General features: G+C 46.2%; 1 protein-coding gene across 2 annotated transcripts; it reads left to right on the top strand.

Annotated features, from left to right (window-relative positions):
• The first annotated feature begins 13,653 nt into the window (after positions 1-13,653).
• LOC144134897 (epoxide hydrolase 4-like) lies at positions 13,654-69,006 on the top strand. 2 transcript variants are annotated; one of them, XM_077667704.1, is made up of 8 exons: positions 13,654-13,934; positions 23,943-24,172; positions 26,397-26,420; positions 29,772-29,908; positions 34,505-34,617; positions 53,805-53,982; positions 63,615-63,751; positions 68,592-69,006. In XM_077667704.1, the coding sequence occupies exons 2-8, from the start codon at positions 23,984-23,986 to the stop codon at positions 68,996-68,998; spliced, it is 1,185 nt and encodes a 394-aa protein (XP_077523830.1). In that variant the 5' UTR covers positions 13,654-13,934; positions 23,943-23,983; the 3' UTR covers positions 68,999-69,006. The 2 variants fall into 2 exon arrangements, with proteins under 2 accessions (XP_077523830.1, XP_077523831.1); XM_077667705.1 differs by lacking the exon at positions 63,615-63,751 and having other exon boundaries at positions 68,592-68,765.
• Positions 69,007-72,089: the final 3,083 nt, after the last annotated feature.

Here is a 72,089-nt window from a genome sequence, read left to right as displayed (position 1 = left end):
TTTCGATTCTCTAAAACTACAGCTAGGGTGTGGTAAAGGCAGAGGTCGCAGTAGCAGATGATACTGCAAAAAGTTATACTTAAGTTAACTCGACCGATTATGCTATACTCCCAAAAAGGGACTCTAAAAGAAAAAGAGAAATGAAGTTAATGGCTATCATCAAAATCATGTGAAATTATATGAGCTATCAAAGGGGATTCAGAACTCGTAAGAAAGATCACCGACTGGAGTGTGTGGCATGAAACGGGGCACCATTAGCTTCTCCTCCTCATTCTAGGTGCTTATCCTGTTATACAACCTGGCAAAACTGTGCGCTCAAGTCAATGTTGGACGGTTGCAGTTCACACTGAGGGCGACAGAGGCCATATGCACACGCATGCCTACAGCAGCACGTCGTGCAGTGATGCCTACGTCTTAACGCTAACTGTGTCATTGCTTACTGCTTTCACACCGGTGACTCAGTGTCCGCGCTCACCTGGTGTACCAAACTGGCACGGTGGCAAATTTTCGTCGGGGAGCATGGTGCACTCGTACTGTGACGCGTTGCCTGAAAGCAAAACAACCGCCAAACAGCTGAGAAACTTGGTTCCGTTCAACCTTCCGCAGTTTTCCTTTCGAAAACCTGCTGCAGCCTGGAAGGAGTTGGGAAGAAAGTAACGATGTCTCGTAGTAAAACCGCCACCAAAACTGTTGGTCAAATGTTTAGAGGAATCCCCTGAGGTTGAGTAGATTTGTAATGGGGGAGAAAGTATCCATTGGTATCCATCCACTTACGCGCAGTCATACACTACAAAAGAAAGCTGTACAGCGTGTACAGAAACTCAGTAGTAAAAGAAAAACATATTGAAGCAGTGGTCCCAGGTTTGAACCCCCGAACAGGACAAATTTTTCTTTAACTACGACGATTCTCTGGAAGCTGTTAGCTTTTATTTGTACCCATATGGCTGAACTCGGGTGGACGCGAATGCGTAATTACTTCCTTATTACATCATACGCACGAAGTTAGGTCGATACTACAATAGCTGTACATGTGTGTAGAAAATTAAAATTTCGTTTTTCTCATTCTTGACGAAGCAAGAGTGGTCGTAGCTGCGCTCATCGTGGTAGCATGTTTAGGGGACTCTCCCAAGGTGGAGTAGGCTTCTAATAAGGGATTTATCCCCAAGGGACCTTGAGGGATTCCTCTTAACATACACTGTTCTCAATTCGAGTTATTGATCGATTCGCTCTCGCCCTACGACACGCTAGACTACCCGGTTAGCTCAGTTGGTGGAACGACTGCTCCAATGAAACGGTGGTTTTGGGTTCGAACTGCGGACAGGAGCAAATTCTTCTTCAACTACAAAATTTCTGAGAAAGCTGATAGATTTCCTCTGTAGCCCTAAGCCTGCGCTTAGGTGGATGCTAATGAGTAATTACTCCCGTCTTCGAGCTGATGATGGTGGCAATCTAAAATATTAGTCTAGACACCACTGACACACTATTTGTTCCCTTTGCGAGCGTCTACGACATGTTTGCCCGTTTGTGTGCACCTTGATCGAAGGCTGCGATAGACATAGTAAGTTGCCAGCATTTTGTTTCTCATATGACCATTTCTTTAAATGAGGCAAGACGCTGTCACTGGATGCCCATCACCTTCTAGCTACGAAAAATCTTTATAGAGACCATGTTTAATTATTCTGTGCATGCAAGCGATGCCAAGTACTTTCCTAGTTAACCCTAGCACGGCTAGAAAACCGCAAAAGAGCAAACAATAGGCGCTTTACTTACCTGAACTGGAGCGACCAACAAAGAGCTCCAAGAAAAAAATAACTCTGAATGGAGCAGAATTTCGAGATGCTGGTGCGAAGGCGCGTAATCTCCGGACTTCAAACACAGGCGGGGAACAGTATGCTCTTGGTATGGAAAGGCCTCGCTGGGCTCAAAAGGGCTGGCTATACGCAACTCTCCAAGTGGCGAGATTCTTCTTCTTCTTTTTCTTCTCCTTAGTAAGCATGGCACATACCCACGAAGAGGGATTGGCCAAGGTTCAGTATATAATACCAGTGAGGTATTTACGAGAGGAAAAAAAGCGTGAGAAGTCTAAATCAACATAAAAATTAGAACCGTCAAATGAATTAAAGAAAATGAATTACCAGAAATAGAATCGAGCATTTTTGAACATGCGACAAAATTTTGTATACAGCTAACAAGGCAATTGATCGGTTGCACTTATGTAATCATGAAGGTAGCCGCAGACACTGCTCAACGGTAATCCCTTTGCGCTCGCACCGAACGAAAGAATAACTGGAAGAGACTGTGGGAGTCCTAACCTCGAAAGAGGGACCTCCAAATACTGTTTTCTCTGAACTGCGAACCGCTGGCAAGAGAGGAGAAAATGATCTATTGTTTCAACTTGCCCACATGATACACTAAGGTTTGTCGCAGCGAACCCACATCTGCATAAGTACACAATTAAGTGAGGGATTATTCATCACAGAAGCGTAATTGACACCTCACAAAGACTTGATTTACACCACCGGATATTCCATGGGAACTTCAGGTGGCTAGAATCCACGGTATTGAGCAATGGATCATTCAGGTTGGCTTAAATATGTTGGAAGCGCTGGAAACGTGAAGTTTCTAACAGAATGAGTTGAGGGACGGGATAGATTACAGGAGCGCTGAGAGCTGACCTTGCCAATAAATCAGCCACCTCGTTAATATAGACGCCCGAATGCCCAGGTACCCAGACAAACCGGATCTCACACACTGTGCGCGGAACAAAAAAACCTAAGCGAACGATTCAATAATGATTTTCCAGAATTTTGGGAAGAGACTAGAACTGAAAGGCAGTCTGCAAGAATAAGAACCCGTGCTACATGCCTAGGAAGTTTGAGAAGAGCCAAACCAATGGCCAGAAACTCTGCGAAGAATATAGGAGTATAATCTGGGATACGAAAGGAATAGCTCCAAGCCAGTTCATGCGAATATATCCCAACCGCCGCCTTCTCACAGCTGCCGGAGGAATCAGTGGAGATAACAGTATGAAGATTAAAATTCGTTAGATGTTCAGAAAGGATACTATTTATGATATTTGCGGGCATATGTTTCGCACGGGACGGGAAAATATGGTCATAATAGAAGATGGGGTCCGCCTGCGTATCTGGAACTTGTTGCAAGGAGATCAGATTAACCTGAAGTGGGGCTAACAGATTCTGAGCAAATCTAACTTGCGGAAGCTGATAGCGTGGCCAATGATTAGTGAAAATAGGTGTGGTTGGGATAGAAAAATGGGACCACGAGCACCGGGGGCCGGGTCAAAGGACCTGAGGAAAGTACGCACAGTTAGAAGTTGGAAGCGGGAAAAGATATCGGGGATACGGGCTTCCAGATAAAGGACAGCGTTTGAAGCTGATTTTGGGGGCCCGAGGAATAGCCGTAGGGCACGCCTTTCCAGTAAAGCTAATGGCTGCAGCTTGTAGTTTGCGCTACCAGAGAACAAGACACAACCAAATTCCAGAATATGTCTCATATAAATCTTATAGAGCAACAGTAGTGTGTCACGACGCATGCCATACTTTTTATTGCCAACTCGCGTCAACCGGCCCAGAGCACGTTCCCCTTTAATAACATTATTCTTAATATGGTGTCGCCAGTCCAAGCTCTGATCATAAGTAACGCCTATGTATATAACCGACTCCACCTGCGGAATTGGAGTGGAGCAGTATACTAGCGAGATGTACAAAGAAGTGTCGGGTGGAAATTCCAGCACGCCAAATTTGCTGACATTAAGTTATGAATTAATTTGGTTCAACCTGACTTCAATAGCATTCAGGTATGTCTGCAAGCACTCGTATAGTGCATGAATATCATTTGCTGATGCCAAAAAGCTATATCAACAGCGTATACATAAACTGCAATGTTTGGATGAATTGGTATGTCCCGAACCAATATGAAAAAAAAATTGAAAAGCAGTGGAGACACAACAGATCCTTGCGCCACACCTCTTGATTGAACATAGATATTAGAAGAGAAAGATCCGTCTGTACAGAAGAAAAATCTATCTTTTAAAAATTCACAAATCCAAGCATAGATGTAGTGCGGTGGATGTAGCTGAGCAAGATTGTTAATAAGGACCGCGTGTTCAACGCTGTCACAGGCTTTAGCAACATCAAGTGTCACCAAGGCCTCTACTTCTCTCTTGCGCATTGAGAGTCGTATTCGGCTCTCGAGGTCCACATGCGCGGACCATATGGAACAACCGCGACGAAAGGCAATCTGTGCGGTGTTGAGGCCGTTAACGTGATGAACATGCTCTGTGAGGCGACTGTGTACTACTCTCTCTATTAGCTTTACTAAATTTGAGGTTAAAGCAATCGGCTGAATATTGTTTAAATGAAATCCATTCTCTGCATTTTTCAAAAGTAAAATTTTTTCGCAATTTTCTAACTGTACAGAATCCAAGAGTTTTCTAATGATGGATTTACAATACCCAGAAGGTGAGTTGGAACGTCTTGCGCTAAAATCTTTAACGTGCCCACAGTAACCCCATCAGATCCCGGGGCAGCAGACTGCATCGAGGAAACAATTGGGAGGAGTTCCGACACGTCCACCTCGAAACAGTCCGAGCTGGGGGTGAGAATGTGCAAAGGTTCCGTTTTCTGCACTTGGAAACGTAAAGCCAGTCCTTTGAGCGATACGTTCAAGGTGTTGCTTAGCTTCCTGCGGAGACAATACTATTGACTTTATGCGGTTGGAGGCTAGAGAGTTGTTATTCTGTGCCATGAATCTATATATAGTCTTCTTATTCTGAGGTTTAGAGAGATATGTGTTTAAATTTTGATTATAATCCTTCTTTGCTTTTTTAACACTTGTTTTGAAAGATGCAGAGTAGAACTTATAATTTATCCAATTAGCTGGGCTCTGATCATAGGAAAGGGTTTTCCATGCTGATTTTCTAAGGCGATAAGTTTTCTCACACTCCTCCATCCACCAAGGAGACGGCTGTCTGGCAGGAACATTAGCGCACACAGAGAACACAGAGCTCTCAGCAGCATCTTGCAGAAAGAAAATTCTTCTTCTTCTTCTTCTTCACCCCAGAAGAAGCAGCAGCGCTGCCGGCTCTGGGGAACGATCGGCTAAGTTTCGGGTGGCTGATTGTGGCATTTTCTCTCTGCGTCTTTGCGCGGAAAAGCAGTAAGCCCGGGCTATGTCCACCCAGTCTCCCGGCCAGGGGAGTTCCCTCTGGTCGGCTTCTCTGTCAACCGATCTCCTACCGTTGGAAGCTTTTTTGCGCAGTGGTGTCGGCAGTATCCCTGTCGCGCTGGTGCCTAAGGATGGTGGTGCTATCAGGATGAACAACCCTGGTGCTGTTCGGGCTGCTCTCCAGTCGGCGACTTCTCATATGAGTCAATCTCAGAGGTTCGCCTGTTTGGACGCGGTGGGATTCTGTGCAGATCGCCAGACCTCGCCTGTGTAAGAGATTTACTAAACTCCTCATCCTTTGCCTCCCTTCGGGTAAGTTCTTTCATCCCTTCTCATCTGGCGTGCACGAAAGGTATTGTACGAGGTGTAGACTCTTCCCTGTCTCCGGCAGAGACTCTTGAGCTTCTTTCGGCTGCAGGTGTTGTTGCTGTGCACCGCTGTAGCCGGGATGTAAACAACGTGCGGATGCCCACTGAATCAGTGATTGCTACCTTTGCCGGCACTTCCTGCCCCTCTGAAATCAAGGCATGGCCTTTAATTTTTCGGGTAGACCCATTATCATCTCGTCCTCTGCAGTGTAAAAACTGCTGGCGTTATGGACATAGCGCTGGCGGTTGCAAATCCAACTTGAGGTGTTGCAACTGTGGGGAGGGTCATGCAACAAGCACCTGCACTGAGAAGAATGAGAAGTGTTGCCTTTGCGGTGGTGCGCACTCTGCAAACTACTCAAATTGTCCCTCTCCAGCTCAGGAAATTCAAATTCTGGAAATAATTGACAGGAAACGCTGTTCGCGCCGTGACGCTATTTCAGAGGTCAAAGAACGTGCCCGCGGTTATGCCGGTGTGACCGCTCGGCAAGGTGTCATGCTAGACTCAACGCTGTCCCAGGTAATTGCGGCTGCTGTGGAGGCTTCGATGTCTAAAATGGTAGAAAAGATTGTCGCAAGTGTGTCGGAGTGCTTTACAAATGTTCTAGCGACTCAGATTACACATGCCGTGCAGGCTAGTTTGGCACCTCTTTCGACAGCAATTCCCTCTCCTCTTATCCGGTCTCAAATTCCAATAGCATCACAACCCCAGGAACAAACTTCTGTCACTTCCGCTGTACCTACCTCGGGTACTTCAAGGGATGTTGATATAATGTATGATTCCGAGATGGTGGAGCCTGATGCGCGGCTTCTTAAGCGCAGTTGGTCCCCCATGTCTCATTCGTTGTCTTCTCAGGGCACCCAGCCCAAATCAAAGAAGAAGCAGCTTGGCACTAAACACAAGGATACCATTTTGGAGCAGGCAGTTGCTGCTGCTAGACTTTCGCAACCATAGCGTCGTTGCGAGTTCTGCAGTGGAACTGTCGCTCTATTCTTTCCGCTTCCACAGATTTACACTGCCTTTCTACTCAGCTTAATCCGGATGTCATAATTCGGCAAGAAACGTGGCTTTCAACCGACAAACATTTTCATATAAAAAATTACCGGTCATTTCGCCTAGACCGCCAGTCAAGAGGCGGGGGTTTACTAACTTGAGTCTCTTCAAAATTTTGCCACAGGGCTGTGGTATCTTTTCAACAAATGTCTCCTGACTGTGAGATTTTGACAATAGGCTTTGTACTTCCTGGGTGCTCTCCATTTTCAATACCAAATTGTTATTTCCCCAATGGAGTCCAGGATGTTAGACCTCTGGATTTTTTACTCGTAAACTGTAAAACCCCAGTTCTCGTGACTGGGGACTTCAATTCTCACCATGTGTCTTGGGGTTTTAGGACTAATTCATGTGGCAAGCTCCTTTGGAACTGGGTTTCTGATCACAACCTGATGGGCTTAAATTCCGGATCGGCCGCTTATCTTCGCGCACACACTCAATCTGTTTTAGATCTCACGTTCATTAGTCCTGGAATTGGCATAACGAATTGGTCGACAGTTGATAGCGGCACTTCAAGTGATCATATACCTATTCATTTTGATATCATATGTCGTGTTACTCCGGCGTCTTCTCAGTTGCGGTCACATGTAAATTATGACAGATTTCAGACGGCATTGCGCTCTGCCCTTGCTCCAGTGTCTAACATCGCCGAGGTCCACCAGTCAGCAAGCATATGTCTGGCTATTGAGGAAAGCCGTAAAAAGTCGGAGTTCCTGGTGAGGCCAACAAAAGGGAATTCTTCTAACTGGTGGAATGCGGACTGTACAAGAGATTACAGGCGGAGGAAGGCAGCATGGAAAAAACTTCTTCATAACCAATGTCCGAATAACTGGAGTGATTTTAAATTTATTGCAGCCACCTTTAAACGCACAGATTCTCGCGCAAAGGAAAAATATGACTCAGAACACTACGATTATCTTTCAAAGGCGGGCAACCGACGTGCACTATTCGGTTTTCTACGGTCCAGGAAACAGCTCATGTCCTCTCATAATTTTCAGTCATTAGTTATGTCACCTGTAGAAGCTATCCAGACGGTTGAATTAATAGCCACAGGCCTGCAAAAGCGGTTCTCGTCTTTACTACCTATGCGACCATTGTTGTTTGCACCAGTCGTACCAAATGATAATGCCTCACAAGTAAATCTATCAGAGCTTCCACAAGTTGTCCAGAGATTGCCAGCTGCTGCTCCTGGCCCTGATGGTGTTACCACAAAGATGCTCAAGATTCTATTTGAAGAGTCTCCCAACTCCTTATTGCACCTAATAAACTACTCTCTCAAACACGCTTGGATACTTTCTGAGTGGAAGCTGTCCAAGGTGATCCCTTTACTTAAAAATCAGGGTGGAGGCTATGATTTGGATAATATTAGGCCAATTTCTTTAACATCAAACATGGTAAAGTTGATAGAAAGGTTGTTACTAATTCGGGTGTCAGCCATTGTAGACCGCAAAAGTATACACAGCCCGTGCCAACTCGGTTTCCGGCCAAGGTGTTCGGTATGCAATATACATGCTGATCTTGAGAGCAGAATTCTCCTTGCTCGTCGTCAACGCCTGGTCGCGGCTTTGGTTACGTTAGATGTCGCCAAAGCTTACGACAGTGTAGAACACTATATCCTGATACATAGGCTACAGTCTCTTTAATTTCCAGATTATATAGTTGCATGGATATCTGCATTTCTTCATAACAGGGAATTTTTTTGCGTCCATAATGGTGTTCATTCAGAGAGGTATAGACAAACGCGAGGTGTACCGCAAGCAGCTGTTCTTTCCCCTGTGCTCTTTAATGTTCTGTTAAGCTCAATTCCTCTCCACCGCCATGTACGCACTTACGTCTATGCGGACGACATTGCGTTTTTTGCTGCTGCGCCGGATATACATTCTCTGTATGGTCTGTTGCAGTCATATTTGAATACACTTGAGCACTGGTTGAGCGCATTACACCTGAAGTTAAATGTTGGCAAGTGCGCTACTCTTGTTTTCCCTCTATTCACTCCTGTAGTGGTCTCTCTCACTTGCCAGTTAAAAATAATACCGCAGGTTCAATCCCTAAAATACCTAGGGGTAATTTATGACAACAAACTCACCTGGCGACCTCACATTGACCATGTCGCGGCGAAAGGGGCTCGTGCCGTGGGCATGTTACGGAGATTATGTAATCACCGGTACGGCATGCGCAGAGATGCGCTGTTAATGATCTACATAATGTATGTCAGGCCAATTTTAGAATTTGGATCAGTGTTGTTTTCAGGCTCGGCTACATATAAACTTCGCCCTCTCGTCCTTTTAGAGAGGGAAGCACTTCGCATGTGCCTCGGCCTTCCAAAATTTGTGGCCATCAATGTGCTGTACCTTGAAGCCCGCATTCCGTCTCTCTTATCACGACTTCAATTTTTAACTGTGCAAACTTACCTCAGGATCTATGAATCCCATTTCCACCGTTCCCAAAGCATTTTCTGTTCTCAGCCGACCTCCTTTTTTGGTGTCCCCTGGTCTCGTTTCAATTCCCCTCAGGTAGTGTTTGTGCAAAGATTGCTTCAGCCTTTAGATGTAAACATTAATGATATCCTTCCTGCGCTTCGGAATGGGCCCACTATCCGCATTGTTTTCGACGACGTATTCCCAAAAAATGCAAAATTTTTGCCACCGAGTATTCTAAATGGTCTTCTAGAAGATCATCTGAGGACCCTACCTACAGATATAGCAATAGCCACTGATGCATCGCAATGCAATGAAAAAGCAGGTGTGGGAATATTTTGCTCACATTTAGACTGGTCCTTTTCTCTGCGCCTTCCAGATTTCACTCCTATTTTTCAAGCAGATTTTCTAGCAGTTATACTTGCTCTACGCAAGCTAGACCCCTCTGTTACAGCAGTTGCAGTAATTACTGATTCTTTATCTTTGTGTTCGTCCCTCGCTGCACAGGCTGACGGTCCCATTTTATCAACTTTCTTATCCCTACTTCCTCCGCATTTGAGCCTTGTTCATTTAGTATGGGTTCCCGGCCAAAGCAGTGTGACAGTAAATGAGATTGCTGATAATCTCGCAAAGGCTTCCCTCAGCGGCCCCGTGTTGCCAATCATCCCGGCTACAGCCCACATTACAGCATCTAGATTTCTGCGACGTGCGTTTTTAAGCACGCAAGACACATCACTTTTAACATCGGCGGATTATGAGCACCTTAAATATTATTGGAACAGGAAAATTTGTTGCTCTCGGCAGCTTGAAGTATCACTGACGAGGCTGCGCTGCCGCATCCCCCCTCTAAATTTCTATTTACACAAGTCGGGTTTGGCGCTCTCTCCCCTTAGTGCATTTTGCCGTGAGCCAGAATCTATTGAACATTTTTGGCTGTATTGTCGCCGATTCAACTTACTGAGAAAACGGTTGCTGGAGGAGCCCTTGCAGCATCTTGGCCTTAGTTTGAGCAGCCCGCTCTTGCTATCATTTGGCGCCACCACATTTGGGTTCAGCCACAGATCTGTTTGCACCACTGTTCAAAATTTCCTGATAGAATCTCACCGACTGCCTTGCTAAGTGTTCCAACCTTTTCTTTTCTATCAATTATTACATTTTGACTAAATCATTAATATTTAATCCCACTCTTTATTATTATTCTTAAAATTTTAAAATCAAAACACTCAACCCTTTTCTGTTAATGACGAAAAATTCACCGGTGTTGCGCTCCCACGTGGTTTTCCTTTTTGTTAACTGTGTTCAGGTGAATAGCCACCCGATTCTTGGCCGATCCCCCAGTGTGGGTATGTGCCATCTTTTGATAGGCTAACAACAACAACTACCCACGAGGGGGGATTGGCCAAGGTGTAGTTTCTTCTTCCTCTACTTCCTCTTCTTCAATGACAGCATGCCGGCGGTTGTTCGATCGGGGCATAATGAGGAAAAATGATAGAAACTAATACGAAGCATTTAGGAGTTTTGTAATTGGGTTTGTTGATCATTACGATGTTAGTTCAAGTGCATTTGTTCTCTTGTGCGAAAAACAGTTGTCGGCGCCGCTGCCGGACATCACCGTCTTCCCCTATGTTCATGTAAACAAAAGCAATAGCATAATGAAGCCGGCTTGAATACTCATCCTTGAAGGTATTCGTATGCGCCAGCAAAATACAGAAAGGAACAAACACACAGGGAGAAGCGCTTCTAACAACTGTTGATTGTCTCGAAAAACATAAGTATAAAAACAGATGAACGTTATATCATGCGCAGAAGAAGGAAAAGCACAGCGCGCTAACAAGAGTGATGAAAAAAACAACAAAAATACTAAAACGATCAACACGTGCGCTTACGATAGCTTAAGGCTACTGTTTTTCAGGTAGTCTAGTTCCGTTCTCCGTAACATCACTCAAAGCGAGCTGATGCATTGGTTATCCGGAGCAACATGCATAGCGAGAGCATCAATAATTTTGCGTAGCGTTCTGATTCTAGCACGGCCTATTACATTTGTCTTTTTTGAGCATTTGGGTACATTTACAGTCTGCGAATGAGATGCCAGAATCCCGGATTTTGCGACTTTTTCAGATGATCTTTCATGTTCCCTGAGCCTCTTGTTGAGGCACCTGCCCCTTTGCCAAGCGCAGTTTCTTTGACAGCTAAGCGGAATGTTGTAACGGACGTTTTCGTCACACTCTACATAGGCGATTTCGTGTGATGGTGATAGGTGATGATGATGATTATGGATTTTTATGGCGCAAGGGCTTCTATAGCCAAATAGCGCCATGGCACCAGGTATTTTCGAGTTCTCAAGGTGGGGTCAAACACCCATTTCTCAAATATCAGCTTGTACCTATTGCTTCACCGGTGGGTACCCGGCGGCACTGGGCATCGAACCCCGCACCTCCCGCATGCGAGGTGGATCCTCAGCCACTTGGCCACCACTGCGGTTTTAGGTGCGAAAGGTGATTGATAAGTGATGTATTTCCAACTAGCCCACCAGTAGTTCTTTTGATGTTAATACTCAAAGTGCAATGAAACCCAATGTTACATATGAGTACACATAGACATTGCAGCTGAAGGTGGTGCAGCCCTACGCGCCTACATCAAGACATGATGACTTGATCAATGAAAGCTTCTAAGAAGATGTGGAATCGGCAATGAACAAAGTAAAATTACTGTGCATTGTACTAATGGGCGAGTTCAATGCCAAGGAAGGCAAGAAGCAGGCCGAAGACCAGGCGGTAGGCGACTATAGCATAGGCTTCAGGAATAGCGGAGGGGAGTTATTAATAGAGTTCACGGAAAGAAAAATTTACGGATCATCAATTCTTTCTTCTGGATAAGGAAGAACAGGAAGTGTACCGGGAAGAGCCAGAATGGTGAGACTAAAAATGAAATCGACATCACACAATGCACTTACGCTGGTATCGTGCAGGATGTGGAGGTCCTCGGAGAAGTTTGGTCTAGCGACCACAGTATGGCAAGGCCTCGAATTAGCGGTAAGAGGGAATGTAGAGGAATTCAAGATATCACTGCAGGACAGTTATTGTTGTTGTTAGCCTATCAAATGATGGCACATACCCACACTGGGGGATCGGCCAAGAATCGGGTGACTATTCACCTGTATTCAGGTAATTAAAATGAAAAGCACGCGGGAAAGCAACACCAGAGGATTCTTCCTCATGAACAGAAAAGGGATGAAAGTTTTGACTTCAAAATTAGTCATTATAGTATTAATAATAATAATAATAATAATAATAATAATAATAATAATAATAATAATAATAATAATAATAAAGAGAGGAACCGCATGAAACGGAATTATTAAGCCAAAATGTAATAATTTAGAGGAAAGAAAATGAAAATTTGGTAACCCTTAGCATGGCAGTCGGCGAGATTCGAGCAGGAAATTTAGAACAGCGGTACAAACAGATCTATGGCTGAACCCGAATGTGGTGGCACCAAATGATAGCAAGAGCGGGCTGCTTAAACTAAGACCAAGGGGCCGCAAGGGCTCCTCCAGCAACCTTCTTCTCAAAGAGGTGTATCGGCGACAAAAGAGCAAAAGGTGCTGAATAGATACAGGCTCACAGCAAAATGCACAAAGGGGAAAGAGCGCCAAACCCGACCTGTGTAAATAGAAATTTAGAGGAGGTATACGGCACCGCAGCCTCGTCAGAGATACTTCAAGCTGCCGAGATCGACAAACTTGCCTGTTCCAAGTATATCTGAGGTACTGATAATCCCCCGATGTTACAAGTATTGTGTCTTGCGTGCTTAAAAGCGCAAGTCATCGAAACCGATGCTATAATATAGGTGTAACCGGGATGATAGGCAACACGGGGCCACTTAAGGAAGCCTTTGCGAGCGTATCAGAACAGGTATCAGAACAAGTATTCGGCTATAAATGAGAAAGAAGATCATAATGCTCAAACAATCGACGATAATTTCACAGCTACGATGACGGAGTGCGTAGTAGAAGTAGACGGTAGGATGGTTCGGCAGGATACCTACTGGCTATCTCAGGTGACTAAAAATCTGGTTAAGAAACGCCAAAGTAAAAAAAGAGTCTAACCCTACGGACAGAATACAGCTATCAGATTTATCAGAGTTAATAAATAAGCACCAGGTAGCCAATATAAGGAAGTTCATCTTGGAGAAACTCGAGCATGCTGTAAAGAACGCGGATATGCACTAATAGACAAAGAGGGCAATGTCATTAGCATACTGACTTACTGAAAAAAAAAGTTTCCTCGGACAGATTTCAGTGGAAGTCTGCGAAATCGCAGCGGGCAAGGCACTCTTTTCAAAAGCCATTTCTGCAGTGAACGTTCAACGACTCTGTAGAGTCAGAGTATTCTTTAAAGTGAAGGTAATGCACGGACAATACTCTTACTGTGCATGGATGTGCCAAGGATTTCGAACCTTTGTGAGACGCGAAAAGACCAACAAGAAGAAAAGATGCTGATATTTCAGCTGTATGCGAATAAAGGGTTGCCTCTCATATGACAGAACAATACTGTGCTGTTTTTCTCGATGGGGAACAATAGTCTGTTCTTTCTTCTCTCTTCGGAGCGCATCTACGCCTCCCAGAAGTTCCACACATGTTCAGTACGCTCACACTTGCCTAGAAAGATTTGCACTCTTTCCGTCGCCTCAGAAGCGCAAGAGAAAAACATTACACCGTCTTTCTTCCTGTGTATTTACTTATGGTGGCACATATTCTCAGTTGCATTATTCTCTTATTTTTCCTCTCATTGCGGTGACTATCAACCTACGGCCAAAGGGCCGGAGGAAAACAGAGTGCTTCGAAGGGCAACTCAGAAAATATGCAAGTGCATCGCCGCATTGCTGTCAGAAAAGTTATCATATCATTAGGTGAGTACCCTTCCTGTATCGCTGACTGCATGTCAGAAGAGCCTTAGAACGCATAGTTTAGTAGTCATTTTTGTTAGTTTTTGGTTATCATTTTATCGTGTAACAGCTAATAAAGTTCTCAACGTCGGCTTACTTATAAATCACTGAGGAACACTTCATCCCGTTACTGTTCTCAGTAAACATGATTCTCCGACTATTTCTGCCAATGTTTACCTTAGTCCAGCACCAAAAATTGGAACTAAATTGAATTTAAAAATCTTCCCACGAGTCGTTCAAAATTATTGACGCACAAAAGAAAAAGAACGCAGTTTGCAACGTTGTGTAGTGAATGTATCCGTAGTATTGCCTCTGAGATCTGCGCCAAAAGTTGATGTTCCTTGAAAAATCGCTGCTCACGGCGACTTCTGTATTCAAGTTTTGAGTTTTTTCTTCCTTATGAAAACTGAGAGTGGCCTGTTTCTGATTGTTTTGGCTGCTGAAAGTGCCCAAGCTTCACTCCCTTCTGGTCTTTGACAAAGGCAGAGCACAGGGCCTACCTGCACAGCTTTCTTCCTTTTTACTCCCATACAGGTGCATTCCTGTTTATAGTGTGGTTGCTTTTAGGCTAGCGAAGCCACCGCCATCAGCCTTTTCTGTAATCACCTGAACAAACGGCGCGAGAAACTGCGGTGTTGGGTGGGAACTACTGCATCGAGGAACAAAGCTGCTTTGTTAGGCTTGGCGTTAGATCGAATCCTGATTGAGGCTAACACGCAGTAAAAACACATGTAGCGTGTTTTCTTCGCTCATTCCCAATTTCACGTATTCATAGAAGCTTTTGACTACATGTCAATTACGGCTGGAGGTAGGCGTGTAGGCTTGTACCGCCTTCATTTGTACCTCCTATTGAACTTAAGACACCTGCCCGCCTCTCGTTATCGTGCTATAAAATTCTTCTATATTTCCAGCTCTAACCTTATTTATCTTAAATACCATAACTAGGTCTTGTTTTACCGTAATCCACAAGAGCAAATTAACTATTTACAGCCTCCTGAAAAACGCCCACCAAATGAGAGAGGACAGCGGGATAGACCACAAACTTGCCCAACAAAAAGTTATCTTAACCTACGTTTCTTTCATTGGCCCCAAGATCCTAGAACAACACCGCTAGACTAGCCTCACTAGACAAGGTACTAACTTTAAACGCAGCCATGTTCGTTTTATAAACGCCGCCTTTCCGGAGGGAGAGATTTTTAGCACCCTCAGCTGGGTCTAAGGACTGACCACGGCCACTTTGGTCAGTAGTTCTGCAGCTGTTGGGTACTGAGGCCTGCGTCTTGATTAGAGCATTCATAAAGGAAATGGCTGTCATGTAATAGTAGTAGTCTCTATTTGAGACAAACATTCTGCAGAAAACGTTAATCGATGAGTAGGCTAAAGACATTTTGCCGGCTGACGAGGCCACCTCACGATTAACAACATTGGCAACTTAAAAATTTGAGAACACTTGTAATACAATGCATCCATACTTCATATAGAATACATTCAGGTCTTAAAAGCGTAACTGAGGATAAAATAAATATTGAATATGTATGCGAGACCACACCAGAACAATCTAAGATAAAACGAAGAAAAATCCCCGCTTATGCTCATCATAAACTAAATAAGATGAAAACAAAAGATAATATACCTGTACATACATGTTAACAATTCAAATATTATACTTCTTTTTACGAAACAAAACAGTATACATATACCATAAGAAACTTCCTTCTTTGCCTCTTAAACGCACGTAAATTTTCGGGCTTTTCTTCAATTTCTGCTGTGACTAATTGGTCGATAGTAATTAAGAAGCGGCAGGATTTTGACCCAGTAGACTTATTCTGTACACAACCTGTGATCTCCACACATCGTACGTAGCCTGCGCATTTGTTTTGCATATTGCCTAAGTTCCTGCGGGGTGGACTTGTTATAGTATTTCACCTCACATATTGAACGGTATAATGCACACTGACGCCTTATTTCGAGAAGTAATTTGTATTTCGTTAGTTTACTAATATCTAGTATATCGTAAGTCTTGAATTGTGGATAGCAATTTTCTGTTTTTGGGATGATCCTAATAGCTTGTACTACACCAAGGTGTGGTACAAGCTAGTGTACTACAACATTGTGTAGTACATCATGATAAGGGAGTGCGCCGTTGGCTTTGGTCACCGGGATCAGGCAGCATTCCAGGCCTACATATGTCAGTCCATCGACTCGCTGGTTCGTTCTGTCTAGGACACCCGCAGCAAAAAAATAAAGGTGGAACTGGAAATTTACGTCGGGCACAAAACAAAATTTTACAGCGTCATTACACCTATCATACAGTATGGAACCTAGTGAATGCTGAACCAGTCTTCTGCCGCATTTTGTGGACCCTGCAGACTTTCCACAAAGCGTAGAAGGGAGAAGACATTGTAGAAAACGAAACTTTTTGTAAGTTACAAGCCTGAAATTTTGTGCACTTTATTTTCAGAGCATTACTGCTGTAAATGCTCAAAATAATGAATCTCTGCCCCCTTAAGAGCCTTCGGTTTTATTCACTACTCAACGAAGCAATTTTAAACTGCAATTTCAATTTAACGAACTCCTCGCGTATCGTATGCACGTACCAGAAGCCCCCTTGACAACCGCCCTTTTATGCACAGGTGTTGTCGGCGTGCCTCAATCTCTACAAAAAAAAAAATTGGCAGTGCCTTAGCTCGGCTATGCCAGGATATACGTACCGAAAGCTGATGCATAGCTTGGTTAGCCTTAGTTAATCTTGATTGCAAGTCCAGGTTCGTCTGGTTGGCTGGCTAGCTCTTGTCACGTGGCTCTTCACGCGGTTGGTCACATGACGAGTCACGCGGTTGGTCACGTGGTGCGGTGCGACCACGGAATGATGACGAAATCGGCACTGGGAACATGCAGGATCTTTCAGCAGGAAATTGCCAAAGAAAATATCTATGATAACTATAGGGGAAGCTTTTTGTTGTTTGAGGCCAGGACGGGAGTTTTGCGGACGAAAACATATAGAGTCAGGTACCACGAAATAGGCACGTTGTGAGTTGCGAGCGTAGAAGAGGAGGAAATGGCTGAACACTTGATACTCTTGATACGCAGTGAGGCTGATTTATCCAAAGCATTTGTGTTTAAGGACAGTGAAGGGAAAGTAGATTTTAAGCGGGTAGAAGTAACCAAGCGAAAGTTATCTGAATGGTGGCTTAAGTCAAGACAAGAGTAAGATTTCACAAGTCGTGGCTAGGTGGCTTGAACCACCGCCCGATTTAAAGGGTTCAGCCTTATCCATCCATCCATCCATCCATCCATCCATCCATCCATCCATCCATCCATCCATCCATCCATCCATCCGTCCGTCCGTCCGTCCGTCCGTCCGTCCGTCCGTCCGTCCGTCCGTCCGTCCGTCCATCCATCCATCCATCCATCCATCCATCCATCCATCCATTCATCTGTCACAAAATTCGGCGCATTTTCGAAAAAAAATGGCCTGCGCCTAAGCAATCGCGCCCGCGCGCGGTAAAATAAAACAAAAACAGCGGAGAAGGACCCCCGGAGAGTGTGTAGCTTTGCGTACTGCCGCAACTCAGCTCGCCGGCGCGAATGTTGGAGAAGTTTTTGCTTCTTGTCAACGGAAAGGGGGTAACCTTGTCCGCGGCAAAGTGATACCCTCTCCCCTTCGCTCCTGCGCCGATGACTCAGCGTGCCGAGAAGGACCTAGGTTTTTCTGGACGGTGACTTCCGCACTCGACCAATGGGGTCGCGCGCCAGGTGCGAGGAGGAGTTTGTGCAGTTGAAGAACAAACAGACGCGGTCTGCGCCTATAAATGAGGGGCTGCAACCGCTATCTGTTAGCCCGAGCCGCCGTTTACGCTTCCGAGAAGCGCGCCCGCTCGACTCCCGGGAGAACACCACCGCCCAGCCCCGGACCAGCGAGGCAACGTGCGCAAGTCTGCGGATCGGCCCCGTTGTGCTCCTCAGGTCGTCGGACTGTCGCAGTGCCCGGTGAACAAATTGTATTTTCTTTATTTGTCTCTCCCTGTGTTAGTGCAGTTTAGGTGCAAAGCTTTTGTTGAATTGTATCTCTCTCTATTGTGACTTTGCATGAGTTGCATTGCATTTGTGAATCACTGTATGTGCTCGTACGAGTGATTGTAACTTCCTCTGTATCGTCTCTTAGCTGTATAAACTTTGTTTTGTTTTGAGAACCTTTGGCTCCGACCCATTCTCTGGCTTGCGACCGGCGAAAGCTGGGCAGCAAACGACCCACCCTCTTGTCACTTGTTAGCTGGTCTCCGGCTGAGCTTGCCACGCTAGGTCGAGGGCATCTCCTCTGTGACCGAGGCGGCTACCCCCCCACGCTCTAAGGGTGTCTGGGAGCGCACGCAAAAGTGCGCGAAGTGGAGAAATATTGTGGCGTCCACGACAGGATGCTTGGTGTTTTGTGAGCTCAGAGAACGGAGAAAGAGTCGGAAGGAGTTTACGAAGAGGTAGTAAACAAGTGTTAAGCAGCAGAGCGATATTGTGAGGTGCTGCGCTGAAGCGGTTATTGAGGTTCACCGTATAGAGGTAGTATTTGTCTTGAGGAGTTGTTTCTCCAAATATGAGCTTAAAGGAACTAGTTGAGGTTGGCACCCGGATGGGGATGTCCGGGGCTGAACTACGGAAATGGGTGACCAGGAGAGAGAGAAGGTTGAAAAGGAGAGACAGAGGGCTCGAGAAGAAGCCGAAAAGGAGAGGGTTGAAAAGGAGAGACAGAAGGCTCAAGAAGAAGCCGAAAAGGAGAGAGAGAAGGTTGAGAAAGAAAGAGAGAGAGAATTCGAATGCGAAGTGGTGACACCATCCATCCATCCATCCATCCATCCATCCATCCATCCATCCATCCATCCATCCATCCATCCATCCATCCATCCATCCATCCATCCATCCATCCATCCATCCATCCATCCATCCATCCATCCATCCATCCATCCATCCATCCATCCATCCATCCTGAAGCAGGCTGGCGTCGCGCTGTGCGCATTAAGCGCTTGCTTGCCGCGAAATTAGCCCACTCATCGGATCAGTATACTCACGATGCCCATGTTCGACGACACTGAATGCTGCCTTGCTAGGGATGTCTGCAAAAAAGTCGCTCATCAGAGGCCATGATTTGCCTCCAACAAAGCTTGGGGAGCTAAATGCGGCTACAAAGCATGAACGGCCCGTCCATCAGATTAATTCCTTCTTGTTGAAGCCATTTGGTGCTCTGGATTGGTTGCAATTACTTAGGGTCCTGTGCTATGCACCGACGCTCCTCGTTTGCTAATGAAGGCATAAGAGCATATAGAACCGCGGGCTGAATAATGGACCACGCTTCGGCGCTCAAACTGCTCTGCCGCGTCACGTAACAGAAATAGAAATGTTTGCTCCCTTTATGTGCAAAAGTAAATTTTACTGGTATATGCGTGAAATATCTATTAATAATCGCCAGGTAAGGCGTAAGAAAACTTTGACCGCCGAAGCGTGGTCCAGACTTTTGCTTGCCCGCAACATACCTAGCACGCGCAGCGGTTATTGCATTCCTCTAATTAATGCAGTCACTATGGCCAAGATAGTGGCTGGAAAAAATTATGCAGATGATGCACGAAATTTCTTCGTAAACTAGTGATTCGATCGACTAACAAAAAGATAGATTGCTCTAAACCTTGTGCCTAAATTAAACTCTCTAGAATTAACGTGAATCGCACAATATTTGCTGTGCACTGATAACTCGCACAAAAATTGGAAAGCAGACTTAAGGTCCGCCTTAAGCGTATGTCGCGACAGCGTAATGGGGTAGTTCCCATATATGCAGGTCATTCTCAACTTTACGTTCATAGATCTCTGAGATTCCTCATACCCATCCTGGCGCAGTGGTGCACCGGTTTAAGCAATGCACCATTTCCCCGTGATGGCAAGTGCTCCCAGCGCTTTATGCCCTGCAAAGCTATTACCGGGGCCAGTTGGTTGATCATAATGCGAAGGAAGACGCTAAAAGCGGCACAAGTGTCGTGTGTGTGTGTTGTCTTCTTGTGCCGCTTTTAGCGCATTCCTTCGCATAACTATATGCCTTGCGGAGCCAAGGTTGCTGTTCCCGAACGATCAGTCATTGATTTCATCGCCACCTGCCACGGTGGGAAGTTTTCTCACTATCCGATGGGCAGGTTGTGATCACGCCGCAAGGTCGAGTGACCTAGGTGGCCCACTCGCCTCCTTGGTTGTTCTCTGAGGACCACCTGCGAAAGCCATGCTCAGTATTTTTCGCTCACAACACCAACGCCGGATTTTCTGGCGAATGGGCCGGCCTTTAACGCTGAAAGTGCAGACCTTTGAGCGCATATAAGGAAGCTTGTGAGGGTCACAGGCAGCGTTATTGAAACACGGAAATAATTGCCCCGAGCCACAATATATTTATTGGATGCTGTTGGTATAGGGTTGTCATGTGCGATGAGTTCGGTGCGTAAGTTTTGGTGCTGTAGTGAAACTGTGTAATCTCTTGATGGGAGCATACGTTGACCCCATTCACACTGCTGAGCGTACTTTTAGGGACTTTATGCCATTAAACGTTCCCGTGTGGTACATGGGCTACAGTGTTTTGTCCTCAGGAAGGAGATATGCCTGCAGTATACCAACATGTATGAGAGATATGGAATTTACCTTCCAAAGCAATACGTTGGCTATGAGAGACGCCATATAGTGGATGTCTAAGCATGAATTTAGTCCACCGCAGGGGTTCTTCAACGTGCAGTAACACTGAACAGTACTTGGGTGCCTTGTTTCCACCTTCATCGCAACGCGTCCGCCGTGGCCGGCCGGGGGATTAAGTTGCAAAATACTGTCTACCACGTAGCCAGTGCAAAATCGAATAAAATCAAATCTTCTGAGCATCTCTACTAATATGCTCCTTGGCCATCACTGTGAGAATAGCTTGACGGCCGTACCAGGTCTTTTTGAGCAGACGACAGAGGATGAAAGTGCGGAGGACAACGAATTAACATGTGCGAGGGATACATATTTATTTCAATATATCGTTGCTAATTTTTATGCCATATTAAGACGACTTACTATGAGCTCATCGAAACCTCGGCTAGCCGTTTTGAAGTTTATTAACTGAGCCTGCAGATTATGCATGCAGATAAATGTATGCCACATATGTATTTTTCGAGTAGTTTTTATTGATGAAAAAGAGAGCGCCAGAAAAGTGAGTAAATATCCAAACTGGCTGAATTGTGCACATTGAAAAACAATTCGTTCAGGATGTAAATTTTTGGAAGGTTTTTACTGAGGCCAAGTTATATGCTGACACATATTTCTTCACATCCGTTTTTGCAGGAGAAGCGTTTGATACTCTGATCTTTTTTTAGTTTAAGTGAAGTGAATTTCCGCAAGCCATTAAATTACGTTCAGTGTCTCCCATCTCATAATTTTATCTCTGTATACTGCAGACAAAAAATTGGCAGTGGCTAAGTTCAGCTAAGCCAGGATATGCGTAGCGAAAGCAAAGGCATACCATGGTTAGCCTTGGTTAATCTTGATTGCAAGTCCAGGTAAGTTTGGTTATGTAGGTATGTATTGTTGATACTAGACTAAACACTGACGGCGTGACATGCCGCGTTTCAGGCTACGTCTCTGTTACGCCTATTCTGTAGGCGAACGGCACTTTGTTGTTCGGTTTCTTGAGCCCGCTGAAGTCTCTTGGTCGCATTCTATCGTTCATCACGGGCCGTCTTCAGTGAAGCAGGACTCGGGTCTCTCCTCCGGCTGCAATCGCTGCTGCTAGCGGTGGAGACACCGGACGTTATACGTGCCTGTCTCGCGGCGGCATATTCCTGCGGCGTTTAGCCGGTCGTTCGGCGCGCTGTTCGTCTGTTTCCTCGGTGATTCGGTTCCTCTTCATCTGGTTGCGCTCTCGATTCCAGGCCTCCTCCAGCTTATCAAAATTGTCGCCGTCCATACTGTCGCCTCAACTGTGGTTGCGGCGCACGCCAGCTCTCCTTTTCAATCCCGGGACATCTTATCACGCATGCGACGAAGCTGTCGAAGCGAGCAGAGGCGAGCGCAACGACGAGGAACGCGGTGTCACGTCCTACCAAACGGCGGCGGCGAGCGACGCGGTGTGACGTCATGCCAGATGGCGCAGCGAGCGCGCGAAGGACAGCAACCTTCCGCGGCGAGGCGCGCGTTTTGACGTCACGTGCCCCCATGAAGTACCGCCACGGCGAAATCGCGAGTTTGCGGACAATAAAGCTTTCGCTTTAAAAAAAATGAGAAGCCTGTACGTGAAATTGCAGGCGACCGGTAAACATGTCACTAGTCGTGGCAGGACGCTGCGCGCGGCTTTCATGTGAAAGATGCACTAGCGCCACCACGCGGCGGCACAAGATTGAGGTGGTTTTCACATCACCGAGGCCGCTGCTCTCCAGCCTCCCTCGCCCCACTACCCCTGTCTAGTTCGCTATAGTGCACCCTCCCACGGCATCGCCTAGGCCCATGGCGCCAGGTGTCTTTTTTTAGTTAGTTACCGTAACTAACAAGAGAGGGCGTCACGGACAGCGTGATTCCTATGCGCGTTCGCGGGAGAGCGCATTATCCTCAGTTGGGGAACGTCTTCGGGAGCTGACGTATCGCCAGCGGCGTTCCGCTCTCCGGCCAGCGGGGCGAGGCCTCGTAGGGAGGAATGTTCTCCCGCACCTCCTCCCATCCAGCCTCGAAGTCTGCCGTGCCCCTAGAGTGGGGAACATTCCCTCGTAACCTTGCTGGTGAGTCCGACGACCCCGATCCCGACGGGCGACCTTAACCACAGTTGAGGTAACTACGGCGTTATAGCTGGCGTTATAGTTGTTGTAGCAAGAAATGCCTGTTTGTGTCAGCCAGAGTGTCGTTCATTTCTTCCCTCTGAGGAAGGCCTACCGTCGTCAGCGTGCGCTCGGTAGCGCACGCGATCACGGGAGGGGGTCCGGGCGGTTTTGAACTGTGTCAGCTGCGGTTAAGTGAAGAGAAACTGTTTATCCCCCCTTTTAAAACCCCACAATTTTTTATGATAGTCATTTGAACTAAAGTCGCATGAATAAAAGCCGCTACAAGCAATCAATTCTGAATTAACTACAACGCAACCACAACGTCACAAGGAAAGGACAACACATGAACGCATGTGTTGTCCTTCCCTTGTGCCGTTGTCTTTGGGCCACCGGTCATTATATCGTGCACCAACTCGCCCCATAGGCTGTTATTACTACGATCGATCTATTCGAGTTCCCGTTAACAGCTGCGCCATTAACACGAGCGATTAAAGGGTAGAAAGACATTAAAGGGTAGAAAGAGATGGATAATAAATGTAACATTCGTGCAAGGTGCGTGCAGTCATGTTGGAGCGCGTTTTTTCGCGCAGCAGGTGTCGAAAAAATAGGAACCTTAGCCTTGACTGAATCATTCCAAGATCATTCGAAAGTTTCGTACAGTGAAAGGAATTGAGAGCTGAATAATTTTGGTGTCGTTACGATCTACGTCCCTTGTGAGCAATACTAAAACTGTGCACTGTTGATACATTAGACATGTTGCCACTATGTTAACTTAGCTTTCTATACTTCAAATTAAAGGGTAGACTTCAAGATTACAATGCAAAAAAACATTTCTCTCCTGCACCTGGAATTTTAAAGAAGCAGAACTGCAGGAAACTTACAACACACCTCTAAAGCACGCTAAAAGCTAAGACAAATAATCTAGAAAATAAAAGCCGCTACTAAAGCCGGTAAGGAAAAGAGTGCTAGAGCGAATGAGGATAGTATGGTTTTCAGTTATGTTTTTGCAACGTAACAAGTCCGCTGCGTAAGGCAGCGCTCTCATTACGGTGTTTTGTTTCCATCAGACGCTTCTTATGTCCCATGGACTGATACTACAGTCCTTAGTTCTCTCCAAGAAAGAGAGCTGCCATATCAGTAGTATAATCGTGGCGTCTTTTCATTTTAGATACCACTTCGACAACTTTTGGCGGATAAATTTTCACCACGATGCTGCCACCAGCACTTGGCAAGGTGATTTTTCTTGCTATCGGCACAAGTATGTGGATTTGGATGCAGGCGTACGTCAAAATACAAGTGGCGTTGCATGGAAAAGTAATACTGACACCCGAACGTCGTGGAGAACCGCCTGAGTTCAGGAACAAGACTCTTGGAACCCATCGATACGTCAATTTAACGGTAGGTGCCACATTCCTCCCGAGTGGAATGTGCTTTCAATTTTAAAGATGTTATATTTTGGGCTAGCTGGGCTACCTGGACACATAAACAAAAAAAGACAAATCTGGACGCTAACTTGCACATGATTCATTGAGGGAACAACTACGGCTTATATATATCCGCAGGCCTGCACAGGCGCAGCCTAACACTTGGAAAATAGCCAGCAGAAAGTTATCACACTAGACGTGATAGTGTGGCAACTTTCTATTGCCACCATATATATATATATATATATATATATATATATATATATATATATATATATATATATATATATATATATATATATATATATGCCGTGGTTGTCCCTCACTATATCGGTTGCAAGTTAGCGCCCGTGCGTGTTTGTGTTTCTTTCTGTGTCCTGTCGTGTTTGCGCTAAAAATATGTATACTTTGTGCTTTCTACTGTTTCGCCTTTCAGAGAAATTTTTAAGTGCCTTGGCCCACTCATTTTGTTTTCTTCGCTCCAATTTTTTAAGCTTCATTTATTCAAAAAGCAGCTTTTATCGCCTTTCATTGGTAAGAAAGACAATTGCATAGCGTTTTATAAATAGGACGAAAGTAAAATATTAAAAGGAAAACCAAACAAAATTGGAGACTACATATATCGACCCCTAAAATGGTCCTTAAAAAGCTGAGACAAGTTCACAGTTGCCTCATGTACATTTGTGTCCATTGCGGCGACAACTCTTACCTTGTGTTGCTCCTTAGCGACACACGAGTACTTTGTACAACAGGCGCAAATGTAGATAGCGTATCGCGATCAGCTATCGGCGCCCAGAAGATCACATCGAAACTCACCAAACATGGTTATATCCTTGGTGTTTCGAACCACACGCCTTCATCTATTCTGAAGGTGTGCACACACTTTACACTCTAGCGGGAACCTATTCGCTATTTCAGCATCACTCGCGAACAAAAGGGCCAATCAACGGGATAAAGTTCAAAGAAGATTCCACAGTTTAAACAAGATGATTAACACGGGCCAACGGAAAAGACAGATTGCCGAACAACAGGAGGGCACTGAAACTTAAAAGACTTAAAAATGTAGTGGAAAATGACTAAGGATTGCTTGCTGAAAACTAGGCAAATAATGGAGAAGTTGCTCGACAGGAGACACGGTTACTTCATTTTCAGGCAGGAAGCTAAGTGATATGGTGCCAAAGTTTCGAATTACCTAGGGCTTCCAAAACTCATGTGTGCGTTTTTCGTGTTACCTTCTTAAAATGTTAGACCTGCCGAAGACCGGGCAGAAATAGGAGGCATATTACTGCACCTGCCTCTCTCGGGTACTCTGTTATGTTCACGCAAGCACTAGTTCATGCATATTACCGTTTGTACGACGTAGGACGCACCACATGAGAACGAAACCCGACTGCCCACAGAAGACGGACGTGGGTTGATGATTAGTTGCTTGTATTGTGTCGTTTACGGGCTTTCTGTCGGATCACTGTTTCCAGACCTTTTTTTTCCAGATCCTTGCCATTTCGTTAGGCGCCGAAGAAGATACGCGGACTCGGAGTTTGCGGACAATCAACTTCGTTGAGTGGGTGACTTCATGAACTGGATGTACAGAACCCCTACTAGCGCAGTAGTCTGAGCGGTGTTTTTTTGGGCGATGATTTTGGAGCAGATAGCTCGGCAATTTTTCGGATATATCCGTTACGAGCAAGTGGGAAAACACATTAGGCACTCACTTCAAATACCGTGTGCCCATTTTGTTCTAACCAGCTTCCGGGCGTAGTTTTTACAGTTGACAAAGACGAGGCTTCTCGAATTGCACATTGCAGATTCAACCAAAAATTCATTACGGGACGCACCGTATCATCCCACCAAACCGAATATCATTCGACTCACCCCGGCAGCGTTTATTCTGTACACTCATGAAGTCACTCTTACAGTCAAGATTGCCGGAAAGCTCGGAGCCCGCGTACCTTCTTCGGCTCCTAACAAATTCTATTCTTGTTATGATATCAGGCTGCATTTAGTGAACGCTTCTCTATGCGTTCGCTGCCAAGTAGTAATTTAAGGAATAATGACGCTTAACACCTTGCTAGAAGGAATTTTATTTCTCTTTCGTTCTTAAACACCTTTGTACTGTAATGAATGAGCATGTGAAAGAACGAAAAAATGAAACGACCAGCTCTGCAGTCTTGCTACAATTATCATCTTTTCTCTTATAGATCACCCGGAAGTCAAAGAACATAGTAAGTGATTTAAATATATTTACAAAATTTTATTCTTCCCATATTTATCCATATTAATCCTATACTGGGACTGCCCATGGCACAGAAGATGAAAACGTAACTTTTCAGCTCTAAAAGCAAGCTGTCTACCCTTCAGCCAACAGTGCCAAGGCACTTATACGGAACTGCCTCAAATCATCGTTTAGTTACTAAAAAAAACTAAATGAAATATTTTCTGCGCTAAAAATGCAAGTCTGCTCAAAGCCGTCATTAGACCTTTCAGTAAATATGTGGGCCGCAATTGAACTGAGGTGAACGCCAGGAACCTCAGGTTTGTGAAGCCACCGCGTGCGGTCAGTTAACACTGCCTCTCTCCGTTTCCTTTATGACAAGAAAATTCAACGCCAGGACAGGCACGCTATGTATTAATTTTGTCACGAAGTTTCAGAATGCATGAGGCTAAATACCCTTTTTTATTCAGTACAAACAAAAAGTTCGGAAAATATTAAATCCAAAGAATACGCATGTCATTATTCTTACCTAGGCATTAATCGGGGTACAAATAAAAAGTTCGATTCATATTAAACCCAAAGAAGACGCATATCATAACCTTTACCTAGACATTGTGCAGGGAGGTGAGTAGCGCTGATTGTGCTGAGTATTTTAATTTATTTATTTATTTATTTATTTATTTATTTATTTATTTATTTATTTATTTATTTATTTGAAAATACTGCAGCCCCATTCCAGGGGCTATAGCAGGAGTGGTTACATATATCATGCGGTACAGTTGCGCGCATAAAGGGGTACATGGCAAAATGTGAAACAAACGCTGCATACATCATATAATGCTACGTCTCAATTTCGGACGCAAAATCAGACACAGAAAAGGCACGTATATTTCCATTTAAAGAGTTCCAACTCTCCACGGTAAGCGGAAAAAAACTGTATTTGAAAGCTTTAGTACAGGCAAAAAAGGGTTGGATATTAAGATCGTGATGGCTCCTGGTTAGAGATGGTTTTGAAAACGTGATATGCTTACTCTCTGAGAGGCAATTAGCAGAATGCACTATTGAGTGAAGATGTTTTAAGGACTCAGTTTTCCGGCGGGATGCGAGCGGACTTAAGTTTAAGGAAGATATCGCAGATGAGGGTGAAAAATGAAAGTCGTAGCGGCGAAAAATAAATCTTACAGCTTTTCGTTGTACAGATTCTATTTGATCAATTTCACATTGCTTATATGGATTCTAAACATTGGAAGCGTATTCAAGAATAGGGCGAATTAGAGTTTTATACATGACCAATTTCGTCTCTTTAGGAGCATCCCGTACTGTGCGCCTCAAGTAACCTACCTTTTTAAGAGCTTTAGCTGTGATATGATCGATGTGTTTTGACCATGACATATTGTGTGAAAAAAACAACGTCAAGATATTTATATTCATGTACCCTTTACAGGGATGAATAATCGTAATTAGAAGGGCATGAATAATTGTAATTAGAATTGTAATTGTAATTGTTGCATTTCAATCTGTTTTCACCAATGAATCTGGCGCATCGCCTCGTGCACCTCCGACCACTGTACTTCCTCTTGTACAACGTCCGTCGTTTCATTCTTATGATATTTTCACTGTAATAGAAAACATGAAGCTCTCGACATCAGCTAGCATCGACGAAACAAATTCCAAACAGAGAGCACCAAGCACATTTCTGTTGAATTCTTGTCGCTCCTTTTCACGCAAGCACTTACTAAAGGAAGCTTACCGGATGAATGGAAAGCTAGGAAGGTCGTTCCAGAGTACAAATCAGATGACAAGCAATCTCCTCTTTATTATCACCCCATTTCTCTAACCAGCGTCCTATGTAGAATATTGGAACAACTCACTTGCTTCCAAATCATGAAGTTTCTGGATGATGACAAGTTTTTTCGTCCTTGGCAATATTGATTCCGTAAGGGGTTTTCTTGCGAAACCCCGCTGCCAATTTTCACTCATGTTCTGTGTGATAATCTTGATTCTAATATCCAAACTGATGCCTTTTTCTTAGATTTGCTAGACCATTTGACCCCGTACCTCAAGTGCATTTACTACCAAAGCCAGTGCGACTAATTTTATAGCCAAATCTCTTTCCATGGACCAGTGCATCTAACATGTCAGGTTCTCGTGTCTGCGAACGATTGCGTCATCTATCACACAGTGAGCAATATATGCCCCCACACAGTTTATCAAAATGATCTTAATCAGTTTTCCGTAAATCCAGAAGTACGTTTTCATACGCACATGAAACAGAGTGGACGAGTGTGCTTGCGTGAACGTGAAGAAGTGGAAAGAGTGGAAAAGATTTCGATATTCCCCGCTCTGATTTAAATGTGAGCTGTTTATTCCCAGTTTAATTTCTTCCCGCGCTACCATGCCAGCCTTGGGCTGGTTTCTGTTCTTATATTTATGTGAATCACTGGCCTTGTGCTGACTGTAACACATCAGTTGGCATTACTTGATGCTGTTATTTTCGTGAACTGAATTCTCTTTTAGAGCTCAATATTCTTCTCAGCATGCCATTTACGCCTTTCATTGCACCTTTGATTTATGTGCTTAAAATATTTTACTGTCTGCGACCTGAAGAGGTGTGAGTGTGGAAGGAGGTTGAGATTATTTTTTTTCTAGCTTTCAGTGCAAATTGTGTTTGAATGTCATCGCTGAAGTTTCGAATCTTTCACTAATTTTATCTTATTTCAAAAGACCTGGAAATGCAGAGATTTAGTCCGCATTTGTAAAAACTTACCTTTAATATTTATATGGGCTGCCCTGCCTGCTTAAAACTACGAATAGTTCACGGTACACATAAAATGTTCCTAGCAAAGAGGAATAAATTGTTTAGAGTAAAAAGACAGTGTACTCTCATTCGCAGTTTTCCTTCCAGTCACCTCTGAAGTAATCATGAAGTAGCAACACATCAAGCGGACAAAGCAATCTGGAAACAACGTGCAGTTTTCTCCTCCTAGCTCAAGGCATTTTATTTTCCTGCTACTCTTTTCACGGAGCATACTTTGGCTTCCTTGATGTCGGTCACGCGTCTTTTAATACCGGGGACGTAACTGTATTAATCGGTTCCTAACTATCAACCCAGACGCTTCAGGAAATTAAAAGCCCCGAGCAAAGAAGCGCTGCCAAGTGTGGTGCGAAGTCTCCTTTTCCACCAAGCGTGTAGAAATAAAAAGGTTCGCACCTTTTTTCACCCCTGAAAAAAAAATTACCACAAACCTCTCACGCTCTACAAATAAGATGAAAGGGAAATCGCCGTCACTTGTTCTCTGGCAGAAACGAGTTGAGAGGCTACAAGGCGATGAAATATTGTTATTTTTTATTTTTATTCCAGACAATTCAAGTTCATTACGTGACAATAGGCTGCGATGCACATGATGAGCATGACACCATGCTTCTTTTATTGCATGGATTCTTGGATTTTTGGTACATCTGGAACAGGCAGATGCCAACCTTTGGCAAAGAATTTTGGTCAGTATGCTTTTTACACTGTCCTTTCCTGTTTCACGGTCCTCTGAGGCAAGGCTGCTAATGTGACAACTCGAAATGAACAAGGTTTAACAGGAAGAATCTTGTGGTTCTATAGATGGAAACCGTTCAACAGTATCGTGAATACTGCAGCAAACAGTTCTAGGCGCTTCAGAGCAATGAAAGCGTGGATTATTGACCCACACCACACGGTGCGCGGTGCTCTGGGGCCGCACCGTTACATTCGCTTCTGGTGTAGATGGAAAAGGAGGCCGCCAGTGAAGCATGTTCACTGAGCCGAAGAAGAGCTTGAGTCCAAGCGCTGATGTGCGGCAGCCAGCGGCAGCGCCCTGCGGAACAGAGAGCTGTTCAACGCGCTGCAATTGGAGTAATGGTGCTAGAAAGTGATCACAATGCCCATCTTCCAATGCAAAAATGAACATTTAAATGTCGGGAACGATACGCAGAGGTGATACGACGTACGCAGGATATCCTCCTTATCAACAACGAGAAGCACGGGTCATGATACACAGGCATAAAATAATAAACTCCACGAGCGGAAAGAATGCGCAGCCAAAGAAAACACGATAACAAGATACTGAAGGGTGAGCATTGGAGCGACAACGCAATCCAGCGAAAAAAGATGCAGCCGTCAAGAAGTGTGAACATGCCCAGCAATGATAATATTTCTTCTGGTAAATGCTGAATTTAACATCACTACTGAAAAGCTTGCATCGTCTGTAGTTTTGTTGATCAGGGCGGCAAAAAAAATTGCGTCAACATCTTCAGTGGCTAGTTTGCAGCTGTCAGTGAAGTCCAACTTGATGGTTTGCGGAACTCGCCGTGGCGTCGCTACCAGAGAAAAGAACGCCAAGTATTCAGCTCTCTCATAAACAGCATGCCAGAACATCTTTATACTACTGCCACCATTGAATTCCATGGCAGTTATGGCGAGGAATCCTCATGCTTCTTCACTGTTGTAAACTTTCTATCTAGAAACTCGTAGAGGGCGTGCCAAAATTAGGCAACATTTTTGTGCTGCCAACAGAGGACTGAGAAGGCACCAGAAGAAGCAGTTAAAGCCCGCAAGAATTCGGTACTCATCTTCCTGATATATAGATGAAAATAGAATGGGTTGTGGAACGACCACCACCTCAATATTTTCTTTCCCCGGGTTTGATTGCTACGTCGCTATTTAAAACACAACAAAATAAGAGAAAATGCAATTCTAGCACAAAAAGTTCTAATCAATGTTTTCCTTGAATAGCACCGTCGGCATGATTGATTAATAATGACTGTCATGATCTCAGCTTCTGTTGAAAATACGAACAAGGTGTGGGCGGCACACAAAGGCGCAAATAATGCCTGCTGGCGGGAGCAGGACATTGCATCAATTTTCTACCAGTTTCGCATATAGCGCGTTTCTTCTTGCTAATACAAACATCGGAATAATGAAACAGTTTATAATGAAATGATGGATATAACGAAGAAATTGAAATTCTTCCTTGAGCAGCCATAGAAGGCCATGGAGCTGATATATGATTTTCTACGGAGTCAGATTTTCCTAGGATGCAATATAACCAAACGCCAATGAGCTCCACTTCGCGCTGAGTATGTCAGTTTGCCAGGGTGACCTACATTTCCGTGCCTATTCAACGTGGCCAGCTGCAGTGGCCAACTCTGTGCCCTAGCTCTGGTTTCCTGGTCCCATGCACAGTTAAGAAAAAAAAATTGGTTTTGGGGGAAAATAAATGGCGCAGTATTTCTCTCAAATATCGGCGTACACCTGAACCGCGCCGTAAGGAAAGGGACAAATGCGGGACTGAGAGAAGAAAAGGAAGAAAGAGGAGCTGTAGTGGAGGCTCCGGTTTGATTTCGACCACCTGGGGATCTTTAACGTGCACTGACATCACACAGCACACGGGCGCCTTAACGTTTCGCCTCCATCGAAACGCGGCTGCCGCGGTCGGGTTCGAAACAGGGTATGCCGGCTCCGTAGAAGAGCGCCTTAACCACTGAGTCGCCACGGCCCGTCCATGTAGGACTCCATTTTCATTTTCGCAGAATGGGCGCATGATTTAAGCAGCTTAGCAGTGCGTTCGTTGTGTTCGATGGTATCGTTCAATTCGCAGGGCGAAGTGGCAGAAAACCAAGACAGAAAACATTTTTACTTTGGCCCGGCATACGCATTCTGCACTAAATATCCCTGTTACGCGAAGCAATGTTTTGGCCCACGAGCTTATGAGCTTTGCGGGAAAGCTACCAAAACATGTACTGTCACCTCTGCGTTTCATCTTTACAGCGGCCCGTACAAGCTTAAGCACACAGACACAAAAAAGATAGAATGAATACGGCGTTGAACATTTTTTATGTGTCTCTCCCTGTCCTCAACTACATTAGTCCCCTAAGACACACATGCTTATGAGCTTTGCGGAAAGGCTACCAAAACATGTAATGACGAAAAAATCGCCCTTGCGTTCCTTCTTTACAGCGGCCCGTAGAAGCTTAAGCACTAAAACAAAATGAATGAAAACAGAGTTAAAAATTTTTTGAAATGTCTCTCCCTGTCCTCAACTACATTATACCCCCAAGACTCTTTTTCTAGGCCGTGAATGCCATGCAGGCTACGGAGGACATTAGGGTTGGGGGGGGGGGGGGGGGGCTGTAGACAAGACTGACATGTTCGGGTTTTTAATTTTAGATATATCTTCGGATACATGCGGTTGTAACCACAATGACATGGACAAGTTTCTCTTTTTTGGAGGGAGGGAGGGGTGGGTGATAAAGCCAGTTTGTTGTAAAGAAGGCGAGTGAGTGGGCGTAACCAGTACGCACGTGGATCGTACACAGCGGTTACGCGACCGGTGTGCATATCTGCAAAAGGAAATGAAATAAAAAGTCTGCCTCTGATGCAGTTACTACGACCGTATTTGGCTTCAAATCAGGCGTTTTTAGCGAAGAAAGGATTCCTTATTCAAAGTCCAGCGGTGCATATTATCCAGCATTATTCACGGTAGTCTGCAGCCTATTCCCCTTTTGGACACGCGTGCCGGCCGGAGACACAGTAGGGGGAACGACGAAAGATCCCCCCAAAGAACAGAGCGTCGTTTTGGGACATGTGTGCCCAACCGCAGTGCGTCTTTAATTATTGTCGCTAATTAAATACGCAGCGTGAAAAGAACTTGACTAATGTGGTAAACGGTTGCATGGCGGCTTAACATGGCCGCCAGTTCAACTGAAGATTTGTTTTATTATTTTCCGGAAAACCTATAGCCTCAATGAATCGCACCATCTCTCAAAAAACCGTATCACATTCAGCAACCTCGTAGTATACACTGTTAGTCCATCAAACGGCTCACTTCACCCGCACGTAAAAATTCTGGGAGACACATACAAGCGTCAAGGAGACGCCACTAGTCAGGAGACCGGTCTTGTGTAAAATATGCCCCTTCCCAGCCCATCCTCCACGAATACTGTTTGAAAGCGCACCAAATTTGAACCGACAAACCTGCTAATTTCTAATGATAGCTAATTTCTTTACAAAGAACATTGTCTAATTGTTCACGGCCGTATTTGGAACCTATCTTTAATTTAAACATGGCCTACTCCTAATTTAACTTACGGCAGGCTGTCATGAATTCACGCAGTTAATTGTTAATCTCTAAGTTTCAACAAACAACCTAACCTCATCTTAGCCCTGTTATAATTTAACCTAATCTAGTCCTAGCTAAATGCATTGGCGAGTGTGGTAAGCTACAGCTCAATGAGAGCGGCCTTATGCTACGCATGACATCAACACTGCCAGAACAAAGACCTGCGCGAAGCAATTGACTAGACATATGCAAGGCAGCGAAGGGCTCTTTGGGATACACTTAACATGATTGAAGCCAGCGGTCAATCAAAACAAGGAGAGTATAGCGCGGTAGATTGTGTTCATCACAGTGCCAAATACTTTGCACAATCATTCAGGTAGATTATAACTGTACAGGAATAAAGAAAACCACATGCTGGCAGTGAGATGCGAACTAACGACCTCCGCATGTCGCGTCCAGTACTGTACCATTTATGCCCATTATAACTTATGTGTGGATCTTACCCCGTGTATAAAGCACCTTTGTGCAGCGAAACGAGCCCTTCAGCTATCGATACTGATGTGCACAATACGCTTGTCAGTATTTGTCGGAGACAAATTTGAACCGTCCCAACAATTCTGGACAAAAGCATTTTTGAACGAAAAAGAGTTTATGATCACAATTTTTTTCATATATTGTAAGATATCACTATGATAATATATGTAGCCGAAGATCTCCCGGTTTCCGCAGGCTTCCATTTTTCTGCTATTAATGTTTCTGCTATCATCAAAAGCGTTCGCATTGCTTTTCTATGGCAGACTTAACTTCTCAATGCGAGGAATTTGCTACATATCGGAAAAATGAACCCTCTAATATTTTTATACTATTACCTTAGTTTTTTCACTATTGAAACGATTCGTATAAGGACATTAGACGTTAGTACTGCATTGTTTTGATGACATAAAGCTTACTATCCTTATTTCTCGTCTCCTTAAAAATATTTTCTCTTTCCTCACCCTACTTACAGTGTGGTAGCGCCAGATTTGCGTGGCTACGGGCATACTACCAGACCTGTGGACTCAGCCGAATACCGAATGGTAAACTTGATTCGAGATGTGAAAGGATTGATCAAGGCTCTAAGTAAGTTCAATTTTTGTACAAGCCATTATAGGGGGGCAGTAACCGCTTTCTTTTTTTTATTATCAAATGGAAGCCAGCGTCATACAAGAGTCGTCAGTACTGGAACTTTGCGTCGAATTTAAAGCCAAAAACCTTTCAGTTGTAGATATAAATTTATTTATTGGTGCATATTTTCGCAAACTCTCAACAGTGGTTCAATGGCGCTTCTGCTTTTAACGATCCTCACAGCACAAAAATGCAGGAATTCGTATAGAACATTGATTAATGAATGAATCTGAGAATTCCGCCTAGTACCTTCCGAATAAAGCTCATCCGCCGTTTACTTCAGGGCCATTACATAGCGTTTTGAGGACGCCGAAAATACGAACGATTGTAATCACTGCAACTATTCCTGGTAAGTAGTAACAACCAACAGCTGACGGCCACTCCGCTCGTAGGAAGTCCGAATATATTTGCCAATCTTTCTTACAGAAACGTGCTGACCATTAGGAAAGTTTGCATCAGATGCAACGGTAGATGTGTAGCAGCAGCAGCGGCCTTGCCTTCCGGTGGAGAGTCATATCTTCTTACTTGCATCGATCGGTTTACTCGCTGGCCCGAAGCGTTGCCTCTGACACCATCACCAGTGACACCAGTGACACCATCGCCAGAACCTTAGCCTCCCGGTACGGGGTTCCCTCGACCAGCACGACTCACCGTTTGGCCCAGCTTGAACCTTCACTTTTTAATAACCTTATGACTTTATTTGGAAAACTGCTGCTTACCATCCCATCGCCAACAGCATGATCGAACGCTTCCATCGTTCGCTAAAAAGATCCCTCAAAGCCCAACTAGACCCCACCCACTGGACTGCCTGCCTACCACTGGTTCTGCTCAGCCTCCGTGCTACACTGAAACAAGATCTTCGATGCACTCAGGCAGAACTTGTCTTCGGCTCACCCCTGCGTCTTCCTGGTGAATTTCTCGAATCTACCGATTCGTCTACAAGTCCCGACCCTACCGATTACGTGACGCTGCTCCACTATTTTGCTGTCATCTCCGACGCCAGTCTCGACCATCTTCACATGTTCCACCCGAACTCGAGACTCGTACGCACGTCTTTGTTCGCCATGACTCTGCCCGCAAGCCGTTTCAGCGCCCCTACGACGGCCCTTCCGTGTACTCTAAAGGAAGGAAGGAAGGCCTCAGACGTTGCTGGCACATACCCACTACGGGGGAGTGGCCAAGACACAGGCGGTTAATTACTGGATACAGGAAAGTTTTGACGGGAAAAGCAGTGGCAATAGTATTTAGTCTGATAGATTGGTAGAGGGAAGGAAAGGGGTCCAGTTAACTTGGAGATCGAAGACGGGACAATTGCTTAATGTGCATAATAGTACACAATGCCGGTAATGTTCCAATGTCGTACTGACTGAGAGCGGGAAAAAGAAATTAGAATGGGAGTCGCTGCGCGTTTGTTGAAGAAAATTTTGCACAGCAGAGCGCACACTCCTGTCGCTTCGTCCAAGCAAGGAAGCGCCAATGGAAAGAACAACCGCGGAAGACACCGGCAAGCCCAGTTGATGAAATGGAATTTGCAAAAGACGCTTCCTCAAATGAGAAAAGCGGCGGCAGAACAGCAGGAAGTGATCTATTGTCTCAGGTTCGGCACAAAAAGGGCACAGTGGGGAAGCTGCCAGGCCAGATCTGTGAAGGTAGAAATTTAGAAGGGGAACCCGGCAACGCAAGCGCGTGAAAGAGACCTCTAGTCTGCGGGAGCGCCAGTCTTTGCTACTCCAAGGATGCAGAAGATGCTGATATTCGGGAGATGATGTAAGAGCCGAGGCAGCAAATTCCTGAAATATTGTGTAGCTGCGAAACCTCACCGCAGCTGTATATGCACACGATGGTAGGACAGCAACAATTGGGCCGCTGAGAGAGGCTCTTGATAAGGTATCTGCAACCTCATTTAAGTGAAAGCCCATGTGACCTGGTGCCCAAAGCAACATTACAGAATTTAGATGGTGCGGAATCAGGAACTTAAAGAGGCGTAATGGCCGAGAGTCAGTGGGTGAAGAAGAACATCGAAGTTCTTCGTCGTCGACATTCATGGGCGCACTGACTACATTTCCATCGACCGCTTGAATCCAGCCTTCACAGAGGATTCCCCGCCCACTGGAGCTTCATGTGTGCTTTCTCTGTCCAACCGGCCGGCTGCCCTCTTCCGCCATCTTTTCCGCCCACTACTCAGAAGCGGAAAATATCGTTCCGGCTCCCAGCTTCACCGGAATCCTTCACTAGCAGGGGAGGGGGGGGGGGGGGGGGGGCTAGTTTAGCAGCAGCAGCGGCCTTACGCAGCTGCCGAAGGTGATGACGCCGAAGTGCAGCAGAATTGAGCTGCCTCCTCGTGCTGGCGTCACGCGCCGTTCGGCTGCACGCCGTCATACGTTCTAGCATTTCAGCCAGTAAATCAATCATTTCCTTCATCGTGCCGGCCTTATACTGATTGGTGCGACAGATGACATATCATTGTAGATACATCCTTCAATTAGAAGAGCTGTTTAGGAAGAGATCACCTGAAATTTTTACCGGTGTTGGCATTATCTACAGCTGCCTTTATAAACGAGAAAGCAACCGAATATTTTAATGAGAGCTGTGCAGCGCCTGGAGCATTTTTTCCATTTGCATGGCATTCAAAGGAAAAGCGGATCCTTAATTTGAAGATCGCCTCAGTACATTCTACGATGCTTGCTTTTTTTGGAAAAATAGAGCACGAGTGATATAATATTGACGTGATCCTAGTTCGTGAAACAAAATTTTCGCGGCAACCATGCAGTAAAAAATAGCATTCAAGCCGGTTCAATATCCTGCAAGCTCACTAACATTGTCCCTTCGGAAGCAGTTCAAGAATGGCGCCGTGATAGAAACGACAGAGCGCGTCTGCTCTGGGCTGTTCGCTTTTATACACCAGGGGTCTCAAACTCATACTGCGATGCGGCCAGCCTTGAGGAAATTTTTACTCCCGAGGGGCAGAAGTCGGAAAATAACAAAACTACGAGTGGGGTCAATCTGACTTTTTTTCTTTTGGGGGGGGGGGGGGGGGGAGGATCTGTGTGAAGAGCACCAATTTCGCAATGTGTTAGATAAAAAGAACTGCGAAGATAATTAGCCCCGTCAAGATGAAATTTTATTCTATACCGCATAAATTGCGCGGTAAGATAAAAGCTGCTATCAAGCTTTTAGCAAGCCAGCAGCATGCTAGCATGCTGCTGGCTTGAGGTCTGACAACGCTTAAAAGCGAGAAGGGACGCAATATCAGGCGTTAGGTGTTGTGCGAATGCGGATCGCATTTTGGATCTGAGGTGTTCGTCTTTCATCCTTGACAGCAGAGCAGATTTTTTCACTTTCATTAAAGAGATGAGGGGCTCGAAAAGTATGTGCTTCCAAACCGAGAAATGATGCTTGCCGTTTGGTGCCGTCGAAAGTTACCGTATCTGAAAGGGAAAAATTCCGGAACATCTGCGTCTCCAGACTGGTGTCGTAATGTGGCTGGTTTCGAGTTCAAAAAGCTCAATTTACAGCTCGGGGTCAACATTTTCGACACATTTTATTTCATTTATTAACACTGTCAGCCTCCTTAAGGGACAGTGACATGAGTGGAAAAAACAAAAAGAAACTGAACAGCGAAATAAGTAATCCAGAAAATGCTGAAAACCACAATTATAGATTAGTCAATAAAAGAATCGTCTCTTAAATACACACACGAAAAAACACAAATGCATCACATAGAAATCAGAAAAATAGCTATCTTATGCAGCATCAATCTGACCTAGTCGCCCTGTGTTACTGCCATAGATGAAATTTTGTAAGTGGCGCAGAAATTCACCTGATGATGACGACCGAACAGCAGAATCTGGAAGAGCGTTTCAGTTTTTACACGTTCGGGAAAAATAACTAAACTTGAAACAATTATTTTTTAGTCAGTAATGAGATAAACTTACATGGCGATGCCTTGATGTTTCTTTAGTTTTGATCTGAAAGGAATCTAATTTATTTATTTTAAGAACTGTTGATAATGAGGTAAATACTTTTTAGACTTTCATATCTGGTTCTGGATTCTAGAACGGAGAAAATTTGGAACTGTTTGGAGACGCTGGGGACGTCTTTTTTTGTTTTTAAGGAAAGGAAATGACGCAGTAACTGTCTCACATATTTTTTATTATTCGAGAAGTGTGCCATGAGGCATAAGTTTGAAAAGGAAAGGGCGGGGAAGGAATGCACGGGATTGAAAGTTAAAAGAAGGAGTGAAGAACCGTTGCGCTGAGGTAGTCGCGGAGGTTGTTAATGAAACGGTTGTCCATTGTCCACTTCACGAAGTCACTTTCGCGGTTCCACCACAGGCCCACCTCCCTGAGGAGCCGTTTTCTGATAGCAGCCGTCGCTGGGCACGTCCACAACAAGTGCCGCACATCACATATGTCCGGTGGAGTGCCACAGTGTAGGGCACCTGTCAGGTAGTGGCAGATCTTTGGCACGCCACCGATGACGGACAGATGGTGTCAGAGCCGCCCCTGCCCGAATCCGGCGCACGGATACCTCCTCCTGCCGAGTAAGACTACGGGGGAGAGGGAGCGAACACGGAGGAATTAGAGCGCGTATTCGCTGGCGCAGAACTTCGGAATCAGAAACGTGGGACAGGAACGGATCTGGGGGAAGAGGGGAAGGTGGCGGATCGTCTAATGTATGAAGATGAGTCATAGCATCCGCTTGAATGTTATGTGAATCCTGGGCATGGCCGCGGATCCAGTGTATGCGCACAGGACATGGATACTTTGCGCAGAGCACATGAATAGATTGTGAAATCTGGAACGTTCGTCGAACAGCCTTAAGCTGTTTAAGGGCGGCGCGGGAGTCGGTGTAAATGTGAACTGTATTGAATGTTGGAACGAGCGGAAGGGAAGCAATGGCATTGTAAATGGCTTGAAGTTCCAATGCCAGGGGAGTGCACGTATCCGCAGTATACGTCGCGCGAGAGTTGAGATGCGGATGAGATCGACTATACACAGCAGTAACTCCTCTCTCTGCAGAATGAGATGCATCCGTGTATAATATGCACCCTTCAGGCAGATACGCTGCTGATACAGACGGGGAAACAGTGGGGCGATTGTCAGTGAGCTGGCAATAGGACCACGGTGGAAGTGTCTTTAAACGATGAAGTTTGAGAGACTGTTTTCGAGCTCTATTTGCCACCCGTTGGTCGATGATTTCACTGAGTGTATTAAGTTGGGCGAACTATATATGTTATGACGCGCATAGCCTCACGATTGATAGCTTCAAGGGAGTCCCACTTTCTGCGGGTGAGACGTTGAAATTGAGCCTGATATACTATCCGTGGCTAAAGGATAGAGCGCACAAGCTGGCGGGCCGTATGAGCACGTGCGCCACCAGAGCGCATAGCTATGCGACGAATCAGACCTAAAGTAGCGTGAGCCGATTTACGGGTACCTGTCAGCCACGGGGTGCCAGTCCCAGATGTATGGAGGAGAAGACCAAGAATACGAACAGTTTCTGCCTGAGGAATCAGAGAATTATGTACCGTAAAATTTAAAGGGGGAGCTTACCGTAAGGCGGCTTTATTTCCAGTTCGAATGAAACATGATTTAGTAGGAGAGAGTGTTAGACCCAGAGGTGGGAGGCCGACTGATGAATAGACGCATATGGATGACAGCACCACAAGGTGATACAATCGGCATATGCAAGCACGCGGATAGAAGGCATGGTCTCTAGGGCTCGAACAAGAGGAATTAAAGCCACATTAAATAATGGGGGGGGGCGAGAACGGAGCCCTGCGGCACTCCTCTATTGGAAGTGAAATTACCAAAGGGCTTTCCGTGGACACGCACGCTGAAGGTTCGATTTGCTAAAAACGCGTGAATGGAGAGGAGGAACCGGTGAGGGAGACCAAGACTTTGAAGGGAGGCAAGAATGGCCGAGTGAAGGATGTTATCATATGCCTTTGTTATGTCTGTAGCGATTACGGTTCGTACAAGGTGACTCTGTGGAGAGTGGTCAAGCACGTCAGCAGCCAAAGTAGCAAGGCCGTCCTCCGTTCCAATTTGTGGGCGGAAACCAATTTGGGAATCTGGGTAACAATCATGGGATTCCAGCCACCATGATAAGCATGCGGCTGGAATGTTTTCATAAAGCTTGCAGATGGTAGGGGTAGGGGAAACTGGACGAAGAGCCGAGAGAGATACTGGAGGCTGACCTGACTTGGGTATTGGAACCACAATAGAATGCTTCCAGTCTACCGGCATGACGCCAGAAAGCCACACTTCGTTAAAGGTATCAAGTAGGGTTTCCAAAGCCCTCCCGTCCAAGTTACGGAATAAGGAGTTAGGTATGGCGTCGTGCCCGGGAGTAGTAGTAGTTTTTAAACGGTCAATGGAGGTCAGCAGCTCTGCCATGGTGAGGTCAGAAGTAATCCCATCGGGGGGCTCTGTTACCGATAAGTCAGGTGGAGACGTAGCAGTGCAGTCATGGTTTGGAAAAAATTGACGGGCCGCTTGTTGTGCAAATGTGTCCTCATCCACATTGAGCGCGAGGCGAATGCTCTCTGTGTAATCTGCAACCTGAGAAGGGCGCTCCATGGCGTGAAACACTCTCCAAAGATGTCGATTGCCCTGCGTAGAGGACAGGCGGGCACAGCATGCAGCCCATCGTTGCCTGCCTAGCCGCTTTGCATAGCGCCGCGCCCGTGTGGTAGCGCGGTGAAGAGTAGGAAGAGCCAATGGGTCATGGGGGGACGAGTAGCGTAAAGATCCGCCTGGCGACGAAGAGCCCACAGATTCAAGAGATGTATGTCCGGGTTTGGGTCGTCTTCATTTACAGTAGTGGTAATCGTGTGAGTAGCGACAACAGCAGATGGAGTAGACAATGCTGAAGAGGGGTTGAATGTAGATAAATGATTGTCTGCGTGTACAGAGTCCCATGATGTTATTCGTACAGTGCGGCGTATTTTCCGTAGACGCGTAGGCGTGAGGGAGATAAAAATAGGGCTGTGATCGCTAGCCCAAGTATCAGAATCAACAGCCCAACGAGGGTTACCGGGGCCTAACCACCAAGTCAAATCAGGTGAATACGGGCCACTTCGTGGGCGGGTAGAAGTATTCGGGTGGTTTAAAAGTTGAAAGGAATGATCTGAAAAGCTCCCTTGGATGTGTGAACCCCTTGAGGAATCCGATGGGTAACCACACGCAGTGTGTGCGCCGTTGAAGTCACCACCAACTAGAATAGGGATACCCGAGTTGGTAGAACGTAGAAAACGAACCCATCCCAGATTGAGAGATGCGGAGCCAGGACGACTATAAAAAGAAACTAGAATAAGGGGTGTGCGTGCAGGTTTTACGAGAAGGGCGACAACCTCTTGACGTGTGTTGTACCACCGTAAAGGTCGAGCGGTGTGTGCGGAACTGAACTGTGAATATAAATTGCAGATTTACTTGGGCTGAGGGAGGAGGCGGTGCAACGGCGATCAGGGATAGAGGGTGAATGGTATGCGCAGAAACCTGAAAGGCGTGGAAGTGCATTATGCTCTTGCAGTAGGAACGCCCATGCCCTCAGCTTTCCGTCGCGAAGGCGGATGTTCACTTCAGAGGCCTTATTAGCGAATCCTCGACAGTTCCACTGCACCACCACCGATGATGATGCGCTATCCAAGATTTTCAGGAGATCACTTATGTCTGTAAGAAATGCAGCAGAATGAATCCACTTCTGGCTTGACGGTTAAGCAATTCGCTTATTTATATCCTTCAAGAATTTGTCGATTTCATCCATGAGGTAAAAAAATCTCTTTCCAACATTTTCGCTGCTTAACCAGTGACCTTCTGTGTGGTTGAGGATCACCTAATAACACAAAATAAGTGTTTATTCCCTCTTCCTTTCTCTCCCTCTAGATATCTTTTTATTGTTACATTCATCCTCTTGTAAACAAAAGTGAATGTATGGTGGCTGAGCGCACTTAAAGGTCCACAGAAAGGGGTGTTTGAGCTTGGCTTTAAAATTCTTGCACTATGTAGAGTACAGGCCACCGAGCGTTCATGCCGCGTACGAGACCTCAAAAGCGAGTGGGAAATTTACAATAAATTTTTAAAAATTCCTGCTTTCGTACCACGCGGCGACGCGCGGTGCCGGGCTTTTGCACGAATACCTGGCGGACGAAGTCACGTCTTGCAAATGACGTCAGCATCCGGGGGTATTCATTGGTTCACAGCGCCGAATTCTTGCAGACGTCACGCGCTACCGCGGCCCGGCGGAGGTTGGGGAGGGGCAGAGTGAGTGGGGCCGACAGAGGAGCGCCGCAGTTTAGGTGTGCGAGAGGAGAGGGAAAGGCGCGAAGACGCGGAAGTTCAAATTTTGTCTGCATATAACTCAGCTTCCACAAATCGCGTTATTATTGCTATAATAATAATTATTGCTTTGGGATAATTATGAACCGTCGTCTTTCAACATCACAGACATATCGCCCCTTTATTGAGACCCCCTTTCTGTGTCTCTTTAAACGAGTCAAGTTCACTGCGTCGAACAAAAATGTCCATGACATGTTTCATAATCAGTGTCTTACTACATAGTTCTTCCTGTTGTAATATGCACCACAAACTCATAGTGACTTCCAGCCCTTCAAGCTTTGTTCGCAAACGTCCTACAAGATCGTCCCTGCTTCTGAGCACTGATGGTTTACTGTCGGCTGCCAGGTACACCATCCACCCCCGGTGCAATCCGGTCTGTTCGATAACTCTTTCAAGCAACGAAGTGATGTCCGCTCCTGTACTGGTGGCTTCCATTGCAAGAATGCCCAGTAGTTCTTCAGGCAGGGTATGATTTTTGTCTAGCCCCTAAAAATGGCACTTTAGGCATTACCACTAAGGCCACTGCTTTTATCAGTGGCGAGAGAAAGAGCTTAGAAGTCCCGGAATCAGTGTATTAACGCGTTTTCAAAGTCTCAGTAAATCTCAGTAATAACCGGAGCAACCGGACTGAGTGAAAGGCTTGTGTTTTCAAATCGAAAAAAATTAGAAACTGGTTTTGAGGAAGGGAAATGACGTAGTAACTGTCTTGCATATTTTGGTGGACACTCGAACCGCGCCGTAAGGTAAGAGGTAGAGAGTGAAAGAAGAAAGGAAGAAAGAAGTGCCGTAATGAAGGTCTCCGGAATAATTTCTACCACCTGGAGATCTTTACCGTGCACTGACATCGCGCTGCATACAGGCACCTTTTGCGTGTCACCTCCATCGAAACGCTGCCGCCGTGGTCGAGTTCGAACCCGGGTACTCTTTTTTTTTTTTTATTCGAGAAGTGTGCCATGAGGCATAAGTTGAAAAAGGAAAGGGGGGAAGGAATGCACGGGATTGAAAGTTAAAAGAAGGAGTGAAGAACCGTTGCGCTGAGGTAGTCGCAGAGGTTGTTAATGAAACGGTTGTCCATTGTCCACTTCACGAAGTCACTTTCGCGGTTCCACCGCAGGCCCACCTCCCTGAGGAGCCGTTTTCTGATAGCAGCCGTCGCTGGGCACGTCCACAACAAGTGCCGCACATCACATATGTCCGGTGCAGCGCCACAGTGAGGGCACCTGTCAGGTAGTGGCAGATCTTTGGCACGCCACCGATGACGGACAGATGGTGTCAGAGCCGCCCCTGCCCGAATCCGGCGCACGGATACCTCCTCCTGCCGAGTAAGACTACGGGGGAGAGGGTGCGAACACGGAGGAATTAGAGCGCGTGTTCGCTGGCGCAGAACTTCGGAATCGGAAACGTGGGACAGGAACGGATCTGGGGGAAGAGGGGAAGGTGGCGGATCGTCTAATGTATGAAGATGAGTCATAGCATCCGCTTGAATGTTATGTGGATCCTGGGCATGGCCGCGAATCCAGTGTATGCGCACAGGACATGGATACTTTGCGCAGAGCACATGAATAGATTGTGAAATCTGGAACGTTCGTCGAACAGCCTTCAGCTGTTTAAGGGCGGCGCGGGAGTCGGTGTAAATGTGAACTGTATTGAATGTTGGAACGAGCGGAAGGGAAGCAATGGCATTGTAAATGGCTTGAAGTTCCAATGCCAGGGGAGTGCACGTATCCGCAGTATACGTCGCGCGAGAGTTGAGATGCGGATGAGATGGACTATACACAGCAGTAACTCCCCTCTCTGCAGAATGAGATGCATCCTTGTATAATATGCACCCTTCAGGCAGATACGCTGCTGATACCGACGGGGAAACAGTGGGGCGATTGTCAGTGAGCTGGCAATAGGACCACGGTGGAAGTGTCTTTAAACGATGAAGTTTGAGAGACTGTTTTCGAGCTCTATTTGCCACCCGTTGGTCGATGATCTCACTGAGTGTATTAAGTTGGGCGAACTCCTGTAGCACAGGTATGGGTGTTAAACGAGGCAGATATGTTATGACGCGCATAGCCTCACGATTGATAGCTTCAAGGGAGTCCCACTGTCTGCGGGTGAGACGTTGAAATTGAGCCTGATATACTATCCGTGGCTGAAGGATAGAGCGCACAAGCTGGCGGGCCGTATGAGCACGTGCGCCACCAGAGCGCATAGCTATGCGACGAATCAGACCTAGAGTAGCGTGAGCCGATTTACGGGTGGCTGTCAGCCACGGGGTGCCAGTCCCAGATGTATGGAGGAGAAGACCAAGAATACGAACAGTTTCTACCTGAGGAATCAGAGAATTATGTACCGTAAAATTTAAAGGGGGAGCTTTCCGTAAGGCGGCTTTATTTCCAATTCGAATGAAACATGATTTAGTAGGAGAGAGTGTTAGACCCAAAGGTGGGAGGCGAGATGTCAATACATCCAGCGCGTGTTGAAGGACCGACTGATGAATAGACGCATCTGGATGACAGCACCACAAGGTGATATCATCGGCATATGCAAGCACGCGGATAGAAGGGATGGTCTCTAGGGCTCGAACCAGAGGAATTAAAGCCACATTAAATAATGTGGGGGCGAGAACGGAGCCCTGCGGCACTCCTCTATTGGAAGTGAAATTACCAAAGGGCTTTCCGTGGACACGCACGCTGAAGGTTCGATTTGCTAAAAAGGCGTGAATGGAGAGGAGGAACCGGTGAGGGAGACCAAGAGTTTGAAGGGAGGCAAGAATGGCAGAGTGAAGGATGTTATCATATGCCTTTGTTATGTCTTTAGCGATTACGGTTCGTACAAGGTGACTCTGTGGAGAGTGGTCAAGCACGTCAGCAGCCAAAGTAGCAAGGCCGTCCTCCGTTCCAATATGTGGGCGGAAACCAATTTGGGAATCTGGGTAACAATCATGGGATTCCAGCCACCATGATAAGCGTGCGGCTAGAATGTTTTCATAAAGCTTGCAGATGGTAGGGGTAAGGGAAATTGGACGAAGGGCCGAGAGAGATACTGGAGGCTGACCTGACTTGGGGATTGGAACCACAATAGAATGCAGCCAGTCTCCCGGCATGACGCCAGAAAGCCACACTTCGTTAAAAGTATCAAGTAGGGTTTCCAAAGCCCTCCCTTCCAAGTTACGGAATAAGGAGTTAGGTATGCCGTCGTGCCCGGGAGTAGTAGTAGTTTTTAAACGGTCAATGGAGGCCAGCAGCTCTGCCATGGTGAGGTCAGAAGTAATCCCATCGGGGGGCTCTGTTACCGATAAGTCAGGTGGAGACGTAGCGGTGCAGTCATGGTTTGGAAAAAATTGACGGGCCGCTTGTTGTGCAAATGTGTCCTCATCCACATTTAGCGCGAGGCGAATGCTCTCTGTGTAATCTGCAACCTGAGAAGGGCGCTCCATGGCGTGAAACACTCTCCAAAGATGTCGATTGCCCTGCGTAGAGGACAGGCGGGCACACCATGCAGCCCAGCGTTGCCTGCCTAGCCGCTTTGCATAGCGCCGCGCCCGTGCGGTAGCGCGGTGAAGAGTAGGAAGGGCCGAAGGGTCATCGGGGTGACGAGTAGCGTAAAGATCCGCCTGGCGACGAAGAGCCCACAGATTCAAGAGATGTATGTCCGGGTTTGGGTCATCTTCATTTACAGTAGTGGTAATAGTGTGAGTAGCGAGAACATCAGATAGAGTAGACAATGCTGAAGAGGGGTTGAATGTAGATAAATGATTGTCTGCGCGTACAGAATCCCATGATGTTATTCGTACAGTGCGGCGTATTTTCCTTAGACGCGTAGGCGTGAGGGAGATAAAAATAGGGCTGTGATCGCTACCCCAAGTATCAGAATCAACAGCCCAACGAGGGTTACCGGGGCCTAACCACCAAGTCAAATCAGGTGAATACGGGCCACCTCGTGGGCGGGTAGAAGTATTCGGGTGGTTTAAAAGTTGAAAGGAATGATCTGAAAAGCTCCCTTGGATGTGTGAACCCCTTGAGGAATCCGATGGGTAACCCCACGCAGTGTGTGCGCCGTTGAAGTCACCGCCAACTAGAATAGGGATACCCGAGTTGGTAGAACGTAGAAAACGAACCCATCCCAGATTGGGAGATGCGGAGCCAGGACGACTATAAAAAGAAACTAGAATAAGGGGTGTGCGTGCAGGTTTTACGAGAAGGGCGACAACCTCTTGACGTGTGTTGCACCACCGTGAAAGGTCGAGCGGTGTGTGCGGAACTGAACTGTGAATATAAATTGCAGATTTACCTGGGCTGAGGGAGGAGGCGGTGCAACGGCGATCAGGGATAGATGGTGAATGGTATGCGCAGAAACCTGAAAGGCGTGGGAGTGCATTATGCTCTTGCAGTAGGAACGCCCATGCCCTCAGCTTTCCGTCGCGAAGGCGGATGTTCATTTCAGAGGCCTTATTAGCGAAACCGCGACAGTTCCACTGCACCACCACCGATGATGATGCGCTATCCATGACGAGGCCGAAGAGCTTCCACGATGAGGGATGTCACCTGCTTCATCAGCGCTAATATCTTGTCCACTGTCGGGGTAGTCACGGCTAACAGGTGGTCGGCACCTGATTGTGGCCCAGTGCTTACCCTAGGTGATTCCTCTGATGATTGCTCCCGAGTTATGAGAATTCTTCGAGAGGATTGAGAACGACGCTGTTCCCGGCGCTGGGTGAGTTCGTCTAGTCGGCGGCGAGCCTCCGCGATTGCATTGTCTAAAGCTGTGTCTTCATCTGTAGTATCCACATGTGATGGATGCACTGGACGTTTGGGCGTACCATTTGATCCGGGAAGGTGAGCCGCTTGTGCATATGTACGCTGGCGAGGAGACATATGGTGAGCAGCAGGCTCAGATAAAGGAAGTTCAGGGAAGTCGTTGTCGTCACATGCGAGAGCTGCAAAGCAATTACTTGTAGGAACATCCATTTTTGCAGGCGACTTGTGAAACTTCTTCTCTTGCTTCTTCTTTGGACAAGCGGGGGAGCGAATGTCATGGTCCGGCGATTTGCACAGGGCACAATGAGCTGTTGGTTCCTTCATGTCGGCCACAGCTGCTGGATTAGGGCAGGTATTTTGCATATGTCCTTCTTTGTGGCAGTGATAGCAAAAAATACGACGAGGTCGGAAGGGCTGTGGTTTGACGATCGCACCGTAGTAGGTAAGGTACTTCGGGAGAGTCAACGGGCCTTGCAGGATGAGCAGGTATGAGCCCCGGCGACCCATAGGCCGTGCTTGCAGTACAACATGAGTTGAGCAGCGAATATTTGCGCGCACCTCCTCGGGAGGGCTCGTGCTGTCGACATGATAAACCATGCAGCGGAGTGTGTCAGGACCAGATGCAAAATATATTTGCACCGGGACATGCTTGCTGTCATCCAGGGGGATCCGCGTAACTGCGCAAAGTTTCTGGGCGTCCATCAAGGATGACAAGTTTACCGTGATGGTGTTCGATGGGCGATGGACGACAAACCCGCAGTAGTTCGAAGAGCCAAGGGCATGGTCAATTGTGGCTTGAACATTCCGGGCAGGGATGGCAGTCATATCAAAGCGCAATGTAGGCTTGATGGTAACGCGGAACGAGTTCGCAGCAGGCGGAAGAGAGCCTTGACTCACGGGAGGCATCTGTGGAGGAGGCTCAGACGCTGGTGACGGCCCTTGGTGGGAATACTGAACTGGCGCGACGGGCACAGTTTCTTGAGGGAGTGCCACGGGCACGGAGGCGGTAGAGCAGTCCATGTCACAGGCCAAAGTCGTAGCATCGGAAGACGGCGCAGGCTGGAGGCCTAGAGGCGCTGACGATTGCGTGGACGTGGAGGCTGCGTCAGGTGGCAACACAGCGGGCATCCGCGTAGCCGTCGTCGACAACGCAGAATCCATGCAGACGCGTAGCGCGGCCTCGCTCGGCAGCGCCGAGCTAAGCCTAGCTTGCCGCTGAGGGTTCCGGTTGGGTTTTCTCCCTTGAGAATGCGCCCGCCGTGCCGGGAATTTCTCCGTAGGGGCGTCGTCAACATTCGGTCGCACGGAGGGCACTGTCCGACCCACGCCACACACGAGAAGACAGCGAAAAGCGAAAACACAGACCTAGAAGCAGACACGTATCCACCCACTAGGTCTTCGTCTTCTTCGTCCGAACCCGGGTACTCCGACTCACTAGACGAGCGCCTTGACCACTGAGCTTTTCGAAATCCTTTCATGTTCAGGCAGATAGCAGCTAATTGTGAACTCCTAGTTGTGAATTGGCAATGAGGTGCTGGAAGTGGTAAATGAATACGTCTACTTAGGGCAGGTAGTGGCAGCTTATCCGGATCACGAGAGGGAAACAAATAGAATGATAAGAATGGGGTGGAGCGCATAAGGCAGGTTCTCTCAGATCATGAATAGCAGGTTACCAATATCCCTCAAAAGAAATGTGCAACAGCTCTATCTTACCGGTACTCACCTACGGGGCAGAAACGTGGAGGATAACGAAAAGGGTTCAGCTTAAGTTAAGGACAGAACAGCGAGCAATGGAAAGGAAAATGATAGGTGTAACTTTAAGAGACCGAAAGCGGCCAGAGTGGGTGAGAAAACAAACGCGGGTTAATGAGATCCTAGTCGAAATCAAGAGGAAGAAATGGGCTTGGGCAATGCATGTACTGCGAAGGCAAGATAATCGCTGGTCCTTGAGGGTAACGGAGTGGATACCAAGAGAAGGCAAGCGTAGCAGGGGGCGGCAGGTGGATGGATAAGATTAGGAAGTTTTCGGGCATAAGGTGGGGGCAGCTGGCGAAGGACAGGGTTAATTGGAGAGACATGGGAGAGGTTTTTGCCCAGCAGTGGGTGTAGTCAGGCTGATTATTATTATTATTATTATTATTATTATTATTATTATTATTATTATTATTATTATTATTATTATTATTATTATTAGATAGCACCTATGGCGTTAAGCTAGCAGTTTTTAAGCGAAAGCTTCACTGCGCTAGGTAAAGCCGATTTCGCCATGCGTTACCAGTTGATTTTCAAATGAGCCAGAGGTCAAGTGTGGCTTCAGGCTTTACCTTATGTGGTCCATCATGATGTCGGACTACTTGATCTTTGACCGTCACCTCTGACATTTCGATTCGCCGGTAGAGGGCGGCAAAATAGCCCGCAGCGTTCATTGGGTGACTAACCTCTTGCGATCAACCATTAATTTAACTGCCACCTGCCAGAGTGGGTGTGCTGCCCATCCAGTGTGCGGAATGCACTCAACGCTACAGACGCCAGGCTGCTTGCCCTATACACCATAGCTTTCGCTCTCTAGCCAGGTTCAGCAATAGTTAAACCACAGCTAATTTTTCACAACAAACTCAATAGTGAAAACTTTTGCTGGAGACAAATTCGATGTGAAACAATGAAGGTTGCTCTCACCGTTTCTGCCGCTCTTTTGGTCGACTTTTGCAAAACTTCTTGCGTTTTTTTGGAGTGACGCCTTCAACTGATCCAATTTTGTCGTCACTCATCTCTCTAATTAACCCGCCATAGTTGTCATCTGGCAGCAAATGAACTGGCGGGGCATGTATTTCATCGTAACACGCACAGTCTGACAGTAGATTAAACACATGGCCTTGTCCAGCGACTAAGTGAAAAAATACGAGTCTTCCCATCGATGTTACAAAAACCGCTTTTCATGTTGAACTTTTCATTTTGTTGAATCCTTCGACAGCGGCCCAGGGGCAGCAGAAAATATTGGAATACATGTGTGAGAAGTGAACCACATGTTAGCGCAGGCGACGAGTGGCGTTCGTTAAGGTGTCGCGTCTAATATAGCTTAAGTAATGTCACTAACGACTAGGAAAGTAGAAGGAAAACTCTCCAAAATGCGGCTGCTACTAAATATGCAGTATGTGTATTTCAACGCCTTCAAGCGCCATGCGGGCTATGAGGCATGCAACATGTACCTCTGGCTAGCAGGGCCATTCCTCAACCCAAACTGTATGCCTTAGCAGGAACGTTTAATTGCATGACACTGCAGTTATCAGCACTCACTAAATACGCTGAAGCGGACGGCAATACGTGGTGGACACCGCTTAATCACGTCTTCATTCTGCTTTCATTAACACTTCCCTGCAATTCCCTTCATCTCTATTTGCTAAAATTGCTAGGTGATAATCACCAATAACTAAACATGCAGCCCTTCACGCTTGTAAATTTGTCGCCTTGGTATTCTTAGTCGCAGTTCTGCTGCTTAAGTACTTAAAACTGAAATGTACGTAGGGTAAGAGCACGGTTTTTGAGATAAGAGAGGACGAAGCTTCCGTAAGGAAGTCTCTGACCTAAAATAAAACAAGCAAAAATTAATTGGGCAACCTTTGCCCTATTTTCATTAAAAGAGGTGGGAAAACAAGGTCTGCAGGTACCACTCCGCCCTCTGCCACCAAAGAAAAAAATTACGCAGTTCTTCCGGCCTACTCAAATGGGCATGTAACTTCTGTGCAATTCGAGCCCTACCTTTAGCGTCTGCAGATCATTCATTAGTTGCCTGAAATTACCCGTATCATCTTTGGATTGCGATTTTACCCAAAGAAAAAAAAACAGCATTGTTGGTGGAGCGCCTCGGCAGACGTCAGTTTCCAGATTCCCTGTGTAGTCGCTACTCGGAAGTGTAGTGTCCGTGCCTTTTATTTTCATTACCGCCTCAATACTCTCGCCTTGTACAAGACGAAAGTTAGTGATTCGGAGCTAAAAAGGGGGGGGGGGGGGGGAGCGGGGAGGTAGCAAGCTACTGCCTTTCAGTTTCCACACCAGCCATCTCCACTCTGCTTAAGAAATCGTCCACTCTCCAAAACCCTTCCGTGGCTCTGAAGCGAATGCTACGCAGGAAAGGGAGGATTTTGTCCCCGTACCGTGGGAGTAAGTTATTTGTTCCCTTTAGAGGGCAGAGAGTGAACGAGAAAGACACGGTTTTGCGGCTATTCGCTCCTTCTCCGGTCTTGAAGGCAGCTGAAGTGCGTCTGAAAGTAACGCAGTTGAAAGGAATTTTGCCTCTTCCTTCCTGCAAAGAATGAGTGCCGTCTTCGGAAGCAACTTTTTGGCCAATTTCAGCTAGAAAACAAGTCGTGGTGGTAAAGCTGACTCCTTAAGCTAGCATGAGCTTTCGGAACAAACTTAGAGAGGCTGCGGGCCACAGCCCTTAGCTCTGCGGACCTCGTGTTTGAGACCCCAGTCTTGATGATCTATGTTTTGAGAACCGCAGAGTTATTTTTGACAAATGAGTCTCAGAGCAAAAAAGTTTCAGTATTTTTCTTGCTGCATGCATGCATGTATGTATGTACGCATATATGCATGTATGCATGTATGCATGCATGCATACAAATCTATGCAAATGCATTTATAATATTAATTGATTTTGGGGGAAGGGAAATGGCGCAGTATCTGTCTCATATATCGTTGGACATCTGAACCGCGCCGTAAGGGAAGGGCTAAGGAGGGAGTGAAAGAAGAAAGGAAGAATGAGGTGCCGTAGTGGAGGGCTCCGGAATAATTTCGACCACCTGGGGATCTTTAACGTGCACTGACATCGCACAGCACACGGGCGCCTTAGCGTTTTTCCTCCATAAAACGCAGCCGCCGCGGTAGGGTTCGAACCCGGGAACTCCGAATCAGTAGCCGAGCGCCCTAACCACTGAGCCACCGCTGCGGGTGCAAATGCGTTTTTCAGCGAGAAGTTTATGAAAGCAACTTTTTTATATTGATTGTTATGCTGAAGCATTGCAATATATGCAAAAAAAATTGCAAATGCGTTTTTCAGCGAGAAGTTTATGAACGCAATTTTTTGCATATATTGCAAGGCTTCAGCATAATAATCAATATATTCGCAGGTCTCCCGTGAGCAGTCTTGAATTTTTTCTGCAGCAGCATTTCTGTAGCAGCATGTACTATAGCTGCATTTTCTATAGCAGCATTCACTGCTTTATGCGAGCGATGTAAAAACTTCAAACGAAATATTTTGCCGCGTGCCGGAAGGATAGATAATCACTTTCAATATTTTCATAACGGTCGCTTACAGTAATCCAATATTCAAAGGTTTTGTACAAAAATCTGGGCAGGGAAGTTTCGAAATGAAGTAACGGCCGTCATTAGACTAAAACATTAAAGAAATCATCGACGGTAATTCCAACTGCGTTCCCTAAATTATATCATCACATGTCTGATCCCCGTAATTTTTATTTATAAAATAATAATCTGCAACTACGTGTTCATTGTGCTACAGGGATGCATCACTGCTGTCCAGTATTACACTCTGCAATGTTAAATACTCAACTAACTTCTTGTTCCCTTTTCTTACAAGAGCAAAAACTCAGAAATATTTTTATTTGATCCCAAAGGTGTGGATGTGATGTTGATAAAAAATGGGAGAAAGCTAAAGGTAGTTCCGGCAAAATATATGAAAAAAGGGTGCCGGTATAACCTCCGCAGAAAAATGTAATATATGAGACAGATACTGCGCCATTTCCTTTCCCCAAAAAACCAATTATTAATTATTATTATTAATTAAATATATTGCATGCCCTTCCTCTTTATCAGTGCGAGAACTGTGGCAGCTGTGCCGTATTAGTAGAAATATACCGCCATTTCACTGCAGAGCATGAAAAAATTGTGCGTTACATTTCGGCCCATGGAAATTACTGTTACTGCCCCCACGCTGAAGAAACAGCATCCAATGAAATGGATTCTGAAAGCAGGATGAAATATGCTTGCTTGTTTCTGTACACAATCCTGTCATGGGCCTCACTTCTTCCTGCAGATACTCGAAAAAAGAAAAAGGTTGTTCTTGTGGGACACGACTGGGGAGGCATGATCGCCTTCTGCTTCGCCACCTTCCACGAGCACATGATCAACAAGATGGTCATCATCAACGGCATGCATCCCAAAGCCTTTTCGAAACAGCTCCTGCGAAGTGTGCGGCAAATGAGGATGTCCTGGTAAGGCTACGTGGTCGTTACATTTTGCTTTTATCAAAATATTAAAAAAGTAATAATTATTAACCCATGGTGTCGAGCCATGTTTCCGGTTCCGTTACTGACTGCCATGATACAGGAACGGTATACTTGCGGCAGACGGAGAATTCTTGTATATAAGTCGGCACTTTCCACTAACATCTAAAATGGCTCGCAATGTCTAATTCTGGTCGTTCTATTTTCTTTTTCGTTGCATCCCCTTCCAGACTTGACTTTTCTTAATTTTCGTCGCCTTTCCTAAGCTAGTCTTTCCGCTAGTCTTTCCGCTTGCATGCCTGTTTCGCATGCATGAAGCATAACCTGCAAAAACCTGTATTGAGTTGTCGCGGTGGCTCGAGCGGCGAGGTTCCAACCAGCTGAGAATTACTCGCTGGGACGCGCCGCTAAAGCATTCAATTCGCTGGATTGCTTGCACGTGAAGCACCATTTAGCCTCGACGGTAGCGCAACGCAGGAGCATGAGAGAAAATTGTAGTATTTCTCAACTGCAGAACTCTCCAGCGCTGCATTTCGATGGAGGCGAAACGCAAAGAGTCACCCGTGGTCGAAATTATTCCGGAGCCCTCCACTACGGCACCTCTTCCTTTCTTCTCTCAGTCCCTCATTTATCCCGACCCTTACGGCGCGGTTCAGGTGTGACTGACTGACTGATGTTTCTGAAAGGAAGAAGGAAAAGGAAAGAGCACGGGCCTGCCTTCTGGCTCAAGCCGAGCCACGCTCGCTGCCGCGTGCTGAAAGTAGGACGGCTAAAGGATAGGAGAGGAGAGCAAATATTGAAAGAAAAGACGTGCCGCGCTAATGTTCCACAGGCCGATCCTGGAGGCAGTGCGATACCGGGCCGACCCGTGCCGACCCGTGCCAGAGTGCTTCAAACCCACCACTCCGCCATATTCCAAAAATAAGTTTAATATCTTAGTTCCAGGGACCTGCGGCAGATATTAAATCAGGAATCAGGAATGAGCCTTGTTCGGGAGTCCGCCAAGATGTGAGACAGATACTGCGCCATTTCCTTTCCCGAAATCCAATTTTCCAATTTTGTGCATACCCGCCGCGGTGGCTCAGTGGGTAGGGTGCTCGGCTACTGATCTGTAGTTCCCGGGTTCGAACCCGACCGCTGCGGCTAAGGCGCCCGTGCCCTGTGTGATGTCAGTGCACGTTAAAGATACCCCGGTGGTCGAAAATATTGCGGAGCCCTCCACTACGGCAACTCTTTTTCTTCTTTCGCTCCCTCCTCTATCCCTTCCCTTACGGCGCGGTTCAGGTGTCCGCCGGTATATGAGACATATACTGCGCCATTTGCTTTCCCCAAAAACTACTTATTATTATTATTATTATTATTATTATTATTATTATTATTATTATTATTATTATTATTATTATTATTATTATTATTATTATTATAGTTTTGTGCAGAGAGGCCCGATCTCAGTATTGTGCGCGCGCCTCGTGTCACGCGTTGCATCTGGTGGACTAGGGGGGTGTGGGCGCCCAGTGTGCCGGCCTGTTGACTCAGAGCCATAGGCAGTAAAATTTTACTAGCATGTTTTTTTTGAAATTTTGCTTTAGCCATCAATATATGTGAATCACTTAGTGGTATTGGCCTACGGACACTAAATAATTTACAGTTGAATTTCTTTTTGATACCTTCTTCGGTTCATAAACCGAACGAATGCATATAATGCCCCATGTTTCTTTATCCCGGCATCTCTTGGCCCTTGCGCCCTTACAGACGGCTCGTGCTTTTCCGTGTATATCTGCACTTCGTTTATTATGGGGGGGGGGGGGGCTGCGAGCAGCCGAAGAGAGCGGACGCATTTCACATGCGCTCCGCAGTTTGTGGGCTCCTTGACCCATCCAAGTCGATGGGACCACCGAAATTTTGGTTGGAATCGTCGCCGACAGCAAAGCGGACCACGCGGAAACCACTTTCAAGCCAGTGGGTCCAGTATTTTTGGATTTTTCGGACTTGAAGTTTTCCCGCGTGGCCGACCAGAGCTAGGCCTTTTAGGCCTAACACGACAGCGGTGCTCTGCAGCCCTCCCGGCCTTGGCCAACGGCAGAGGAGCCTGGAGCGACGGCCCGAGTACTCAACCTCAGCTTAGGACACACACCACTACGAGGTCCGACGAATCTCATGGCCGAAAACCACGAAATTATGGACGAAGACTACCAAGACGCGGCCGGGGAGACCCGTGACCACGGACCAGCGGCAGCCACTCAAGGCCTGAAAAGCAGCACCCCAGCGACCACAACGTCACAAGTAAGTCAAAATCTCGACGCGGACGCGGAATGGAAGATAGCCATTTCCAAGCGGGAGAAGAAACGCCAACGCGGCAGCCAAGCAGAATTTTTGGCGGGGACAGGGCTAGGGAACGGAAATGCCCTAGGCTCGGCGAAGAGCACAGGTGGCACGCCAGCTGCACCGAGACAAGGAGAGCGGGAAGGAGCGCCGAGGAGGAGACTGCCTCCGCTACCCAAGGACGACTTAAAAATAGTCCTGAGGCCAAAGGGACAAGCAGTGAAGAACCTGCAGACGCACCAAGTTGCGCGGGCGGTGGTTGCAGCCACCGGACATAGATGCAAGGCAGAAGACCTTATTATCCGACTGCGCACAGGTTCGAACATCATTATTATAAGCACCGACAACGAAAGCGCTGCTCAATAAATTAGACGCATTACGCAGCTGAAGTTTGGAGAGCACAGCTACGGCCTCAACGCACACGTGGCAGCGCCGGAGGGAACGCTGCGCGGGGTAATCCACGGGGCGGACCCGGGAACACCTGCCAAAGAACTCGAGGCAAACCTACGAACCCGAACGCAGGGTGGGAAGATTTTGGCGGCAAGAATGCTAGGCCGGTCGAGCACTGCCGCCATCACCTTCGATGGCACCATCCTCCCCAAGCAAGTTCTGTACATGGGGGAGAAATGTGATGCTATCCCTACAGACCAACGAGACAGATCTGCTACATCTGCTGTCAGCAGGGACACCGGTCCGAGGTCTGCCCGACTCCCGGGATCAAGACCTGCAGACAGTGTGGCCAAAAGGATCCAGAGGAACACCATCAATGCACACCCAAGTGCCTGCTGTGTGGGGAGCCCCACACAGCCGGCACAAAGGACTGCAAGCAACGTTTAAAGACAACGAGCGAACTACGATGGGGACCCCAGGGTCAGCAACGACGCGGCCGCAGCCGAAGCAGAGGCGGAGCGCGGCGCCCACGCTGGTTCCGGAACGAAGACCAGGAGAAACGAGGCGACTACCGGAGCGAGTCGAGGAGCCACAGCCGGGTCCCCAGTGGCAGCCGAGGCCAGGGCCGGAGCCGGGAGCGGGACGAGTCCTACCCACCCCTGGGCGGTCAGCAGGCCTGGGCGAAGCCGAAACAACTACAGCAGAAGAGCGGCGGAGTTAAGGTGAGCTGGGGAGCCGGCCCTCCCAAGACGCTTTTTGCTTCGCGCAACAGTAACAACGCAAACACACAAACAGAAAGCGAAAAAAGGCTGACTGCCGAAATTAATAATCTTAAAAGGGAACAGGAGCAGACCCGTGAAGAAAACAGGCAGCTCAAAACACAAATAAGTGAACTACTAGCAGAAATACAAGAGACGCGAAAGGCAGGTTTTTCGCCTGTCAGGGCACCCTCACCCCCGCAGCAGAGCGTAGGAAGCTTACAGACTAACGGAGGAGGAACCTCCCCAATAGACGATTTGAAAACAATGATACAGCAAATGCAACAGCAAATGCAGCAGCTAAATCAAAAGATAGCCATGCAGGATCAGAGCTTTCGATATTATGTAAAGAATCAAAACACACAGAGAACTGTAAATGACGCCAGGTTTGGATCAGAATCCCAGGGAATGAACGCAAACTCTAATACATCAACATGGCAGGACAAAACCAACTAGAGAAATGGCAATGGAACTGCAGGAGCTACAAGCGCAAACAAGGGCTCCTACAGCAGTTCATTAGCACTAGAGGAACCCCACCAGATCTAATACTTTTACAAGAGACAAACTGCATTCCAGCCCTGAGAGGATATACTTGCCAGGAGAACGGACGAACAGCTACTCTAATTAGCAACAAAATCACCACCATTGCACACAAAGATTTCGAGGATACACAGCTCAAACACATAGTAACCAAGACAATCCCCAAGAGGAAGCGGACAGCTAAAAGTACCTTCATAGTTAATCTATACAGCCCACCTAAAAATAGGGGAGACTTCATTAAACTCTTTACAGAAGCAAGAAAGCTAGCGGGACAAAACACCCTGATAATAGCCGGGGATTTTAACGCAAAAAACCCGCAATGGGGCAGCAGAATTGAAGACAGAAAGGGACGCAGCATCTGTACAGCAGCAGAAAACATAGGCTGCGAACTACTCCCAGATGAGGGCCAACCTACTAGACAGGGGAATATCGTCAGTGTGGACACATGTCCCGACCTAACTTTTGTCAGGGGCGCCAAGCAAGTGGAATGGGAAAACTTGCAAGAAAATCTGGGAAGCGATCACTACATCATTAGGATCAGCACGGAAGCAGAAAGCATCAAGAGGAAAATTGGTAAGGGAACCCTAACAGACTGGGATGTCTTCCGAATCCACTGCACACAGCTAAAAGGGGATATAGCTTCAGTAGAAGAATGGAGCCAACAACTCAAGCAAATCAGGGACCTCTACACCAAAGAGGTAGATCGAACAGAACTAGCGCCGGAAGTGGACAAGCGACTCCTCAGACTATGGGAGGCAAGACGGGGCCTAACCAAGCGCTGGAAGCGCAAAAACTAAATCGGAAACTAAAGAAGAAAATTGCTGAAATAACACAGCAAGTTGAGGAATATCCAACGCAGCTAGCGAGAGAGGGGTGGCAACAGTTCAGTACCTCACTGAATGGCACCCTCAGCACAGCTAGAACGTGGCAGATCCTCAGAACACTAATGGACCCAAGCAAAAGCAAAACAGAAAGCTGCAAATCTATTCAGAGACTAATTCACCAATATGAAGGGACCGAAGACCAGCTACTATGGGAAAGGCTATGGGAAAATGCTATGGGAAAGGCTCGGTGGAAGGCTATCAAGGCGAATACCAAGGAGAGGAGAACCCTACAACAGACCGGCCAATCACAAGGGAAGAAGTTGTCGAATCCATACGAGCAACCACGAAGAACACGGCGGCAGGGGCGGACAAGATTCGCAACTCGCTAATACAAAACCTAAGTGAAGAAGCAGTAGACCAACTCACCCTCTACCTCAACAAACTATGGGAAGAAGGAACAGTCCCAACGGAGTGGAAACACGCCGTGGTGGTCATGATTCCCAAGCCCGGCAAGAAACTCCAAATTGAAAACCTCAAACCAATTTCGCTCACATCGTGCCTCGGCAAGCTCTTTGAGAAAATCGTCACCCGACGAATCCAAACGCACCCAGAAGACGGAGGATGGTACCCCAACACCATGTTCGGCTTCCGGGCAAACCTCTCCACCCAAGACATCCTGCTACAACTAAAAGAAGAGGTACTCGAAACAAAGCCTAAAAACGGTGAGAACGTCGTCATGGCCATTGATATCAAAGGGGCCTTTGATAACGTATCCCACGCCACCATTATGGAAGTACTCAACACTACCAACTGCGGGAAGAAAGTACACGACTACGTCAGAAGCTTCCTCACAGATAGAACAGCGACCATAGGCCTCGGAGACCTGCGGAGTGACACCTTTCAAACGCCATGTAAGGGCACTCCGCAGGGTTCGGTAATTTCGCCGATACTTTTTAACATCGCCATGGTCAACCTTGCGAAGAAGCTCAACGAAGTCCAGGGAATCAGTCATGCCATGTATGCAGATGACATAACCATCTGGACCACCGAAGAATCACTAGGGGACAAACAAGAAGCGCTACAGAAAGCCGGCGCTTGCATCGAGAAATATACGCAGAAAAGAGGCCTCAGATGCTCCACGGAGAAGTTTGAGCTCCTCAGAGTGGGAAGGCACCCAACAGATGCCCCACTCGAAGTAAAACTCGAAGGCCAAAACATTCCGGAACAGAAAATGATCAGGATCCTCGGCATGTGGCTGCAGGGCAGCCGGAGGTGCAGCCACACCCTCTGCCTGCTGAGTAGAGCAGCGGGACAAGTGGGCCGCATGATCAGCAGAGTTGCGCACAAGCGATACGGCATAAAGAGGAAGAGACCCTCAGGCTGGTCAACAGCCTGGTGGTCAGCCGGGTCACATACTCCCTGCCGTACCATGTAACCATCAAAGCCGAAAGAGAACAAGCCGAAGCAATCCTTCGGAAGGCATACAAAACAGCCCTTCATCTCCCAAGAAACACATCCAATGACAAGCTGATGCAACTGGAAATCAGCAACACGTTTGAAGAACTAAAGGAATGCCAGCTCAAGGCACAAGCGCGAAGGCTCAGTAACACAACAACAGGAAGGGCGCTCCTGACAAAGCTGGGTTGGGAAATAGAAAAACCGCAAAGTAGTAGGGCAATAATACCGGACCTGCTAAGGAATAAACTACGCATACAACCTGTCCCCCGCAATATGGGCCCCAATCTCCATACCAGCAGGGGACAGGCTAGGGCAAAATTCTACGAAAAAACGATGGGGCAGAGAGACAACACAGTCTACACAGATGCTTCCCTCTATCCAAAAGAACACAAGAAACACGCAGTAACGGTAGTTGCTAATAATCAAAGCAAACTAATCACGAGTCTCACGGCAGCGGTATCAGACATAATCGAAGCAGGGGAAATAGCTGTCGCACTGGCAGCAGAGGAGGGATACAGGATAGGAAAATCTCTCAACATCCTAACAGACTCACAAGGGGCGTGCCGAAACTATATCAGGGGTATAATAAGCAGCACGGCCCTCAAGATCCTTAGTAGAGCACCGCTCTATGAAAGACAACCTACACACAACATAATCTGGATACCAAGCCACGCAGGGATTCAGGGCAATGAAGGGGCGGACAGCTTAGCTCGAGGCTTAACCATCCGAGCGGGCACCTCAGTCCCCCCCGGGAGAGCCTCATATTACTTGCGGGGACAGTTATTCAGAGCTGCTAAACATATATAGAGGGCTAAGATTCCAATACCTCCCACCACACAAAGCGTTGACGAAGGAGGAAGCCGCAGGATGGCGTAGACTGAAGACGGGTTCCTTTCCAAATCTTTAGATACTAAGCAGGATGTCCCCCACACAATATTGCGCCGTATGCCCATGGTGCGGAGCAAGGCCAACACTATATCACATCACATGGGAATGCGAGAGAAACAAGACATTCCACAAACATACAACACCAAGTGCGGAGCAATGGGAGAGCCGGCTCACCAGCTGCGAGCTAGGGGTCCAAAGGGCCCTCATAGCACACGCAAGCGAGGTGGCCCGACTCAGTGGTGCCTTGGACTAGGGGCCCACCCAAGGCTGAAGAGGACCCAAAGTTATCAAGAATGAAGACTTCGTCCTCAACTCACTAATATCTTAAGAACCAATAAAGTTTTCCATTCCATTCCATTCGCCTTTCCTCTCCTTCCTTCACGCATAACATGTTCTTCATGTTCTTGGATACACGTCAAATCCTTTGTGCTGTTCTGTGCGGTCAGTCGTAGCGTTCAACTAGCCCAGTTTGGTTCCAGTACTTTGTCATTCGGTTCCTTTACACGCTCCAAAAAAACCTAGCTTTCAACGCTGCTCTACACTTCAGTGTTCAGAAACAAGGTAATGTTTAAAGCAGCTTGTAACGTAAAAGAGGAGCAGCTGAATGTGAAAGGCAATACTTAGCAGCACCAAATATTATTACACGTCAGTAACAGGATTGGAGACCCTACTCCATTTAAATGAACTTTTCTTGCTCGAGGCTTTAAAGAATCTGTGGCAATGCTGAACTAAATAACGTAGAGCGTACACTGTAATGAATCTTTACAGTTGTTATGATTGACTAAAATTCGAGCTTGGCCTAGTTGGTTCATATTTGAAACATTAGAGGGCAGCGCAAGAGAGTGGCACAGAGCACACCAGAAACAAAGAAATACAGGATGCGCAGTGACTACCAACTGTTTACTGTGAAGCCACCCCGCGCATTATAAAGCCATAATAAACCACGTGACAGTCAGGGCGCCAGTGAATCACGAATCAAAAAAAGAGAAAAAGCGAAAAGTACGGTTCTTTCATTCACATAGCCAAGGAGGTATGTTCAAAACAAATGTCACGACAGGTGATCACGCACTAAGTACTACAAATATGGAATCAAAAGCAGTCACATTATAAAAACAGACAAAGCTTACACAATAGTACGCAGGCCAACAAGTAGCGCGGCTGAACAGTAAAAAATAACAAACAAAAAACAAACACAAAGAAAAAAAAACAAAACAAAAATCTGCATCAGGAAGCAGGTGAGCGTTCACCAAGCACTAAAAATCAAAGATGCAAAAGCCGCGTCACATTTTAAAACAGGTAAAAGCTTATAGATCTATGTGGCCAACACATAACGTGGCTAAACAATAAAAAGCATAATCAGGAGGCAAACCAAAAAAGCGCTAAAATTCGCTAAGCACATCACAGCTCAGGCAGAGTCAAAAAGGTGAAAGCTTTAAAGTGGCCATGAGGATTCAACTTAAGAAAGATAGAATGCAGGTGTATTGACTTAAGCATGGCAACATCATGCAACCGAAGGTTTTTGTTCGTTTGTCCGTTCTGAGTTTATTTCCGGTATGTTTTGTGCCGTTCTTTTGCACCCGCCTGTAATGTATCAGTAATGGCTCACCCGGGAATAAAACTGTGAACAGGCTCAAAATTAGTCATCAAAATTTTCAACTGAAATTTTCATTCATTTTTCAAGTGAATGAAACGCTCGGTGGAAAGCTTTAAAGACTAGATAAAACTTTTTTTTACGTCCTGAACATTTTGCTATTAAGCGACTGATGGTGAGAATATGGTCTATATCTGAAAACCTTTCCCCGAATTCAGCTTCTTCTTTTTGTTTACTAAGTCTAACATAGATCTGAGTCATATTATACGGTCATAATACCGGCTCCCTACGTGTATCGCTTTTGATGACGTCCGCACGGCAACTCCCAAACTGTCATACTAATAATAATTGGGTGTGCAGTGGATACGTGAGGGTTTTAGACGGCAACCTGAAAAACAGTTTCATTTTTTTTTCTTAACCATTCAGTAAAACACAAAGAGGAAAAATATTGTCCTGAGATAAACGACCACCCAGAAGTGGAACAGAGGCACTGAAAGAATTAAATTCTTGTAATTACTCTCAAAATCAGTGATACATTTTTGGATGTGATTCTAAAGAGGTCACTACATACACAGGCAATTGACGCAGCCAAGACAACGCAAAATCAGGTGTGCTTAGCAAGCCAACTTAAATATATATGAAGCAAAATATTTCTCTTCAAGTACTGTGATTGCTGTAGAAATGGCTACAAAGGATTGTTTTGGGTTGTTTTTTTCGTTTTATAGTGCTGGTTGTGTCACCGGTGAGAGCTTTCAACACCTATCTTTTTTAAATTAAACCGAAGAGTTTCGTAGGAAGGTATACTTGCAATAGCACAGCTCAGTTTTCATCGCATTTTTATTCATGCAGGTATATGCTTCCTTTCCGTCACCGGGCTGTTCCTGAGAAATATCTCATCATGAATGATTTCGCCTTCTTTGACAAGGTCCACAAAGGTTTTACCCCGCAGGAGGAAAACGCACACAAATACATGTTCTCGCGAGATGGTATGTATAATTATGTCCTCATAAATTAACTGAATGGCCTCATTGAATCAACTACTTTCGATGAAAACTTCCGCGGGGACATTAGACACGGCGTGAACTCCAGAAACTTCCATTAAGAAGCGCACATTCGGTACCAACTAATACATATAATGTGGTCGCAGCAATTACGTTTTCTTATTGAGCCGTACAAATATGATTTCGTCTGGCTGCATCAATAATGCGCGAGATTTTGAAGCACCAAGTAATACTTTTCATTATCTTTTTTTGCAGTTATTCTTTACTGCAAACAAATGCACTGTAATGAAGACTCCATCTGTTGTCGCTGATATAAATGGCAGTATTCTATATGGGCTGTCCATTTTCCGTTGTCCATTTTGCGTCCACTCCATCCTCTGTCAGTGGTCGCTCAGAGATACGCGCGGCTTTTGAAGCGCCTTTGGCAAGCGACTCGGCCATTGGGGTGGTTGGCGACCGGACCTTACTACTGACTGAAAGTGGATGTGATATGCAGCCAATGGTGAGGTCCAGTTGTTAATCGCCTAATGGCCGAGTCGCTGGCCACAGACGTTTGAAAGGCGTGAGTAAATCTCAGTGACCACTGAGAGAGGACTGAATAGAGGCGAAAAGGATAGCTTATAGAATACCTCCACGGCTTTCAGCTGTCCAAGTTAGCCCGTGGTCGAGCTAAAACAATTTCGTAGTCTCAGTGCCTTCGGGACTCCGTGCAAGCATGAAATCTACTGCAGCAACAGAGTAGCTTTGTAGTGAACAGCTCGTAGAAGGTTCTCACCGTTCCCATTGCAGAACTCGGCCAGCTGTATTGGCTTCAAGACATGCCGCCGCCCTTCCCCCGTTTTCGCTCTAAAAGCGGAAAACCGCCTTCGGCGTCAGTCGACGTTTTCGGTACTTTTATGTGCCTCTGCGCTCTTAATATTTTCTGTGCCGCACTCTGCAGCGCACCATGAGTACATGGCTTTTGATGCCTGATGTGCCCGTGCGTTCGCCCGCTTTTCTGTGTCCTCAGCGACGCATTCTACCGCCTTGGTCGCTCTTTATTTAGAAAGAACTACTTCACTACCAATATTAAAAAGGCCGATGGGTCTCTGAAGCATCGCCCTTTTTCTCTTGACACCTGCAAAAATAAAATAAATATTTCCATGATTGCATTTACAGCCGTTGGCGGCGCGAACGGACCAGCCTCGCTGGCCACTTCACAAGAGCATATGCTATCGCCGCCACTGATCACGCCTCGTTTTTAACTGCCACATTCTCGCGCTGTGAGCTGATGTCGTCGTCGCCATAAACTTCCATCCTCGCGAAAAGAGCACTATTAGCGTCCTACCCCGCCAAATCTGCAGGTGGAAGTGATGTCTCTTAGATAGTCACGAAAGGAAAAGAAACCGGGCATAACTGCTTCCTTGGACCAGCGGACCGCTAATCGCGCTTTGAGCTACTAAGCGGTAGTAACAGAGATATGTGCTCTGCATGCTTTGATACAACATTCTGGCAGGAACGCGGCACTATAGCACTAGGCCGCCAGCGCTGGTTAGATTCATTGGCGGTGACGTTGACAATGTTGTAGACTCCGTTGATTTTGAGGAAAGATCTGCATAACTTGCCCTCCCCCCCTGTGTCAGTGAAGACATCACTCGCGCTTTCAGGCACATGGCGCTATTGTCAAGTGGCGAAAACCTCCGCTTTCGCACAATATTTCTTAATTAGCAACGCTAAACTGCCAGCCATTCTTTTATCTTTATTTGCAGCTACATTAAGCTACAGCGTCTAGGCCACTTATTCTCCGGTGTTAGATCATCGCGGTGTCTTTTGTCTATAAAGGGCTTCCTATTTCTTAAGTCATCCTACTTCATTATCGAGCTGCAGATTTCTATGGTTCGTACAAATAATAGGCGTTATAGTATTACTACCACCGAACATTTGGAAACGTAGAACGTAGTGGTTCCAGCTGCGCTGTGCATCAGTCGGTCTACAACAGAGATTATTATTTGCGACCATGGCCAGTCGTCTGAGGCGATGTCGCTAAAAATCCTCTAAACTTTTCTCCGGCATTAGCTTTATTCCTCATGTTAATCATTTGCAAGAGAAAATTATTGCATCTACGACCAAGTTCCTTAATTGGTTCCGTTTCCATTTTCGTGTTTCATCATCGCGTTTGCGCCTCATGTATCATCAGGTTTTTCTTCCTACAATCACCAATACCGCCCCAGCTTGGTGGTTCCATTGTCCGCCTTCCAGACTTAGAGATCGTGTCTTGTCGTTGAAACGCATTCCGCTTCTTGCTCTTACTGTTGCCTACAGTACTACGAGAACTGTTGCTCTTCATGTACTTGCCAATGTTCTTCTATTGCCTATTTATCTGGATCAATTATGTGCACAGTTTATGCTTTTTACATTACGGCAACCCGTTGTCTACGGCAAGACATTTTATAACCCGTTTGAAATTCAGCCTGTACTTAATATCTCGTGTGACCATCCCTCATTGAAATATAAATTTTCTTTTGCTCAACTAAGTTATCAGGAAGCCTTGGCTTTTTCGTGTCATCGCGCATTGCATATTCACACAGACGGGTCATTCACCCATCACAGTGCTGGTGCTGCTTTTGTTGTTCTTAGCTTCATACAAAATATTTTATACGTTCATCGCATATCCTTAGAACTACATTCAAGTGCCTATGCCGCTGAGCTTGTAGCATTCCATTCTGCTGTTGCGTTTGCTATTAATAACGCTCCTTTTATGCCCGTTCATTTCTACACTGATTCTCTATCTCTGCTTTCTGCCCTGTCTTCAGTTACTTCATTTAACCCGACAATTATTTCTATCAAGAAAGATCTCTATCGTTTGTCTTCTTTTTCCTCATTTCTTTTATTTCATACCCAGGGTCACTCCGGAATTTTCGGAAATGAGTTAGCCGACCAGTTAGCCGACCAGGCTGCTGGTAGTGCTGGGCAATATGGCCATTTACACACTTCTACCCTTTCACGCCGTTGCGTGCGTTCCCGTTTACACCATTCTTCACTTCTCTTATGGCGAACTTATTGGCAAGAAAATAATGGCGGCACTGAATTATTTAATTGGATCCCCGATACGCTCAATATTCCTTCCATTCGTCTACCTAGGAGTCCTCTTATTACTTTAGTCACTGGGCATGGTCGGCTCCCTTCGGCTCCAAAAAATTGGCTTATCTCCTTCTTCAATTTGCTCATGCGGTGTTTTGTGCGAAGATGTTTGTCATTACTTCCAGAATTGCTCCCTTACTGCTCCTTTAGTTTCCCGTTTAAACTCTCTGCTGATCTGACATTACACTGTCTACTTACCCCTCTCTTTTGAATAACCCTTCTGCTGTGCTGTTCTGATCCAAATGGTTCATCTCATCAGCAGCACAATTCCTCCACATTTCTGGTGAGTACCTTCGTCACTATAATTTTTACGGCATAAGCTCTGTACAGAGAAGTGCTCTGTGTTCCTTTGCTGGATAAGGATGCATCTCTCTGTGGTCTGACACTGTTTTTGAACCAACTGTGCCTGTGATGTTATCTGTGCGGACATTTTCTGTGACTTAAACTGTGTTTCTGATTGTCTGTGGTGTCTGGACCAACTGTGCCTGCGACTTCACTGCTGACATTCTCTGTGACATTGTGCTTCGGCCTGTTCTGTGCCTTTTGGTTTGTTTTTTGTTTGTTTGTTGTTTCTATTTCCCTGCTTTTCTCTTGAAATTAGGTTTTTTAGCGTTTAGCTCCTTTTCTTTTTTTATTGGCTTTAAGCCCGGTAAAGCGTTGCTGATCCGGGCTCCCTCTCTATTTCATTTACTTTTTTTGTATTTTTCTGAGAGGACCAACAAAAGGGTAAAAAGAGTAAGAAATTGTTTTTGTGCTCGGTACCAAGGCAGTGGAAAACTTTACCGCCTAGGCTCATGGCTTCAGTGCTGGTTTGAACGTCAACACCGCCCAGGCTTCGGGACAATTTTTGACTGTTTTGCGGCGAAGTAGTACACTTTTTGCCTAAAATGCAGTGCACAGGTGTAGCGAACGGAAACATGTACGGATCATGAGGGCTACGTTGTGTCATCACCTTGCTTTGTGTCCAACGCTTCGCTCTTTTGTAAGCACAACATTATGATTACTCTCTGCACTTACCTCCTGATTATCTGGTTCTTCCTTTCATCGAAGTAAGCTTCCTTTTCACTACATCAAAATAAACAAATCACCCATTCATATAATAATCCGAAAGTTTTTTTTTTATCAGCAATAGGAGAGTGTTGAAGAGCTGGTTCACTATATCACGATGCAAGTAGCGTATGTCTCACGAAGCACGTGTAAAAGATAGTGGGTGCGCATTACGTAGCCATTTAAATATCTCGTTGTTACCACGTATTGTGTACCTAAATTACAGCGAAGAAAATCGCTCAATCATTATTCATGAGCGTGAGCGTAACCAGATAACTTCCCATGGCAGCCTTCAAAGAATTTTTCAATCAGGGCGAGATTACATGCTAAATAAATGCGTTCTCTGTCACTGTGACGCAGTGCGCAGATGATTGAAAATTTGAACAGTATTTTTCGTTTGCACCGCTGCAGATAAGACTTGAGTAGAAAGAAAACTCTCACTGGTCGCTTGCTAGTGTGTAATCATTATTACCTTAGCTCCAGCAATATGTGATATTTTACCTGAAATCATATCTCTGAAACCGATGCATCCTAAGCCTATTTCTGTCTGTGTGCGTCACTGTGGGATGCACAACTCATTATTTCAAAATTGTTTTTAAACTAACTGAACAGCTGTGAGCAGTGTGGACTGTGTTTGATCTATTTTTTCTCTCTCTAGGTGCACTGACAGGCGCCATCAACTACTATCGAGCATTCAACAATGATAGTGACCAGCTGAACAAGATACGTTATCGCAAAATCAACGTGACAACGCTCATCTTGTGGGCAGAACAGGACCCATTTCTTACTACACCAGTGGCCAAGTACAACAAGGAGTGGCTGAATAATTCAACCGTAGTTTACTATAAAGCCGCAGGTCACTGGCTGCTTAGGGAGTGTTTCCTACAGGTCAATGAACGCATCAGCCATTTTGCGAAAACTGGACATGCCTTCAAACCGCTTTCGAAGAAGAACCGGAATAAGGACGCATGCACAGAGTCCATGAAGCCGGGATCAAGTTGGTTGTCAATCTTATTTCCGTGGCTGCCACATGACACAACTGTTCCAGTGTTCACGGGGAAATAAATTTAGCGCGTTGTACGTCCCTTCGTACAAAGATTTCCTAACCCGTTGTAATCACGTTGGAAAAGAGTTCGGGCTTCGAGTAGTAATCGCTTCACCATCGTGAACACAATAATACCTGATTTTGTTCTTGCTTCGTTCAATCATTTGGCGTCCTTTTGCTTAAGCCTCAAACCTATTGCCTTTCGATTCTGTTTACATTTTTTGTCGCCATTTTTCAGGGGTACAGGCATTTTGAGACACTTAAAACACATTCAAAACCTCATTCTGCTTTTTTGTGTCCAATATAAACTTCATTTTATTTCATCATGGACTACATGCCAGGTAGACATCGCCAAGGGCATAATGACTTGCATATCTAGCGAATTAGGAGAAAAAGACTGCTCAAAGAAGTTCGCCGAATGACAAAAATTCAAGTGCAAACATTGAAATGCTAACGCAGTGCTCTCGAAAGTATTGCAACGGTTGCAAATATTGCAAGCTTGGTCCCCCGCGTAACGGGCAGACGCCGACCTCAGTGGACATAGCCGTCATGCACAGGCAAGTCATCAAGGCTGGCCGGAGAGATGATGGATGAGGACAGAAAAACCAGAAAGGACAGAAATAGAAATAGAACGCGTTGGGGCTTCTGGGGAGTGGGGTACCATGTACACTGATCCCCCTACTTTAATGGTGGCTCCGAAGGGCGCCACTCGCTCAACTGAGCTAGCACAATCCTGTGTAGCTGCACGTAAATGGCAGCTGTGTGCGCTTGCTTGCACAGTAGTAGTCACCGGTGCCATAAACGGCAAGAACCAAATAGCCTCATCAGTTGCTTAGCAAAAAGGCGGCGTATGCAGTCAAGACGGAGCAGTGTGCTCGGTATGCTTGAAGAATCAGGGAAGCCTGGGTTTGTGAACATGCAGTATGTAGAAGAAACGAGGAACGTACTGATCACATGATGAGACACTACGTGCCTACAAACTTCTGAAACCATGAAGAATTCGTCTTAAGCCCGCCATAACATACAAACACAAACGTGCCACTATGCGTAGCATCAACTTCGCGTTCATCACTTCGTGAGCCCGCTAGCGCTGATAGATCCTGCGGTTCTGTGGGTAAGCGCCCGCAGTTCTTTTCTGCTCCCCTAAGGCACAAGTATTCTTAAGATAAATATGTTTAAAAATGCAAAGAATTAATGAAGAAAGGCCACAAAAGAATTTATTATTAACCTCCACTGCACGAGTAAGACCACGAGGGAGGGTTACCGCACACGGAGGGATTAGAGCACGGGATCGGCGCTGTGAGTGTTCCTTTCTTGTTAGAAGGAGGATGGCGTCATTCAAAATGAGGACTACATATCACTACCGATACAATCCGGAAGCTACATTTCAGTGGATTGCCTCACACGTGGGCATGATTCCACTAGCATTCTTTTTTGTGCTTTCGTACGGATGATAGAAGACCTGGGCACGTGGGCCTATACTTGCAGGCACCAGAGACAGAAAGAATCCACCGTTTTCGAAAGATTCTGATATGGAAAATCTTCCCTCTTATGCAGCAGGCGAAAGCCTGCCTTAGAGTATATTTGGACGAGCTAGAACAATGGCTGTGAGATTTTTGGACTTTGAGCCCCCGCCCATTTTCGCGCATGCAGTTTGATAGAGTGCACCAGAGCTCTCTGAATTACCAGTTCAGCAACTTCCCATAGAAGTATAACAAAAAGTACAAATGCACATTTACTACAGTTGGAAGGAGGTGATTGCACCGGAATGGGTAGGATCCTCAGTCCAAGACCACAGTGGCCGGAATGACTCGTTATTGGTAGTAATGAGCACCACCTGGGTATTCAAGACGGTGCTGGTCAGCAGTACCTCCCAGTGCTCCAAGGCCGCATTGGGCGGCTTTAAAGGGTAAGGTTCACAGGGAGGTAGTAATGTGCGTTACAGTAGGCATATATCGGCACCACGGGCGTGCCATAATATAGAACAGAGTGAATACGGTGTGATTGCTGGAGATTTGAAGATGTTGGAGTCTGTATGCGGCGGAGGTCATAGGCTGCCGCAGAAGGGAGGTGTTTGTCAGAAGAAGGTATAGGCCTCGAATAGGGATAGGGTAAGGGTTATAGGGTCCTGGTATTTAAAAACGGCGGCCCGTGGCGACCATAATTCGAGTGAGTACAGATTGCCGTGCCGCTCGAGGTCAATACATTAAACTGTGTCCTTGTTACAAGCCTTGTGTTTGTTCATAAAGGCACAACCGCCTAGCAAAAAAAATGTAGTGCAACAGATGCTTTTACCAAAATTGCATATATATAAGACTGCGAGAGATAAAAGAAGAGGAAAAACAAGGAAAGAAAAACCCTCTTCAGAAGACAATGGCGATATTAGGCCACATCTTTTATTGGCCACGTACAGATGGCGCCTTCATCCTTAGCACCACAAAAGTGGCTACTAGGACTACTGGGGGCTGGGGAACCCGTAGAAAGGGCCTACATATTCGCCTCCGGAAGTACATCTAGCAACACGAACTTTTCTGACCATAGATGCTCGATTTTCGTTCAAGCCTCTCTGCCTAAGATGCTTTTGTCCTTCCTAAACAAGATGTCCTCGAGGGCTTCCCTCAGGGTGGGGAACATCTCCTGACTCTGAACACAAAATGCGCTTTCAACGTCTCCCATGATTCAACATCTCCCATGAAGCCATGTTGGAGGAATTCAACTGCATCAACTATGGCCATCGCATCTTTCAATACAGCACCATTTTCTAATCGAGCGATACCGCCACCATAGGCATCACGCTTCACACACTCCCCTTTTCATAACGCTCAACAAAGGCTTTGTCAAGAGTGAAGTCATCTCCCAACTCCGTTTAAATAACACCATGGCTCCACTGGCACACAGTTTTCACACTCCCTTACCTTGGCTACACACTTCACATTGATGACATTACCACCTGGTCCACCCATGGCTTCTTGGCCGACAAAGCGACCGCTCACTAATCTGTCATACGTACAAACCTCTGTCACCTGAAGTGCCGTGCAATGTGCCCCACGAAATCTGAAGTCATCCGCACCGGTGGCCGTAACGATATATCACCGTGGCCCATTGACCTAA

Source organism: Amblyomma americanum, chromosome 5 (assembly GCF_052857255.1).
Source record: "Amblyomma americanum isolate KBUSLIRL-KWMA chromosome 5, ASM5285725v1, whole genome shotgun sequence".
In the NCBI taxonomy this organism is placed as follows: domain Eukaryota; kingdom Metazoa; phylum Arthropoda; class Arachnida; order Ixodida; family Ixodidae; genus Amblyomma; species Amblyomma americanum.
The sequence above is the reverse complement of the archived record's forward strand: the minus strand, read 5'-3'. Positions and strand labels throughout refer to the sequence as shown.

Excerpts from the sequence above, each read along its gene's own strand:
- LOC144134897 (XM_077667704.1), top strand. The coding sequence starts at position 23,984 with ATGCTGCCACCAGCACTTGGCAAGGTGATTTTTCTTGCTATCGGCACA. Across the intron at positions 24,173-26,396 it reads ATCGATACGTCAATTTAACG|ATCACCCGGAAGTCAAAGAA; the intron begins GTAGGTGCCACA and ends TTTCTCTTATAG. Across the intron at positions 34,618-53,804 it reads AGGATTGATCAAGGCTCTAA|ATACTCGAAAAAAGAAAAAG; the intron begins GTAAGTTCAATT and ends TTCTTCCTGCAG.